This window comes from Haemorhous mexicanus, chromosome 8 (genome assembly GCF_027477595.1).
Source record: "Haemorhous mexicanus isolate bHaeMex1 chromosome 8, bHaeMex1.pri, whole genome shotgun sequence".
NCBI lineage: Eukaryota > Metazoa > Chordata > Aves > Passeriformes > Fringillidae > Haemorhous > Haemorhous mexicanus.
The window spans coordinates 18,107,783-18,168,730 of record NC_082348.1 but is presented as its reverse complement, the minus strand read 5'-3'; the positions used below and the strand labels follow the sequence as shown (position 1 = coordinate 18,168,730).

Here is a 60,948-nt window from a genome sequence, read left to right as displayed (position 1 = left end):
CAGTAGAGAGTTCAATGCAGAGAGCAGGAAAAAGCAGCATCATCCACCACTGGTACTAAAGCCATTCACAGCAAACCAGAGTCTTAGGTTTTGGACTAGTTTCAGTCTAAAATAATACTATGACACTTGCCTTGCAAAGAATCAGAAGCATTTTTCCCCATATAGTCTTGATTATACATGCTGTTTACTTTTACTTAAAAGGCCTGTGGTTTTGATTCACAGCTAGCAGTCAATAAACACAACCTAAACTGCTCTGGGATCTAATATTAGCCTTCGCCACCGTTAAGTGTCAGTAAGAAAGAATTATGCTTGTTCCTCCAATAATTCAGTTGCTGTCATTTAAACAGCACCAGTTGTGCAAAATCTTTTAGTTTAATGAAAGTATTGATGTTTGTAAAGTTGTATTACTGATGCTTGAAAAAATATGGAAAGATAAAATCTATTAAGTTGTAGAATGCAGGTTTAGAATTTTCAGCAGTACCTCACAGAATATGCATTTATACTTGCTGTTAAAAAAAAAAAAAGCTGTACTGTTAGAACACTTTTATCAGCAATTTGCTCTAACTGGGAGTGTCCAAGGACACAGGAAAAGCAGTATACGTGAGCAGAAAAAGAAATGTCTTTTTCTGGATCAGCAGGAAAAAGCTGAAAAATAATTTATAAAATATCAAAACAAATTCTGAGCATTTGCTTTTAACTGCCATTCAGCCTTGAAATATGCTGCTTCTATTTCTATTTAAGCCTGGAAAGAGTTTCTGACCAAATGTTGGGGTTTTTCCTATTGGTACAATCTAGCTTGCCTAAATTATTTAATTTTCTTTTATAGGTCATTCTTATGCAAGAAGCTAAAAGTAATTAAATTTGCAGGATGAAAACATGGCACAGGCACTGCTGGTACCACCTGGACCTGAAAGCTTCCGCTATTTTACTAGAGATTCCCTCGCAGCTATTGAAAAGCGTTCTGCAGAAGAAAAAGCTAAAAAGCCCAAGCAAGAACATACAGATGATGATGATGAAAATGGTCCAAAACCAAACAGTGACTTGGAGGCAGGAAAGACACTGCCATTTATTTATGGTGACATACCTCCAGGAATGGTATCTGAACCTTTGGAAGACCTGGACCCATATTATATCAATAAAAAAGTGAGTGAATTATGTTTTGCACAAAATAGAATATAACTTTATGCACTAGAAAAGTTTAATCACAAAATATGATGGTTAGAACTATCAATCTGCTAAATATCCAGAACCATCCTTTTATTTAACAGAACTGATTTGTGCTCTTCCATATTGTGGTGACTGCTTCAATTCTGAGTTACTTGCTATATATTTCATTGTAAGGAACATGTGTCTTCCTTAATCTTGCTTGAACTTGAGCACAGAATGAATTTTTTTAATTTCAATGTAATAGTAAGACTGGATATGACAAAAGAGATGTTCTACTCATGGTTTTGCAATGGAAATAGTTGTAGATAACAAGATAGCATCCACTCAAGTTAGTGAAATAGAGGACTGTGACCATTCTATATAACATATAACAGCTATATAACATATGCAAACATACATATGAAATATTTTTTTCTCTAGATGTGTAGCATATAGAGATTCTGTAAATGTTGGCTCATATGAAACTACCACAATGCAAACTATTGCTTGAGGTTCTTGGTTTTGCTGTGATAGATCTCTACTGCAGAGCTGTCAATTAGAAGTCTCTGGCAGACCATGGAAAAGCTTATTTTCAAGAAAGGAATTGAAAAAAGACATTTTTGGTGTTCTGAAGAGTTTTCATACAGAAAGATCAGAGCAAAGAGCTATGAAATGAAAGCAATGTATCTAAGTTACATGTGTGAATGCAACATATGCAAACTCCTAAAAGAGGTGCATTTTCCTTTCCAATTCACAAAGCCATACACAGTCTTCCTTTTCACATGATCCCCAAGTCAGGGACTCAGAGATAGAAAAGGTAGTTTAAAGAGATCCACTCAAGTAAAAAGATTGACATTTTACAAATCAGGATCTGTAGCAGAGTGTATGGGGTTTGGTCTTGTAGCAATGATGCATACAATTGGAAGCAGATGGGTCTTATTTAAGAGAAAGACAAGGAAAAAACAAGTATATTTCCATAGCTGGGATTAGTTGTAGACTAATCCTTGTTTTAAAATCCTCCAGGGTCTGAAATAGTTCAACCTGGGAACAAGTAAAAGTTCCTTAGGTCCTACACTGATTGGTGAACGTACAGGTGACAGTAAGAGCCAGTTTTCCTCCCGGCTCTTGTTTATTTCTGTGTGCTCCTTTAGCAGCATCAAGCTGTTCTCTCAGTTTCTGATAGACCTCAAAGTGTTGTGGGTGAGCAGAGTGAAGGAAGATGAACACCCCTAAACTAAAAAATGAAGGTGTTTTATGGAGAAGTACTTGGGACTATCTTTTCCCATCTCTCTGAAACAGAAAGAACTGGACACAGTTGCTCTATTGACAGCTTGAAGCATTCCAGGCTGTCATCAAGATAAGAAAGTTGATCTTGAGCCACTATAAAAAATCAAGGCATAAAATACTTTAAACTCCAAAGAAGCTTTGTTTGCTAGAAAAAAATCATGCAAATAATACTCTCACTTTTATGGCTAAATTTGTGGTTTCCTTTGGTTTGTAAAACAGATTTAAAAATTATGGCCTTAGTAATGGGAACAGAAAATAAAGCAGAATCTGTATGTAACTGCATAACCTAACAGTTGTCAAAGTTAAATAAACACTGCTGTAGATAATACAAGTATATATATTATTAAGGAAATGTAAAGAAATTAAAGTTCAAAGAAGTAGCATTGCCAAGGGTTATTTAAATTTATATGGTTTGGGTTATGATAACAGTTCCATAGAAATTCTTACAATATAATGTCAGTACTAAAACCTTTTCTCAACTAGCTGCAAAACTTCAGCACTAAAGTTGCATAAGTAAGTTCAGGGATAAAGTTGTCTGAACAAGTGAAGTTTCAGAAAGCCTGAGAAGTTCTGAAGTATAATTTCTAACCTCCATTGATCAGAAAAAGTAGTCAGATTTTTTGGAAAAGTGTAAAAGCTCACACAAATGATGGCTTTCTTAGTATCTGAGAAAAAATAGTAAACTGTAGGGTCTTTAGTCACAGGTGACATCTGCATTTATATTACCTAGCAATATAATTATGCTTAACAGAAAACAAATGGACATCTTAAATCATGGACTAGAATTAGTCATCCCTCCTCTGGTGTATAGTAGAAACTACCCTTAATCATTGACTTGTCAGTGCAGAGGAAATCATATGTGAATTTAGACTGTCTTCAGCCTCAGCTGCAGCAGTGACCTTGGGACAGGCAACATCTTTCTAGCATTTCCAGCTGGGTGAAGGACTGTAGGGCAGGGAGAAATGCCAAGGAGTGTGTGTCCCTTCTCTGCCACCCTCAGTGTTAGCTTGATGGTTTTCTGTGAGCAGGCACCAGCAACACTCCTTTACCTATTTTCTTTCCTGCCATGGAGTGGTTTGCTTTCCTTCCCTGAGATTACTGTCCAAGTAGGCAGTAAAGGCCACAGAGAGGGCAGAATTTTTCTGATCACAGCCAAGTTTTTACAGAGAATGGAAATCAACATGGAAAACAGTGATACTTTATAGCTGTGCTGAGAGCATAACAAAGACTCTATTATGTTAACACAAAGCAGAGCCATTACCATCGACAAAGAGCAAAAGGAATGAAGAATAGTTATGTCCTGAAGAAATTTCAAGCAGCACCAAAGATGCAAGTAAACCTCATTCACAGACAAATACACTTAGGCAACGACTGCCCACAGAAACAGAATAAACTGAACACAAACCATAGGTTTATTGGACCAAGTTTTAAAAGATAATCACTAGCTAAATTTTCTTCTCACACATAGGGAAAGTAAGAGCATATTGTTAACAAGAAAACCGGCAATTAAAAAAAAAAAAATTTTGTTGTAATAGGATGCCAAATCCTGGCATCTGTTTGTCTCATTGCTCAGAACTATGTTAGCTGGCAATATATTATTCATTTTAATTTTTTCATATATATATATTTTAGAAGATGCATATAATTGATATTGGTAGTATTTAAAGTAGAAGATGAAAGCAAAATTATTTTTAAATAGTGGTTGATTTGTAATGACAATTTCTCCTTGTCACTATATATATGTGTGTATATAATTCTGTCAAGTATTTGTTCCAAATACAAACTGGCATTTAGAATTGTCCTTTTGCTATTTTGGTTTTGTTTGTGTTTGCTCACAAGGTGGAACACATTTGATAAATTTGAATCACTTTAATCAAAGACTTCGTAAGAAATAAAATTGAAATATTTTAGTGGCAAAATCCTGCATTTTGCTTTTATTGATAAACTGCTATTGTTTTTTGTAATTCCCACCAGTTTTAATTACATCATAATTTAGTCCACATGCTGGAAAATTTTGCTGATTTATGAACTGGCTGTGGAAGACTTACTCCATTGCATTAATAGAAATCAGTTATTTTTGTACCACAGGTAGACATGAGAATGGAACTTGTACCCCTCAGATGGCGAATGGAAATTTTTAGTAGGAGGTGAAGATATATATGTGCCAACACTGTATTTTAATTTTGTATTTCTTTTATTTTGCAGACTTTCATAGTATTGAATAAGGGAAAAGCAATTTTCCGATTCAGCGCCACGTCTGCCTTGTATATTTTAACTCCTTTTAATCCCATCAGAAAAATTGCTATCAAGATTTTGGTACATTCATATCCTTTTTTCTTAATGTTGATTTAAGTTTTGCTATTTAAAAATACTTTATGACTGAAATAATACTTTTCATGTGATTGTACAAATTGTGTCCATGAGAGCGAACGATGCTAAAAAAATATATGTTGCTCACATTTTAAAAAGGAGCAATGTCAAATGTGAATTGCAGTATGATCTTCATCCCTGCTGAGAGAATTCTCTACTGAACCACCTAAATCTGTCAGAGTTTAAATATCAGGCTTTATATCTAAAAGGAGACCTGATCCCATACTAAGCCCTGCAGCTAAGGCCACATTAGTAACAAACCATTGCACTTGAACATATCTAAGGTCACACTTTTAGCAAGACCAGTAGTACTATTCATGAACTAGACTCACTTAGCAAGGACAAAAGAGCATGGGTAAAGAGCAGCTTTTTCAGCATTGTGTTTTCAGCATTGGGATAGGTGTCCTATAAAAGATTGGGGATAAAAGAGAGTATCTTCACATACACTTCAATCATGTTCAAAGAAAAACTCAGGCCTAAACAACCAACCTCTGACTAAAGATCTTTCAGAATGATCCACCTGTATTAAATGAGTACATTTGGGTAGTCATTTCATGATTTACAGAGTTAAAGATATATTTAAACTTCATTTAAAACCTGCTATAATTACAAAAGTATTGCTTCTTTTTTTTATGGAAGTGCCCCATAATTTGCCAGTTGACATACCATTTAAAATACATAAAATTATGTGCAAAGCTTTGGTTTTAGGCTTTAATTAGTGTGTCATATTATTTGTTCACTTTTGTCAACACTTAATATTATTAAGTTATTTCAGTATTACAAAGCTATCTTACTTTTTTGACTTATGTGCCTTAACTATAACCTACATTATTCAGCATGCTTATCATGTGCACTATTTTGACCAACTGTGTATTTATGACCATGAGTAACCCTCCAGACTGGACAAAGAATGTAGAGTAAGTTAAACATTTTTACTTCTTTTACGTCTTTGTTTTTGTGTGACTCCAAGCAAGAAGCATTTATTAAAAACTGAATGCCAGAATGGGCTTGTCCAGAGTCAGGAAGAATCAGATTCCATGAGATCATCAATATCTTTCCCATTTCCTCCCGAACAGCTTAAGTGGTGTAAGAGTAACATCATGTTTGTTAAAATTATGCCTGAGGAATATCTGAACTTATGCTGTGTAGTAAAACCAGGAGCTCTTGTCCTTGGATATTCTGAGCTGTAAATCAGACAGGGAGCTACAGATGTGCATGTAAAATTGTGCATGTAAAATTGTTGCTGTACCTTGCTTGAGTATCCATGATCTCATCACAGTGAGGCTTTTATCGTGCCTTACTGGTTTGACCTCACAAGTACCTGCCACTACAAGGACACACAACCCACAAACCACAAGAAACTCAAATTGCCAAGGAAAGGGCCATACCTGTGAGAGTAACAAAGGGCTGACCTAAATAAGGAGTATTTCTCTTTCTTGTTCATGGTTTTAAATGCATATTTATTCTTTAACAAAATGCAGACACATGTTTTCCTCTGAAATACTGTAGAATCATAGAATGGTTTGGGTTGGAAGGGATCTTAGAGATCATACACTTCCAAACCCCTGGCATGCAGGGACAACTTCCACTAGGTCATGTTCCTCAAAGCCCTTTATATTTTTATTTGAAATAATACAACTCATGGAAAACCTGCTTCTAATCACTTGTTGCTTCTTTCATTCCCTCCTTTTCTCAAAGAGCCATTACTGTTTTTTATTTATTTATTTCTCTGCACTGATGAACCTTACACTGAACCCTGTTTAGAAACCACCACCCTTAACCCATTCCCAGTCAACAGTGATGATGGCTTGTTAGAGTTGCAGAGAGTTTGAAAGGAGAGCTGTAGGGTCTGTAGGTAGAGTTCCTTTGTTCTAGAGGTCCACAGAGATCCATGTGGGTCTCAGGAATGCTGGTTATGCTGGTTATAACTGACTATTCTATGTTGTTAAGTGAATAGCTGCTCCCACACCAGGTAAGCTGGTAATCATGCTCCCCATCCTGCAGAAATAACAGTCTGGGCATGCTGTCTTATATTTGATGATTATTTGTGAAATAAACATGTCATACAGGCATTAGTATAGTTATTATCCAGAACTGATTTTTACAAAACTCTGATTTAGACATAAAAAATAATCTTCAGGTTTTATAACTCTTTGACATCTACCTGATTTATGAATGCAAGCAAAGAGGCAACCCTGTGAGTGCCAAAGAATGTACATATAAATATCAAAGTCTGAAATGTGTCCATAAATACTAGACTCAGAAATTATTTGTAGGTACAAGAACTGAGATTAAACAAAACTTTTAGAAAATGAGTAGCATATATATGAGGTTCAAATTTCAACAAAGACTGAACAGCAACTACAATATTTGGGCAAGTGAAGTTAATAATTTACTCCTTTCACTTCTAAATACTTTTTCTTCTCTTTTAAGTCATCTTTGCTAAAGAATGGCACTGTCTGTAAGTATGCAAAAACATTCCTGCTCTGATGATTTTCAGGTACACTTTCACTGGAATTTATACCTTCGAATCACTTATCAAAATTCTTGCAAGGGGCTTCTGCTTAGAAGGTTTTACTTTTCTGCGAGACCCATGGAACTGGCTTGACTTCAGTGTCATTTTAATGGCGTAAGTGGTTCAAGAACTTTTTAAGCTTTTAGGGCATGAAATTAGTGGTAAATATTATTGTAATAAATGTATTTATTTAAACATATTTAATTTTTGCAACCTTTGAAGCTTAGACACTGTATAATACATTTTAGTATTCATAAATCAAAGTAAAATACAGAAGAAACTGAAATGGAGTGTCAGCCACTAGTGTAATTACTGCTGAGGGACACTAATTTCATGGCCTACATTTTCTGCTCACCAGAAATGAAGCCATCCCTTTGACTTCATGTTACCGTCCCATTACCAGCTAATTAGTTTAACTAGATGTTCAAATACAAATCAGTGAGTTTCACTTCAATGACATTTAAGCAAAATTGATGAAAACAATTATTAAAGTGAAATGTAGTGAAGAGACAGGTAAATTTTGAAGTAAGATTGCTAGTATTGCCACAGAGGTTTTGAAGACCCACATAATTAGAATAAGCTCTGCCTCAATTCTGAATAACTGTGATTTAATCCTACAGGTATGTAACAGAATTTGTAAACCTAGGCAATGTTTCAGCTCTTCGAACTTTCAGAGTATTGAGAGCTTTGAAAACTATTTCTGTAATTCCAGGTAAGAAGTAGTTGGTGTCAGGTGCTAGGCCCCTCGTATCTCCAACTGTTATTTGTGTGCTGTCATTGTGTTTGTGTGTGAACTCCCCTATTACAGATATGTGACAGAGTTTGTGGACCTGGGCAATGTCTCAGCGTTGAGAACATTCAGAGTTCTCCGAGCTTTGAAAACAATATCAGTCATTCCAGGTGAGAGCGAGGTTAAACACCGAGGCTGACTTTCGTTCCATTGAATTCACTTCCTTTGAGCATAAGTCTTGCTGTCTGTTGCTCATGTTGCCAAAAAAAAAAAAAAAAAAAAAAAAAAAAAAAAGGCATGGATCATTAACCTAGTTTATGATTCTTTGCCTTTTCAGCATTAGCTTCTTTTATTTTGCAAAATCAGCCTTTGAGTTTAACAGTCTTGCATGAAACACAAAATATGAGGCCTATGGGTTATTTCGCTTTGTTTTCCTGCATTTTATTGTGACAAATTGCCTCTACATTACAAAAGCTTAGTGCTATGGCATTCTTGGTTTTGAAATTTTTCCTTTTTTTACTCCTTAAAATTGACATTAGTCTTAAAAATAAGCAAGTAACAACAAATGAAAATACCAAAAAGGAAATAAATGATGCACAGGAAAATTTATCAAATGCAAACTACTTTTTCATTCAAAATTACCAGCAATTCTCTCTCATACTGCTTTGTACTGTTGTGAAGTCATGTTTAGAATTAACTGGAAACTGAATTTTTTGCAGTATATTTAATGCAGATAAAATTTAATAAATGCAATCAAATCTGTACTAGGAAAGCATGATTGATAAAGTTTCCTGCTTGAGAATATTATATATTCAATTTACTGGAATATATGTACATTGCATATTCATTAAAAGGAATCTTTTTCTTTCATTCATCTTCACAAGCTCTGAGGCTGCTCATGAAGCTTTACTTTTTGAGAAATAAAAAAAATATCTAAGTGTCTGCATGGCCTCTTAATTATATAGGAAGGGCAAAGATACTCTTTGATGATTCTATGGACCTTTTCTCTTTGCAGGCCTGAAGACGATTGTAGGAGCCCTGATTCAGTCTGTGAAGAAGCTCTCAGATGTGATGATCCTGACTGTGTTTTGTCTGAGTGTATTTGCACTGATAGGGCTGCAGCTGTTCATGGGCAACCTGAGGAACAAATGCCTGCAGTGGCCTCCAGACAATTCTACTTTTGAGATAAACATTATTTCCTACTTTAACAGCACAATGAATGAAAATGGTACTTTTGTTAACATGACAGTGAGCACGTTTAACTGGAAGGATTACATTGAGGATGAAAGTAAGAATGTCTGATATAACTATTTTAATATATTTGTGGCTAAAATATGTAATTATTTGTGACCAAGTAAAGAACATTGAGGGGTTTATATTTCTGACTTATGTAGAACTGCTTACAGTCACTGATTTACAGAGATCAAATACATACAATAAAAAATACAACAACCAAAAAGATTCCTAAACAAGCTACAAAGGGATCAGTAGCTAGCCACTATGATTTAACACAATTTATTTTTATTTTACTTTGTATTGCTTTCAGGTTTATTTGATCTATTCATATATATTTCTAATGCTTTCTACACAGCTCATTTTTACATTTTGGAAGGACAAAGAGATGCCCTACTTTGTGGTAATAGCTCTGATGCAGGGTAAGACCCTTTCAAACATTCTATGTTGTGCTCTGTAGAAAAAGAAGTAACATGAGATCTAGTTGCAAGCCATATTTAGCAGGGTTACAGAACTTATGGAGTTTTGTGGCTACGTGAGAATTTCTTACTGGAGTAAAAATATTTTACACTCTGGCTAAACAAAGTAGAAATTAACAGCCTTTTTCCCACTTGATTGGAAAATGAAGTTGGTTTTATTGATAAGATCTGAAAATGTTTAATTCAATGTCCTAGGGTGACATTATAATGCTCGTGTCGAGGGCTGGTTCCTTATCCATTAGGATAAGGAACAAGACAATCTCCTTTGATGATTTACTGATTGAAGAAAGTAGGAGGAAACAAAAGTTAAAAGTGAAAAAGAGAACATGGAAAATATTAAGAAAGCACAGCAGTGACTTCATAGTTCAAGACTGAATCTGTTTTTTCAAGCCTAACTCTTTCACTTTGGCAAAATTTGCCATTTACATGTTCCAAATTATGAGCCTAGAATTGTTAGCTGAGCTTGGATTTCTGACTGGCAGCAGTGAAGAGGTTTACTAAAAATATATATATCAGCATTATGAGGAATATTCCTAATACTACAATTGGATTTAGCTAATAATACTTTTTTTAATCTGTCTGTATCCTTAACAACATTTTAGCAATTATTTCTGCCAGGAAATAATTCATTTGGAATAGAGATTCTATTTGCGAAATATAATTGAGGAGAATTTTAATATTTAGGTAATTTCAACCAGTGAGTGGATGAAAAGGATATCTTTCATTTACTATGTTAGTAGTTAAATTCTTGGGATTTTTTTTCTGAATTAATTTAATTGTAATTTATGGATTTTCTGTTGAAAAATAATGCATATTCTTCCAAAAGATAATACATATTTTCTAGAAGGGAATAAAAATTTTGACCAAGTCCTCATGTTTGATTTTCACATAGGCAATGCCCAGAAGGATATATATGTGTGAAAGCTGGCAGAAACCCCAATTATGGCTACACAAGTTTTGACACCTTCAGCTGGGCTTTCTTGTCCCTGTTTCGGCTAATGACTCAGGACTTCTGGGAAAACCTCTATCAGCTGGTAAGAAATTACTATGACATAAATAATAAACTGTTGGTGATGTCCAAAAGTACATAAATAGGCTTATTTTTGCATGAGCTGAAAAAGACAAATTGTGGGATAACATTTAAATATGCTTTCTACTCCCTAGACACTACGTGCTGCTGGGAAGACATACATGATATTTTTTGTTCTGGTGATTTTTCTGGGCTCTTTCTATCTGATAAATCTGATCCTGGCTGTGGTTGCCATGGCCTATGAAGAACAGAACCAAGCAACAATGGAAGAAGCAGAGCAGAAAGAAGCAGAATTTCAGCAGATGCTGGAACAACTGAAGAAGCAACAAGAAGAAGCTCAGGTAATAATGGAAATTGTACTTTCTGAGCAACCTTGTTCTTAAGGCAAGGAAAAAAATCTTTTTGATTAAGAACACAAACAAATTGCACAATGAATTTCAGAAAATAAAAGGTCTTGCATGTTTACCATGAAAGTTATAAAAGTGGAAATAGCCAATGAAAACCAGGAACTAACCAAATAGCAAAAAAAGCAAGCTAATGGTACAGAAAAGAATGTTACTTCATTCACCAAAAGACTGTAAAAGTAAAATGTTTTTCGTAAGAGGGCTCTAGAAACCTGATTTAAGTTGTCATAAATAATGGTCCATTTATGTTACAGATCTTATAAATAGCATGAAAAAAGTCTAGTGATGTTGCTTCTGGTTTACATCTGAGTTAAAATTGCCAAGCTTGATGTACTTAATAATTCTCCCCAAATATTCATCAAATAGAGAGAAGGATTGTAATCAGTGTTCTTCTAGGTTTCTATCCAGCAAGATAATTAAAAATATCTCTAATTAACACTGTAGTAAATTAGAAGTTTATGTATTCTTAGAGAAGACAAGCAATATTCAAAACCAGATGAGCAATATTCATAACAAAGATATTCCTTCAGAATTCTTTTTAAGTAATCTTTGTTGCCTTTGAAAAGAGAAGAAAATTATTTAAAGTTTTATGAGAAAAGGCATTTTAATAGATACTTTTGTGAAAGCTTTTCTTATCTGAAAGTACAGTATATGCAGGAGTTCAGGTCTGTGAGTCAGCCATCTGTTTAATTTCTGATCTGATTTTCCACTGCTTTTCAAATGGCATTTAGTAATTTTCAACAAGACAGTGTTTATAAAATGCTAGCAAATTTGAAACTCCTATGAAACTCTATTTTTGGTAGTACTTTACAGGTACTTTCACTGAGTTAGAATGACTCCATAAAGTGCTAACAAAAAGACAAACTCCCTGTCTTTTGCTTGAAAAGAAACCTTTATGTATGACTTGTGAAATCTCATTAGCATATCTTTATTTTAGTCAGTAAACTTTATCCCTTCCAAATTACTAAAGAAAGAGAAGAATCCTGCAAAAATCAATTTTAGAAAGGTTGAATGTCAGCAAAGTGTATATCACTGGATTTTTCCTAAGTCTGCTGTTTTAATGCCTTAAAGGCACTAAATCACATTATACTAAAAGATACCAGCAGGCTCATTGAGATGTTTGTATATCTAAAAGTGGGGGGAAATAAAGCTGATCCAGACTTGGAATTAATAGAATAATAAACAGAGACTATAAGTAAGGTTGAATAAAGACCCTGAAAGTATTTTTTTTTCTTAATGAGCAACCACTACATTTATTATAAATAAAGCATTACTACAGTCAGGATCTCTTTTGTTTGTGAAAAGAAAGTAGGCAGTACTAGGTGGATCACTGAAGTATTGAATTAGTTGCTAAGGGAGAAATTAGTTTGGGACCCATCTCTTCACCCCCTTGACACTGAACCTATTAATCCACAAACTGAAGTCATCACAGTAGTCTTTGGATTGCTCCATTTGTTTGACCTTTACTGCTAGTATTATGAAGTAGATGAGTGATGACTCAGCATCTGCTGCCTTTGTTTCTGTTAGAGTCTTTGAAGGATGATATTCTGGAACCAGTATGACAAAATTTTGAGTATTGCTTTTTTATTTTATAAACACTTTAGAATCCTTTAATACTCCATTTAGCAGAAAAAGTCTGTATCAAGTCAACTTGTATAGCATGGGTTGTATATTGTGGCAAAGAAAGACAATTCATACTATGAGCTTTCAAACTATGCTTTCCTGCTGTAAAGAGATATGTCATCATTCCTGAAATACTTGGCATTGAATATAATATGTTTTGCTGGATAATTACTAGTCATGTTTGTTATATAACCCTAGTCTCTTGCCATTTATCACACCACCCTTTTTTGTAAGCTATGAGCAGCCTATAATCTCCCTAAAGGTATTTCAACTACAGAATTTCATCACAATCTCCCACAGTTCTTTTGAGGAACAGCACTGGACATACTCTCAATTCTTCTTTTTTTCATGACTAAAAGAACCTTTCTCTAATGAACCGAAACAAGTAGGCTGACCACTGTAGTTAAAGATATTGGTCCTGAATTTTGGGATGACTCTGCTCCAGTAAGTCATCTCATCTTTCTTTCCACAAAGAAATCTAAACTTATTTTTTTTCTTTCAGGCTGTAGCACCAACAGGAAATAAATGTATCTTTGCATATCTGTAAGAAAGACCTAGAGTGCAGATACAGAGGGACATGTGGAGGGGAAACGTGAAGAGGGAGGAAGGACTTGAAGATGTGTCTAGAGGTTTTGCCTGGTACCAGCAAAGGCAGAAGGAAAGTAAAGAGAGTGTTCTTGCTGTGAAGACAGCGAGGAAAGGCTGGATTCAGCTGCTTTCAGGGTGCTAGCTGGATTTTATACATTTACTCACAGGATGAATGTTAGGCATTAGTTTTCTCTGTAAGAGCTCAGAAGGTATGAGCTGAATTAGATCATGATGTGAAGCTTTCTCAAGAGAAAATGGAATAACAGGTCCAAAATGAAAAAGCACTATGTTAACACTTTTCTGACTCCTTTTATTTCAGGCAAGTGTCTTGTGCAGCAATTCTTTAACAAATAGTGTAGCTATTGTTCTGCCAAAGTTGGTGCTTCAAATAACTCGTGCTGCAAAACAGTGAGGAGCTGTACAACTCAATAGTTTATCTTCAGTACAATTTGTTTGGGTGTATTTGCACCCTCAAGAGTCTATGAAGAGCATTATTATCAGAGTGATAATAAAAATAAAAACCAGTTGATAAAAGACTACAAAATTATTCTTTTTTGGCCTACTAAGAATACCTTGCTTTGTAACCTGACAGACAACAGCAGCAGTAGCAGCGGCATCAGTTGCATCAAGAGATTTCAGTGGTGTAGGGGGATTAGGAGAACTCCTGGAAAGCTCTTCAGAAGCATCAAAGTTGAGCTCGAAGAGTGCTAAAGAAAGAAGGAACAGAAGGAAGAAAAGAAGACAGAAAGAAATGTCTGAAGCAGAGGATAGAGGAGATATCGATAAGTTCCCCAAGTCTGAGTCAGAAGACAGTATCAGAAGGAAAAGTTTCCGCTTCTCCACAGAAGGAAGTCAACTGACATATGAAAAAAGACTCACTTCTCCTCACCAGGTACATCACTCTATTTTACTAAATCATGTGTGTCCACTCTGCTTTTATTTTCACTGATATTACAGCAAGTTTACATATTGGAAGTTATGTAAATGGTAAGGGAAGGGAAAATCAGTGGTAGTACCATTCACAGTATAAGTTTGAGATGGTTTGACCCATTCTATTAGCAAAGGGATAAAAACAATGTACCAAGAATACTTATAAACTTAATTAACACATTTCTGAAAATGTTTTTCTGAGAATGTGTCTAGTAGACTGGAGACACAAAGATTAGTATTCATATATATATGCATTAATGAACCATACATTTTCTGTTCTGGATCCATTTAAAAACTATACAAATATGTGGGGGGTTTAGCAGACTGCAACATCAAAATACTCTGCACAGGAAATCCCACATTACCATTAATTTCTATTATTGTCCTTAATTAGCTTCTTTAATGTGAAGATAATGAGAAAACTGGCACTAGTACTGCACAATAAGGACAAACTACACAGGGATCTTTTGGGCCTGTATGTGTAGCAATTTAGTCATACTTGTTCTTTTTCATCAGAAATCATCTTGGTGAATCACTTCCATCACAGGAAAACAAGTAGTTTATGAAGGACCTCTGGAAATCATTTAATACAAAGTTCTGAACTCTACTGCCATAAATCAAAGGGTCACTTCTGTCACCTAAGGATATGCCCTCTGTACTTGGCACTGGCGAGGCTGCACCTTGAATCCTGTGTCCAGTCCTGGGTCCCTCAGTATAAGACAGTCATGGAGGTGCTGAAGCAGGTCCAGAGAAGGGCTAGTGAAGGTCTAGAGAGTGAGTTATATATGAGGAGAAGCTGAGGAAGCTGAGGGTGTTTAACCTGGAAGAGTCTCAGGGGGTGCCTTATCACTCTACAACTTCCTGAAAGATCGTTGGCTGGCTGGCTGGAGGTCAGCCTCTTCTCCCAGGCAACCAGTGACAGGATAAGAGGAAATAGCCTCAAGATGGCCAGGGGAATTGAGGTTGGACATCAGAAGGAATTCCTTCATGGAAAGGATTGTAAAAATCTGAATGGGCTACCCAGGAAGGTGGTGGAGTCAGTGTCCTTTGAAGTGTTCAAGAAATGACTGGACATATCATTCAGTGCCATGGTTTAGTTGGCAAGGTGATGATCAGTCAAAAGGCTGGGCTTGATGATCTTGGAGGTCTTTTCCAGCCAAAATGATTCTGTGCTCTCTTTGCTTATTTCAAGGCTACACACAGTTATGGCAGTTTTAGAAAAAAATCACTCAAAATGTATCTCTTCAAAATGATAATGTGTGGTCTGAGCCAATAGATGACTTTTACTTGTGAATACCACCCAGGTTAGGAATAACTTCTTCATTAAAGATGCTCTTGGCAGGTTGGCAGGTTCTTGGGGTTTTGTGTTTTTTTTTTGGTTGTTTTTTTTTTTTTTTTTGTTGTTTTTTTTTTTTTTTTTTTTGCAGTTGTAACAAAGCTTTGGGGCAAAAGTTGACAGCATAACTAAAACAGGTGCCACAAGAGCGAAATAATTGCAAACAGTAGAATTGGTAAAGGAAGAGCTCATTTGTTTTTTTAGCCATGGAGAATCTCCCTGGTGAGATAGGGTCAGAGCATGAAACACCAAGGCAGAATGGTGAGGGGAGATAATCTGCTCAGTTGGGCCCTGTAAGAGGTTTTGTCCTTTGATACTATATTCCATATGCAGATGAATGATGCAGTTTGCCAGAAAAGTCAAACCTTCTTTTCAGTCCTTACTTTCTGATAGCCTGTAGACTCATATATTTCTGCCTCTCCATGTGTTAGAATTGCAGCCATTTTGGCTTATATCTTTTGTCTCAATGCAGCAGGGACTTGCAGAACAGACATTACTTCTCCCAAATCCCTGAGGGGGCTGATCCAATTAGCTGTACTCAAAATGTGGCAACACAAATGTGGAAAGATTGGCCTGCAAATAAAACATAGCAGCCATGGGAACATTCTCTAAAAGAACAAGGCTATCACTGGTAGTCAGATGAAACCCTGGTGAGCATGTCATTTTTTGAAGGACTGTACGTTGCCCAGATATATTTACAGGGAAATGTAAAAAGGGTGTAGTAATTAGTTTACTGCTTTATCAGAATTCAGTGTCATGTTCCATAGAAGCTAGGGTTTTTTCTTGATAAAATTATCTTTCAGTATAAGCAAACAGCACTTTTTCTCCAGCCAAGTTTACATAAATGGGTTAGCAAAATCATTTGGCTGGTATTTTTCAAGTAACTCAGCCTGAGACTGACAGCCAGCATAGAAAATTTCAGCCCAAACTATTAAAATTTGGTGTAGCTGTAAGAGCAGAAAAAAATACATCTCGTAGTGGTAAACACCTGCCAGACCTTATAACAGGCAGTTCTACCAGTGCAGCACACACATAATGTATGAATTTATGCATCTGACTATGCATATACAGAGATACATATGTGTTGATATATGTATATATGCAGAGTTTTCTTTTTGAATTATTAACATAGGTTTATATAATATAGGACAGTTTTCACTTTCACTTTAATTATCCTGGCATAATTACATATTGCTATTATATATGAGGACTTTCCACCTGCAGAAATAGTGAAAAAGTGACAATAGTCTCAAACCAGGATTTGATGTGAAGATTTGCAAAAATGCAGAACTGAAGAAGGCTGAATGCCAGTTTACTTTTCTCCACAATTAGTACTCATTTTATTTATTCATGAATCCTGTTAATAAAATATGTAGCAAGGGAGAAGAACACTTCATTAACTGGCTTCTACTGTAATTAAAAGATGAATTACCAACAACCACTGATTTATTTTTCTCACTTGTAACAGAGTATCTTTAGGTAACCGTGTCCCTGGTGAATACTTTCTTTGAGCTGCCTGATAGCAAAGTGATACCTTCTGGCAGGTGTGTGCAATCTGCTATGGCCCCCAGAGAGCTATGCCTAAGAGTTCTGCTGCTGTATCTCCAAAGCTTCCCCATAATGCCCCCTCTGTCTTCTAGATACTGTTCCCCCACTATTGAGCCTATTGGGAAGAGGTCAGTCAAGTTCCTTACATCAGTTTAGAAGGATTTCAATGGCAAACTTGAGATCACTTCTGCATCTACCAAATAAAACAGAATAAAGTGATGGGTGAGCATTATTAGTTGTTATCCCTAGGAATCCCCTGGATTCCTAGGGATAACAGCTAATTCCTTCTTCACAAAGAACTATTCAACCTTGATTATGTCTTCTGCACAACTTTTCCTCAGTCCTGCTACATTACCTTAAAAGAATTTTCCCCTCTGCTTCAGGTCCCCTGGTGAACACATTCCCCTAGTGGGCACACTTATAATATGGAAGAAAAAAGTGACCATCCTTCCTCCAGCACCTTAACTATTCTCTAAAAAGCCAGGAACTTACAGTTTTAGTTCTAATGCTGTTTTGTTTGGTTTGTTTTAAATCTTTTACAGTCTTTGTTAAGCATTCGTGGTTCTCTGTTCTCACCAAGACGCAACAGCAAAACCAGCATTTTCAGTTTCAGAGGTCATGCAAAGGATATAGGATCTGAAAATGACTTTGCTGATGATGAACACAGCACTCTTGAAGACAATGAGAGCAGAAGAGATTCTCTCTTTGTTCCAAATCGACATGGAGAAAGGCGCAACAGTAGCATTAGTCAGGCCAGTGTGTCATCTAGAATGATACCAGCCCTTCCAGTGAATGGGAAGATGCACAGCACTGTGGATTGCAATGGGGTGGTTTCCTTGGTTGGAGGACCTTCAAATCTGACTTCACCTACTGGTCAGCTTATACCAGAGGTAATTGTAAGTAAGCCAGTATTTATTACAGTTTGGTTCAGGCAAAAAGAATTTTGTCTTCTTCCTCATCTCTGCCTTCCTTATAATTTTTTAAAGAAATAATTTGCAATAGTCTTTAAATAAGAGATAGAAGAAAAATCCTCAACCTCCTATGTCTAAGCCTTCTTAAAGTATGATATTCTTCTTGCTTTCAGCAAGAGATCTACACATAGGAAAAAAGATTAATTGAATTGACAATTTGTATATAGTTTCACTTCAACAAAGTAGATATTCACTATATAAATAAGGCTATAGCTTTGAAATGTGTATGGGAAACTCCTATGAAATGTAACAAAAGGTGGCTACTATCTCATGATAGTTATTAGAAATACCCCTTTCTAAATTCTTCTCAATGACTTTTTTCTCATACCTTTCATGAGAAAAATATGTACAATTCCTATGTGCCTTTGAAATAACATAACATTTTAGTCTCAGATTCAGACTTGTGTAAACTAAGGTGTTCTTCCAAACATTCAAATAAGCAAGTATTTTTCATCTATATTAATTTTTAAAGTATTATTATTATTATTACTATTACTATTACTATTATCACTATCAAGGAGATACCAAGCAAAAATTTTTTCAGCCAGTCGCTTAAATGTGAACCCCCTTTGGTCCCACACTGTGTTGGTATTGGGTCCTGCAGTTGATTGTTTGTACAACAATACAAAATTCCCACTGAGTTCCTCCAGAAAGAAAAAAGAAATCCTGAAAAGAACAGAAATATCCAGTGAAAAGCATAGTACATTGCACAAAACTGACTTAATTATCACTACAATATTTATGCAGTAAATACTGTTAATTGGCTGTTGAAAAGGATGGTCTAATTCCTCAGTATTTCATTTACAGGGCACCACTACAGAAACAGAAATAAGGAAAAGGAGACTGAGTTCATACCAGATTTCCATGGAAATGCTGGAAGAGTCTGCTGCAAGACAAAGAGCAATGAGCATAGCCAGCATACTTACAAATACAATGGAAGGTATTTAGTGCATTTTATTTGACAGGCAGTTCAGTGAAGTTCTGCTAACTACCTGTACAGAGAAATTATTTACATAATTTTCTTTGTAAATGTAAAACTGGCATGTGGACATCTCTGAACATCAGATACAAAGGGCTTTTTGAGCATTCCTAAGGTCATTCACACAATCTGAATGCTTAACCATGTTTCATGACACCTTCCAAGATATTACACTACTCAGTGGACTAATAGAGATAAAATAATAGTATCTAGGGGATTGCCAGAGCCTCAAACAGAAAATATAGTATATATTGGTATAAGCTTCATAAAGGATTGGTATAAGCTTCATAAAGGATTAATATTGACTTTTAATATCTGAAATTAAGATTTCTGCTGTAAGCAAGTTAAGTAACCTAAACTAAATGTCTAGATTCTCCCTACTGTCCTGGGAAAGACAAACACATTTCCCCCTTTAGACATTTGTCTCAGATGATTTAGTCTTTAGTGAATGGACTTCATTGTCCACTGGTGGTAGAGGATCTAAAATAAATTAGATGCCTTATTTTAAGGTAGATAAACATGGGAAATCTCATGTTAGTAAGAGCAGTTTATTTGATTCATATAATTTTTTCTCATATTTTAAACATAGACTTTAAGAAGATACATTTGTAATATTCATTTTTTTCTATTTTTTTTTCAGAGCTTGAAGAATCCAGACAGAAATGCCCACCATGCTGGTACAGATTTGCAAATACTTTCTTGATCTGGGATTGCTGGAGTCCATGGTTAAAAGTAAAGCATGTCGTCAATTTAGTTGTGATGGATCCATTTGTTGATCTTGCTATAACTATTTGCATTGTTTTAAACACCTTGTTTATGGCCATGGAACATTACCCAATGACAGAACAGTTTAGCAGTGTCCTTTCTGTGGGGAACCTGGTAAGTAGTTTGTCATGCACTACTTGATGTAAAAATACTCTTTCCTAAAATAAGAAACTTATAAATGTATTGTATTTGTTTAAATCTATTCCAAAATGCCTTTTTATAATCAGTTCAGAAATGGTATTTATGATTTTCACAGGTAAAGTGATTTTTTTACTGGAGCTTTTATCTTTCATGAATATATGTCTTTAACTACTATAATGGAATAACTGAGTATGTGTGGAAGTGCAGTCTCCACTGGAATGCCAGATTTCTTGACATCTACCTTGGGTTTTTTCTTTCAAACATTAAGGTAGATTATGCTATTTTTACCATGGTACTGATATAACATCACAGGAAATACTTTTCTTCTGTACAAAATTGATAAAATATTCAAAGTCATAATTTCTCCTGGAATTTTTTTTCAATTACACTACAGTGAAAATACTTTTACAAAAAATATATGCTCCCAAACTTTTTGTTGTGCTGCACAAACCACTGATCACTACACACTGCAAGAAAGTGTTGAGTTAAATCCTGTACTGAAAAACACTAAGATGCATTGATAATTCCACATTTGGCACTTGGAGATACTTCAAACAACATTATCACCCAGAAGTTCATTTTCCTAAAAGGAAATAGCCGTCATACACCATGGTAACTATGTGTGAAACCTCTATATTCTTACAAAAGGCACGCGACAAGAAACTCCAACTTCCCCTGTCTTCCCCTGTCTGTCTGTCAAAACAGACTTTAGAGAGTCTGTGCTTAGACAGTCTGACATTAGAGACTATCATCTTTTTAGACTGTAAGCTAGGAAAATACTTGCTGTCAAGTCTTCTTACTGGAACCATCCTCATCAAACAGGACTTAAAACACCAGGTCACATCACATCATCTGCTGGGTGGATAGTCCAGCACATATCAGGAAGCTGAACTGCTGACTGGTCAATAGCTTTTTATATGTTTATTAAATCTCTGTCCCACTACAAATCCTGATTTAGTTACTTGTTTTCAGTGTTTAGAAAAACTTAGATGCCATTTGGAGATAGCAATCACTTGGTTTTTATAGTAACAGATAAGAGAACTCATTGGATTAAAAAAAATTCCTCTGGTATATAAATTTCTCGTAACAATTCATTACATCTTGTTTTAGGTATTCACTGGAATATTTACAGCAGAAATGGTACTAAAGATTATTGCCATGGACCCTTATTATTATTTCCAAGAAGGCTGGAATATTTTTGATGGTATTATCGTTAGCCTTAGTTTAATGGAGCTTGGTCTTGCAAATGTTGAAGGATTATCTGTTCTTCGGTCATTCAGATTGGTAAATACCTTGATAATTAAATATTTGCATGCAATTATCTCACTCAAAAAATAAAAGTGCTGGTGCCTGCAATAATGACCATATTTTGTAAATATATATTACATACTTCAATGACACATTATTTTTTATATGTGCTTGATTTGCAAACCATGTTTGGTAAGTAAAAATTTAAGGTGTTTGAAACCTTTTAGTATCAAATTATCCTATCAATCTTCTATCCAACTGATATCCTTTGCCAACCTAACAATAATTGCTACCTTTTAAGAATTTTGTGAAGCTTTACACTGATTTCATTAAGAATAACAATAGCTGAATATCTGTGAAAACATACATATTGTCACCAGCACAAATAATCATAACATTTTTAGTCTTTATATTGTGAACATTACTTTGTGGTACTTGTAAAGAACTTTAGCAGATCCGCTCTTCACATTTATTTTAAGGGGCACCAACAATAAACTTTTAGTCACTGCATTACATATAACAGAATCATAATAAGCTGACTTTAAGATAACATTTAAATGAAAACATTATTGAACTTCTGCTAGAAATGTATTTTTTTATAGCAACTAGTATTGCGCACAAACTAGTTTATAAATATGTTTACTAGAGGTACAAGATTAATGATTTAAAAGCCTTTATTACCAATAGTTAGCACATATTACTTCAAAACCGTATCTCTAATACACAGAGCAGGAAGAACTGACTTAATTAGCAATATTTGGAATGGCACCCAACTTCACATAACCTAAGAGTTTGGGTAATGAATATTACTTTTAAGGTAATGTTTATGATTGGAATGGACATTGCAATGTCTGTATCAACTTAATTTTTTGCTTAAAAAAATGGCCTCTATCTAAGCATGGAAGGCCTAATGTGCTGCTGAGGGAATGTGGAACTAAGCCACCAAAGGTGTAGAGACGGTGATGAGAAGTGTAGAAACTTCTAAAATGTCTTTAAGAATTAATCAAGAATCACCTGTAAGTGGACGTTTAAAAATAGTAAAATAAAATGTCATACAAACACAATTTTTTTTTTTTTTTTACTATGTGCATCACTGAAATGAAATGATAAACAGTGCATTTTTGACAAATATTCCATGTTCCCTGCTTTATATTAAAATAATAATGTGTACTACAAAATAACAAATTAATCTATAGAAATTGGTTTGTTCTGCTAAACAACTTGTACCTAGCTTCTATCTTGTAACTAACACTAAAGGTTCATCTGTGTTTTTGTTTCCAGCTTCGAGTTTTCAAATTGGCAAAATCTTGGCCAACCCTAAATATGCTGATTAAGATTATTGGCAACTCAGTGGGAGCTCTGGGGAATCTGACCCTGGTGCTGGCCATCATTGTGTTCATTTTTGCTGTGGTTGGGATGCAGCTCTTTGGGAAGAGCTACAAGGAATGCGTCTGCAAGATCTCCAGTGACTGTGTGCTCCCTCGCTGGCACATGCACGACTTTTTCCACTCTTTCCTGATTGTATTCCGAGTGCTGTGTGGAGAATGGATAGAAACCATGTGGGACTGCATGGAGGTTGCTGGCCAAACCATGTGCCTTATTGTTTTCATGCTAGTCATGGTGATTGGAAACCTAGTGGTACGTGTTGAACATTTTTTTAACATTTACTCTGATGGAGATGTGCAGGACTTACAGCTAGGCAATGAAAATGTTTATCATCCTTCTGTTTAGAATTAAAAAATTAATCTGAATGTGCTAAATTTTGGGTAAAAACACATGAAGATTCCCTTTTCCTCTTTTTCATATGTTTCTGTACACTGATGTACTCTTACTGTAGGTACAAGCATTTAGAAGGAAACCAAAATGTCAACTCCAACGTACTATCATGGGAGTGCTGCAGCTAATTTAGAGGTGCTGTTTAATTTTTAGTACTGAACTTTCTGGATTGTTTACGTATGAAAAAAAAAGATGAAACCCAGAGTGATTTGTCATCCAGCTCAGAAAGGCCTTAAAAAGCTTCTAACTCAAGATTGTACAAGGAACCTTTATAGAAAAGTTTAAATTCATGCTGACAACTTAAAATGCAAAATTTCAATTGAAAAATATTGAATTGATGAGAACTTCCTAGAAATAAGTGTTCTAAAAGGGATGCACCATTTACACTTCTACTTTAAGTTTCTTCTCCTGTCAAAATTTGCAGTCAAAATTTCCTGTCTAAATTCTTTTCCTTTAATGATATTTTTAACATTATTTAAATTTTTGTAAAATAGAATTCAAAATGTTTGTATCTTAGTCATTTACCTGACCTTGTAATCTTGACATTTTACCAGCAAAAACTGTGCAGAGCCCCAGAAAGTTATTTATGATCTGCAACCTGCTCTACTGATTTTTTTAGAATCATAGAATCATTTACATTGGAAAAGGCCTTTGAGATCATCACGTACAACTGTTAACCTAGCACTGCCAAATTTAACACTTCTGATATGATTGTATTTACTACATAGCTGTATTCTCTCATCTTTTAGGTATTGAACCTATTTCTGGCCTTGCTGCTGAGCTCATTTAGTTCAGACAACCTTGCTGCTACAGATGATGATAATGAAATGAACAACCTCCAGATTGCTGTGGCAAGGATTCAGAAAGGCATAGATTATGTTAAAAGAAAGATACAGGAGTTCATCCGAAAAGCCTTCGTTAGAAAGCAGAAGTCTTTAGAGGAAATCAAAGCGCTTGAAGAGCTAAACAACAAGAAAGACAGCTGCATTTCCAATCATACTGCTGTTGAAATAAGCAAAGATCTGAATTATCTCAAAGATGGGAATGGAACCACCAGTGGTGTGGGCACAGGCAGCAGTGTGGAAAAATATGTAATTGATGAAAATGATTACATGTCATTCATAAACAACCCAGGCCTCACTGTGACAGTGCCCATTGCACTTGGAGAATCAGATTTTGAAAATTTAAATACAGAAGAATTTAGCAGCGAATCTGATATGGAAGAAAGCAAACAGGTATGATTTTTCATATCTTAAAAGTATTAAATTGTATTCATACATTTACACGTTTTAATTACATATTTAGAATTTTTTAAACTATAATATCCCATGTAAATATATTTAATGATTTAGAATTTTATGTATTACCATTCAAGAAAAACATAATGGTATAGCAGAGGATCCTTAGAGTTTACATTTTTAGTATTTTTTTAATTAAAATTTGGAAGATATTTGATTTTAAATATTAATATTTCTTTCACAGTTTTATGAGGTTTTAGGATTAGTAATCACTTGATAAAGCATTCTTTCTGTAGTACCTACATGTGATAAGAATGTATGGTATAAGGGTAAAAGGCTAAGGAACAATTAAGGAGCTTTGCATACCAAAGCAAACATAAGTGGAGAAGAAATATTTCTTTCAACATTTAGGGTAGTTCTAAAAATTAGCCCTGAGACATCACAAACCAATAATGAATTCTAGATTATCTAAACATTTTGTGAGTAATATTTGCACAGACTTAGGGTTTAGAGACTATGGCTGGCTGAAATAAAGTAATCTAGGTACCGATGAATGTCATGTAAAGCAGCAGCTCAAGTTATCCTGGAGAGCAGGATGACCTTGTAACATAGATGCATGCAGAAACAGCTTACTTTAAGTTGTTATGCTGTTATTATTGTGCAGAGTGGCAGAAGTTGGTCTAAAAAACCAGTGTCATGTGTTTCAAAATCTAAGTTGCTCAAATACCAGAAGTCATTGTGAACAGGTGCTAATGGTATTCGAGGAAAACTTTGTATATTGGGGTAGTGATCAATGATAAGCTAATAAATGCATTCTCTAATGCATTTAAAATCTAATTATATTCAGTGCCATTAGAAATTTAGGAACGTTGAGGTTTAAGGGATCAGGAACTATGGATAAATTTGTTTTCAATTAGATTAGAAGCTGTGATGTTATGTAATAACTCATTAGTCCAAAAGGGATTATTTACCATGAAGAAAGCTCTCCTCTAAAGAAGCCCTACATTCATGACTTTATAATATCTGACATATTTGCAATAATGATGTATTCCTCAGCAATATCAAACTTCACCACATTAGATTAATGCATAGCCATGAGCCAGTTAATCATGGTATGAGGGTTTTTCTAAAGAATATCAAGAGTGTGTGTTTATTTGCACCTGCAAAAAATGTTGCGCTGTGTAATAATTGTAAGATGAAGAGCAAGATATTCTATCATCTGAGTTGCTCAGTTATGAGACAAATAGTTTCAATGCAGATGTATAAGACAGCAGTAGTGCTTATCCATGGTAAATTTAGAACATAAGAGAGACAGGAAGTGTAAATTAAAAGAACAACTAGTATTAAAAACCCCCAAAATTCAGAGGGATTCTGGGTCTGAGAGTTAAGTGTTTTTCATATAAGCTGATCTAACAAAATTTGGTTTTCATTTCCAATGAACCTTTTGCAAAGTTTTCTATGTCCTTTTATATATTCTGATGTTTTTTTAAATGACATTACACTATACATTTTCTTCTGTCCTTGTGGCTAACTTTGATAAATACAATAATGAGTGCCTTCCTATTAACTCCGTCAATTTACAAGCCTAAACTTTCCTGAACATGTTACTTTTTCAAAGGTTTGTAGTATGCATTAGGACGTTGGGGGGGCTGTGCAGATACTGAATTTGTGGTTACAGGACATGTTAGCCTCTGCACTGAAGGAACTTGGGAAGTTCACATCCACACCCGGCTAGTCCTAGCCACTTTCTCTGGCTCAGAGAAGTTAGGTCACTGCTTGTGCCATAGGTATTATTGGTTTATTTCTCCTGTAAGGTAAATTGAATGGCTCAGTTCCCAATGTACTGCCATATATTCTATCAGAACTGCTGAGGAAAAACCTGAATGCAATGCAAAGGCAGAAACTCCTCTGCTTTCCAGGTGAATATGTGATGTATGTACACCCCAAGAAAATGGAGTAAAAGCCCTTCTTGATATGCTGACAACTTCTGAATGCCAATTTCTGGGTGACTTTCACAAGTCAATTGCTCTGTTCAACCTCAGTTTTGCCTGGTTCAGGCATCATATCTTTATCTTCTAAGGCCATCCTGAAGTTTCTGGACAGTAATAAATCAAAAGGGATTTTGCCCTTTTTTTAATGGACTATAATGGTACTAATGGTATCTATATGTCTTCAGGAAGAGAAACTAATAAGCAATTTGACAGTGAAAATTTCAGGTGGCTGTGGGAAATCCAGCAGTAAATGATGGATGGTATTTACATTAAGAAATTGTGGAGAAATTTTCAATAGGTTTAAGATAGATTTAGGACTTCTATGATGCTTCAGTATTTTCATAGACTGTAGTAGTCAATACCATTGGGAAACTGAAGCAATAATACTTCCATCAAGTTCTGCTCACACAAAACTCTCTATTTTTTAACTGCCTTACATGTATTCATACAGTGCAAATGTGCATATTGTGAACAGTATCTAATCAGACAGTATCCTGAAAATTGTGAATTCTGTATTAATTTCACTTTCTGTTCTGGATTCCTTATTCCATTCCTCCTGGATGATTTCTATGGAAAGAGGAGTTATTTTATTGTGTGCATAAAAATCCACTGGATTTGGAATATATGAATGGAAGTTCTGGCGTGTGACAGGAATTTGTGGCTTCCCAATCTTCTCCTGCCAAGTCAACAGTACTGCCGAATCTTTTGCTGCCTTCTGATTGTCTTTTAAGGAAGATAAAGAGCACATTGGTGCAGTGTTTAAGTTACCTCTCTAGAACAGTACACCATCACTTGCTTTGTTTTGCCTCTCAAGGGGTCCCACTGGGAAAACATTCCTGCTAGAAGGCCTGGTCTGCAAAAGGAGGGGTAAGAGATGGGACAGAACTTTCCCTGCCTTAACTATGGCAGTACTTAGCACTTAAAATGCCCTGAAGAGATATCCCCTAAAATAACATTTTATTTAACCACAGAGCTGTGGAAAGCTAGATCTGCACAGGAACTCTAAAATGATTATTTTTTCCTCCAGTGTCTTACTGACTGTCACTGATGTTGAGAGTAGAATGATTATTTGAAGTCTGTTATGCTAGAAGTGGGGCATAGCCTGTGTTTTCCTGAGGAATATACCAGGAGCAAGTAATTACTATAGACATTGTAACTGTGGGTGAGTGAGGAACAAATTGTAATATTTCTTATTTTTAATCATATACACTATAGTAGAAAATAACTCTAGCCATCTATCTTTGTTTTGAAGGCTAGCTCTTTTCTTTTTTTTTTTTTTCCCCTTTTCATGCTTTCATGGAAACCCTTTCTAATTAATTTGCAAGTTAATCACTTCCAAAATCTGCTAGAACCTATTCTGGAACCTGGTTGCAAAATCCAGACCTAAACAAGATCTTTCTAACACATATCACTAGAAATTTGAGGACACCTCTTTTTGGATGAATGATAACATTTATTAGATTATAAAGTTACTCACTGCTTTAGAGTAATAATTGGCTGAAAGTACCTGCAAGAAGTGAACATTTCATTGATACATTGAAGGAGGATTTTTAATTATCAGAAAAGAGAAGTGCCATTGACCCAATGAGATAATAATCAGAAAAGAAACAGATTTCTGCTCTGAAGAAAAGATACTCAAGATCATTACCCTTGAAGATTAAAAAAATAGAAATAGCTGAAGGGGATAATTTTGTGGGTTTTAACATTAGCATGTGGATGCTGTTTTTATTGTGAAATGAGTAAATATGCTAATCTTGCCAAACATAAGACTCCTAACTAGTGTATATTGTACACCACTTAACAACTGAGCTGATCGACAGCTTTATAAATATAGTTTTCCACAACATGGAAAAATAATTTCAAATATATTTCTCAGTTATGGAAAACTTATTTTACAACTAAAGAAATACATATACTTACAGGCCTCAGACATTCACAATTCCTTTCCATCTATAGAGTATGTACAGTAAATACAAATTCAGATTGGAGAAATAAGGCTATTCAATAGATTTTTGATGATCACAACAGATGATTTTGTTAAAATTAAACATATCCTTCATCATCGAGTCTACTGAAATTTGAAAACAATTAATTAATTCAGTTTTCTCATTGGCTTCATCAGGACTTTTGTGTCTAGATGAAGTGAAAAAGAAAAAAGACAAGAACAGAGTTATTGCATTCCCAAAAGATATTTATCTTCATAGGGCTTCAATCAATTTCTTAGCCTAAACAGACTCAGCAGGACTTCATCAATTTGTTTGATTTTTTTTTTTTTAATCATGTTTAAAATGTCCAGCAATGCACAGGTTTTTTTCTAGAACTGACTAGTTCTGGGACAGTATCTTCAGAAGTGACAAATTATTTAAGGTATAAACTAGCTGTGGTTAATGAATTAAACCATATCTCCAGATACACTGGCACTCCACTGTCCAGGCACTGATACAATCCTCTTTTGAAACAATGAGATAAAGATCATAGATTCAGAAGTGTATAGCATACTAAATCTGAACTAGAAACATTACATAATCTGATAATTCATCACATTTGAGTTGAAGAAAAATTAAAGATGTTTATTTTCATCAAGATCTAGGAACTCTACCATTATTAGAAGGTGAAGGAGGAATGGGAAGGCATACATCTCCAAAGTATTTTACTTCCTGTATGTACATATTTTTCAAATAAAAAAGGTAATCATATAGTCAGTTAAAAAAAGACTAGGACAGGAAATAAACAAAACTCTTAAAATTTTTATTAATAAGCATTGAGGACTATATAAATACAGGAATAGTTTCCAGATCTGCTAACCATGTCTTTGTTAATTTTATTCATTCCACTTTTATTTATGAATCACAATTTTTGTGTGAAGATTAGTTGTTCTAGCTTCTATATTTCTAATTTCTCTAAAATAAACTAACAAGTTCTGTAGAAAAGTTTGTTGAACATTTAAGGTGGTATGTATTTCCCTTTTTCCAGCTAATAATAAAATATTAATAATTATGTTTTAATTGTGTTAAAGCCATGTTTGAATTAGAGATTCCAAAAAGAGAAAAACTAGTGATCCTGTGTCTTGAACTTCACTACCTACCATTCTTACTTCTCACAGGGGTAAAACCAAGCTGGAGCAATCAAGAATGCAGCTCTGGTGCTTTTTAACCAGGTAGAGCAACGTGTCACCACTTTCACACAGGTTACCTAAGCAAGTTATACATATATATGTATATATATATATAATCACTTTTTAATGGATTTTGACTGGCCTGCATGCTATTCAGCTATGTACCTTCCCTATCCATTGCAAGAGTAGAAACATGCACAGCTGCTCTCTGCTGAGTCATGGGACTCACATCACAGCATGGTCAGGTGGGATTGGCAAACCCAACGTACATTTTTTAACTCCGCTAATGGTTTTTCTGAATATTTAAATACAGTATTTAGCAATAACTGCATGCTCTTCAGGTTTTGAAGTATGGATCATAAAAGTACTGGAATGTTTTATGCTCAAGAAGCCAAAGAAAAAGGGAGCATGCATAGTTTTTAAAAAATAAAAACAACCCTTTTTGATTCAGCCCTTATAAATGTAAATATTCAATGAAATGTGTTAAGTGGTTTTGAAATAATTACTGCCATGAGTTTAACTCCTTAATGAATAACATTTGAATTATTGCAGAAGCTACTGATGTAAAAATTACAGTTTTACTTTTAAATCTACAATGCACTGTAATGCAGATCTTCAAGATGCTACGAACTACACGCTATATTCATTTGGACAGTGCATATCTTGAGTTTTATAAACTGGAAGCAAAGCAAAGAGTTTCATAATTGCTAAAATTATACCTAGCAAATAACTCTCCCTAAAGAACTATCAAAAGCTAAACATTTTACAGCTTCTCTTTTCTTAAACCCCTTTTATAAATAGTGGTGTTTGGAATGTGTTTTACAATAGCGTTCCATAAATGAGTTGGGGGACTTATTTGTGTAAATTAGAAAGTCTCTGGAGGAGTCAGCATCATTTTTATAAAATTGCACATATATCTATTTATCCTAGGGATGTTTTTCATTATAGGCAAACATGCCATTGATGAGTAATTGGCAGAGCCTTCAGGAATAGTGACAGAAATTACAACACAGGAGCCAAAGTTACATGAAACTAAGGAGTTTAAGTGATTCTAGTAAAACGAGGTATCAAAATTTAAAGGGGATTGAGATTTCAGTCCTGTAGTAGGATTGAAGGCTATTTCCTTCAGGCAGATTTTCACTGGCTTCAAAAGGATCACCAAGTGGTTAATTTATTTACTTGATTATAGTATGGCATGATCTACCTATTGTGGTCTAAATTGCCCAGAGATGCCAAAAGAATTAATATTGGTGGGTATTCTGAAAATTCTCAGATTTTAATGAAGAAATTTTAAACCAAGATATGCTTCAAACACCAAATAAAACTCTAAGGAGAGAGATTTTAAAATTCCATTCTTAACATTATATAAAAGTCAAAGGTCATAAGATCTGAGATTTAAAGTCAGTTTAGAATCACTTTGTAATCACCAATCTCCATTATTTTATATTTTTCCACTCAATTACAGTGCAGCTTTCAAGACTGAAAGGATAAAACCACGTGGCTGAATTACTAAAGGCAATTTGTAATGGCTGAATCCTTTTATTTTATTGTCACTTGAATCATGAAGCCGTCTGTAAAGCTTAAAACTTCAGTAGCCTGCTCTTGCTCTTATTGAAATTTAGAAGAGAATCAAATGAGAGCAAGACTGGGTCTTAAGTGAATGCATTTTCTTGTAAATGGGCACATTAACACGCTGTTGGTCAAAGCTTGTTTTAATGATCGAAGCTGTTGATAAGAGATGCACTGCTCTGAAAGAACATTATGGAGGCTGATTATACATACATTAACCAAGTATTTGGGTGGGTGATGAAGCATTTTTTTCTTTTATATCCTACACAATAATATTTATAATACTGTTTTCAGAAAAATATAATCCCACTGAGATAGTCTGATTGTTTATTTTATTTTTGTGTGTGGTTTCCACAGTATTGCTCAGGCTTCTGCTCTAGTCAAGCATGTTGTTTTGCTGATTCAGGCCTTGAGAATGCTGCATCATAAGCAATTGCTTTCAAATGTTTCCTTATAAAGGAAAATGTGATATCATTGAAGATGCAAATAAATATTTACAGGGCATGGTGTGTTCTAGAGGCTGATAATCACATTTATGAGCTGATAAGAAGGTTGTGCTAATCCATCATGTATCTTGAGCTTCCTATTAGTTTTATTAGCTTTATTTCTAGAAAGACTATCATTAATGTCACCTTATTTAAAATGTATTGGTTCTTTCCTAATTTAGGGTCTTGAAGCAAAGAAGAGGAGTTTTATTAAGTAATGAGGTTTTTCTCCTAATAATGCAGTTGTTTGAGATTGTATGAAAAATAATGAAGAGAATGCTTTATGTGAAAATTACTGAAAATAATTAAAGTAGTCTTTGTTTGTACTGGTTATAAATTGCACTTCTGTCACTTGGTTTTAGCAACGATGCTGACAGAACTATCTGCAGCAGAGTTTACATGGGAAGATGCAGTTAAAAATTTGACTGCCTTTTAATTTGCACTCATAGATTTATAATGGATGCTTACTATGAACCTTTATCTTGCTATTATTAAGTCAGTAATTTATTTAATGATGATGGATCATGCCATGAATTAATTTTACTTTTCCTAAGTTGAATGTGACAGAAAATTAATTTTACAATATTTCAGTTTTATTTAATGAAGAAACTGCCTATCATTTCAATGTAAGGTTTCTTACTTCTTGGTATTTCCGTGATATACAATAAGAGAGTTAATTCACAAGTATTATTTTTAACAGTGAGACAGCTTAATGTGTGAATAATAAGTTGGTGCGCTAATAATGCTTAATATAGTGTACATTACTGGGTATTTTAGTGGTAAATGTAACAGAGAAAGTGAATTTTAAAATGTTCTCACAATGAGATACACAGTATTTTAACTTAGACTCACAGATTTATGTGCCCAGCAATAAAATTATTCCATTTGGAGGCAACAAGGCTGGAACTGTTTTACCTATATAAATTTTGCAAATCATAGAGAAAGTGCAGTATGAGAAGTGAAACACAGTATTTTTGGTCACAATGCAGTAACCACCATGGGAACTGGGGTCTGAGAGACCCTATATTGACTACATATTGTGTGTGCAAAAGGCAGCTTCTTGAAAATTATCCCTGAAATTATCCATCATTCAACATGATTTTTGTTTAAAACTTCATTCACATCATGTTAAATATGTGAAAACACTTCCTTACAAAGCTGTATTAAGATATTTGTGCCACTTCATTTCTGGCAGAAAAAGCCCTTAGCTGCCAATACATTTTCCGAAGAAGAGTTAAATAACTAGTTTTAATTTTCAGCAGTGTCTCTGGAGAAGAAGAGAATACATGGAAGTGCCTCTTTCAATAAACAAGTTGCTGTTTATTATTTGTTGCAAAATCTAAAGAGTAGGGGATTTTTATATTCTAAAAATGTCACTATCTTGAAAACTAAATGTGAAAAGTAGTTGATATTAAGCAGTCTCTCAACAAAATTGTATAGAAAGGTCTTGATACTTTCTAAACATGACCTTCCTCCAAAGGTCAAAGGACCTGATCAGTTCTGCTTAGCTAAAAGCACGAATCTACTCAGTGCTGGAATGCCCTTTTGTTACATCAGTACCTGCACAATTTAAAGTATTTAAGTGAGAGGTGCATTCTACATCCCTTGTGAAATTCCTATGAACAACTGCTACATGTGATAGATCAGAAGACTTTCACTGCCATGATTTCTTTAATGTTGCTTTCTGATTACAAGCCCTATTTCACAGTCAAAGAAAAAGTATTTTGGATTAAAAAATTACAACAACACAACAGTACTGTCAACTGAAAACAATTTACAAACACTATGTCTGATTATTGCATTTGATATTTGCAAATTTAGCAGTATATTCCTTTCAGAGTATGCTTTCTTAAAAGGGCAAAATTATGGGCAGTCTTGTGTGACTGATGAGCTGTATGATCTGATCAGATTTTTAATGTAGCTGGTAAAAAAATTCTTAATTTGAGTTATTTTTTATCACTCTCTAGTTCTTGCAGTTTTCAGATCTAGAAGTGCTTTTACTGTAGTAAGGACTATAGTATTCCACTGTACAAAAAAGCAGTAGAATGATAGAAAAATTTGGGATGGAAAGTACATCAGAAGGTCTCTGAAAAAGCACAGGAGACTGGAATGCAAAGAAGATGTTTTTTAGCTCTGGTAATTTTTGCTTTCTGCAAAAATTAAATTGTGCAGAAATTTGCCACTAAATGTCATTAAATTTACAACTTTTTAATCCAGATAACATGTATTTTTGTGAAAGTATCATACATAGTGGACAAGAAGGTATATGTGCAGATTTGTGTTAGTTCATTTTGCTAGGAAAACTAAGACACATTTCCAATGTAATCCAGCATAATAGTAAAGAAAATTAAATAACTTGAGAGTGTGGTGCATGCAAACTCGCCAGTATTAATACTACTCAGAATACTTCACCAGTCATATACATGGATCAGGTTAGTAGCCAAATTATCTTTAATTATTCCCTATGAGAAGATAGACTGGGAAACAGAATTATAACATTACTGTGGTTTTACTTTTAATTACGCATATTTATAAATTTGTCATTCATTAAAAGTTAGACTGGCATGATTTGATTCAGTATCATTTTTTACAGAGTATGTATCTAATGAGAAAAAACTTGTTCTGTGGAACTTTACTTACAGAAACTAAATGCATCAAGCTCATCAGAAGGCAGCACTGTTGATATTGCTCCTCCTGGAGAGGGCGAGCAAGCAGAAATTGAAAGTGAAGAAGCTCTTGAACCAGAAGCCTGTTTTACCGAAGGTTGTAGAATAACTGTTGACTTAGAGATGTATTACTAAAATGACATTGTTACTAGGCACATTTAGGTTCTTGAGGGTTTCAAATATAGTGTACCTTCATGTCCTCAGAAATAAAATAAAAAAAATTTTTAGCCCAGAATGCTGGAAATCAGATGAAAAAAACAAGGTTTCCCTAGGCTTTGAGTAACTTCATATATCTGGCCACTGCATACAACTTGTAACTAAGAAACTTCCTTAACTTTTCTATTGATAAAATGCTTTTCAGCTATTTGAAAGGGCCCTTGAAATTTGGAAGAAATAAATTTTTGTGTGACTCCACCAACAAATAGAACAGTTACATGCTAACAGTCAAAAATATTGATTTTTTAAAATTGATTTCTTTCATAATTAAGCATACCATTTTCTAGTTTCTCTACAGATTAGTTTTCTTATTTCAGATATTCATCATCCTGTGTGATGTGATAGCCTATTCATCATTCCATTTACTTTTTAAAAATCGTATAAAATTAGTAAAAGCTGCTAATAATATATATTACAGTAAATATTGACTTTAAAGTAATTGGCTTTTGGATACTAACATCTCTTCATCTAATGCAGGTTGTGTACAGAAATTTCCATGTTGTCAAGTAAGCATAGAAGATGGTAAAGGAAAAACTTGGTGGAATCTTAGAAAAACCTGCTACAGCATAGTTGAGCACAACTGGTTTGAGACTTTCATTGTATTCATGATTCTCCTCAGCAGTGGAGCACTAGTAAGTAGAACAAAATTGCAGATGCTGAAGTATTAAAGATCTCTTAGGAGCAAAAATCAAATTTGCTTCAGAACGACTTGCTTTGCTTGTAGCTGTATAAAACTCCCTACATTTCATCATTCCAGAATGGAATGAAACTTGACACAAACTTTAAAAAGTTTGATACATTTCATATGCACTTTTTTAGTCATGCTTTTGTCTTGCTGCTATGAAATGGGGCCATTTCCTCTAAGACAGCTTGGCTCCTCAAAGCTTAAATTGCCTGCCAATTTTCAGCATGTTTGTCAAGAGATTTGAGTAAAAAGGGCTATTGTTAACTGTGACTATATAGCTAAATATATGTGTTTTACTATTTAATTCCTCCTAGTCTGATCTACTTTTTGAATTTTGCTTGTGAAAGACCATACTAAAAAATGGAATAATTGCTTCATTCTATTCCTGTTTTGAAGGCAGGAGATATGGAAGACTGAAGCAGCAAATCAAACATAACAGCCACTATCCAAAAAGATTTGCATTACACAACTTTCCAGCTTCACTCAAGCTGAACATTTGCTACAATATCAATGTGCATAGTTGTACATTCTAGCAAATACATTGCTTTTTAATTTGATTTTTTAGACATAAGTTTTATCTAATTGCTTTCTAGAAAGCAATATAAATATCTGTAACAGATATATAAGAAAAGGGGGATTTTGTGTCTATGTGAAAGTTTCTTAAATACCACAGAGGATTAAAAAAAATGCAGTGAGTTTCTTTCTTCATTCATTAGTAAAATAGAATATTTTAAACATTTTTTTTCAACTCCAGATAGGTCTCCTATTTTTCCAATTAGTACTATGGTTAAAGATGGAAAACATATAAAATAAGAGAATGAAGAAAAACACGGGGAAATATTAGCTCTTCTCTAATTATTTTTTATTCTTTATTCCTTAATTTTATCATGTATATTCTGTGAAACAGGTGTAATCCCTCAATATATTTTTACAGGCTTTTGAAGATATATACATTGAACAACGCAAAACTATCAAGACCATGCTGGAATATGCTGACAAAGTTTTTACATATATTTTCATTTTGGAAATGCTTTTAAAATGGGTAGCATATGGTTTTCAAATATATTTTACTAATGCCTGGTGCTGGCTGGACTTCCTGATTGTTGATGTAAGTACAAATTAATACTTTAAAATTCCCTATAGTACAGTTTCTGTATTGTAAAATTCATTAGTAGTAGATTAATATTATAAATGTGTGAAAAGAATTCCCATTTTATAGTCACACTGCATTCGTAATGGCCTGCAGTGATTTGGAGGGGTTATTTAAAGTCCACTCATATGTCAAAAGGAAAAGGATGGCTGCCTATCAGTTTGTCCATTCTTCATGGTTAATATTTTCATACAAATGATGTATCAAACTTGAGATTTTATGAGGAAAAAACCTAATTTTTAGGCATGCTATCATTAATGAACTCTGACCATACTACCTTTTTCCTTAGAAAATAAGACAATTCATGGTTCAAGTTTCTTTGAACACTTCAGCTTTTCAAATGAAACAATTCACTTGGTCCAGATTTTATCTAAGTTCTCAGAACTCTCTCACTGAAAACTATCCTGTAATCATTTCTAGCAAAACCAGAAAGACAGTGTCTATTTGATCTAAAAAATAATTGGTTTTAATGGACTGACAATCTGCAATAGCTAAATCAGCTATGACTTGGCAGGGTTTACGATATAGGAGAGTACAAGGCTACTTGGCTGCCTTCCCAGCTGTGATACACTTCTGTGCAAAGGCCTTGCTTATGTTGTCAGAAGGGATCAAAGCTGCTTTTGCTCCCAGAATATTTTGGTCTCTTGCCTCACTCATTATCTGACCCAGTTCATTGCCTATACATGTCCTCAGTATACTGAGAGATGGTATCTGAGGGCAGTTGTGCATTTACAGTAATTTCTGCCCATGTTACCATATTTCTTGAGATATTTGCATAAATTCTGGTCTCTTCAATACTTATTCCATATGTATAGAGAAATTTATCATATTTGTAACTCCCATAGGAAAAAAAAAACAACTAGCTAGAGTGGCCCAAAATTAAAAATGGATGACCTCTTTTTCTTACCAGCCTGAGTTAGTTTTGTTATACAGTTAATCTCTAGCTCTGTCCTGAAAATCTACACTAGAAGGAAGCAGTGTGAATGGTTTTCCTAAGAGGATGTTAATGAAGCAGAGAGATGCACTCTCACAGGATTGTGTAAACATTGAATTTTTTTTAGATAAACTACAACTCATGTTTTAATTATTCTTTTTGTATCTTAAGCTAACTAGATTATTCTAAGTCATACTCTGTGATTTCCTAGTTTAGCCTCAGAGATGCTCTTATCTGAGCAGGCTTTCAAACTTAAAAATACATCACTATAAGTAAAGCAGCTTATGTTGCTAACTTTTTACCATAGTTCATGATTTTATAAACAAAACCATGAATAAATAAGATTGGAACTTTCTACTGTTGAAGAATATTTTTCGATATTCTAGCAAGAGATAAAAAATGCCTTACTGTGTTTAAGGTTAACTCAGCAATTTCTTTAGCACCACCAGCACTTGAAAGAAATATGTGAGCTCATGTCCTCTACCTATAGAAAAGCAGCCTCTGCACTGCTTTAACTGGCAGTTTAAACAGGTGTGATTCAGCAGCATTCTGCCAGTGAGAACACCAATGTCTCCTTCTTCATTAGAAGTGACTAAAGTTAATCAGATTGTTTAATTCCATTCTCTAAAATTATTCAAGAGTAAACACAGATAGTCCTTTAGGGCTTTGACCTTTAATATCTCACACACCTGAGTCTCTCACTTTGACAAGTAGCCACAGTTGCTCTCACTGATTGTGACTAAATTAGATTTTGATAATTACAGTAAGAAATGGTAATTTTCAGCTCTGTCACTTTACAGCTGTGACAGATGACTCTTGGTACATCTGCCTACCTCCATTTAAGACTCTATCCTGCCATTCTACTGCACAGCCTGACCGAAGATCTTGAGCAGAGCTGTCACTGCTAAGCTTCTAAACAAATTTTTTTTTTTGTTTTTTGTTTTTTTTTTTGCAACAGTTAGTCTATATTAGAAGAAAAACACAAATGAGGACATACAATCCTTAAATTTTAGGAGACATATCTTTCCACCATTTTGAGTTCATTTTAGTTTCTTAAAATTACTGCACCTGCACACAAAAATCTACTTAACAGTATACAGATACATTTACTTTTTCACATACTGGCAACAAAACAGGGGGAACAGATGAGAGAAGACCAAGTTAGCAAGACTCAGATCACCAGATAAGTACAGAACAGCTGTATATACAATAGAATTCCAAGCAAAACTTTGCATCCCAAATGAACTGTCCAGAGGAAAACACATTGTTTCCAATAGATAAAGTATTTCTTTGAGAAAAAAACCTAATGTTTATGGTGTAAGAGTGCTATCACCATGGTAAGAAAGCTGCCAATAATCTGAAAAAGGCAGCACAAACAACATTGAAGAATTTTACTGTCAGGACCTAAGAACTGCCAGTACTCACAGTGCCACTGAAGGCTTTCAGGAGCTGCTGCTACCTAACAGTGTGGAAGGGGTCTTGTTTGTGAAAGATAGGTAAGGCACAGTGCAAATTTGGGGGAGACAGTTATAAAATGAAGGAGCCATTATGGTGTGTTCAATTTCATTGGACACCTCACTCTCCCAGTGAAAGAGATATTTTTAAAATATTTGTTTCATCATTTAGTTTTAATTACTAAAATGTGCTGTCTTTACACTAAGGTTTATTGTTATGCCTGGGTATCTTGTTTATTTGAGTAAATAAAAGAATATTCTACAAAAATACAGAAAATTCCATGTCTTCCATCTCTGGAACATATTATGTGTGACTAAGGATAAAAAAGATTTATCTCACTGTAGCATCACATTAAAAATAAGTTGTATTAAGGATAATTATTAATAATAATTATTAATTCATTAACAGTTATTATAATCAATAATATAATCATTGATTTAATGGTCAATAGCTAATATAATGGCTGAAAAATACTGTTATCTCTAGTAAGTAAACAGACTTCAGTTATAGACTAAGAAAATCAGGAAGATTTTCTTCTTAATATGCTTATAAAGCACAGCAAGTGATTTATCCATTTATCCATTAGAGCAATAAAATAATCCTTTCCTTTGTTAAAAAGAATTACATTCTGACATGAAATCTAGTTGAAATGTCCAGCAATATGAATTCACCAAAACACTATTTTCTGTTAGATAAGATACATAGGAACATAGCAATGAATAATTGATTTGTATTTGCTCTTGGACTGGCCTTCTTAGACATGATCTTGTAACTCTTGTGTTTGTGAGTCATCTAATTGTTCTTTATGGATATAAGTAACATAGGAAACCAACGTTTCATATAATGGGCAAAATCTTACCATCATTGTCAGTGAATTCCTATTTCTGTAGAGTCTTTGAAGAATTCTTTAAACTGAGGCACAGAAATTAACATTTGAGGGATTTTCTTAAGGACCAAAATATGCCTATTTTCATTTACATGTCATCTATGCTTTTGGCGGGAGAAATGAATAAAATATGAGTAAGGCATGATTTTTCCCCACTCCTGTCTCCAAAATTGCTTGAAGAAAATTAATTCCTTTCATATTAACACTGTCTAAAGCTCAGTTCCATTTGAGAAGCAAATTAATTGCTCCTTACTTAAGTGGATTGTCTCTTAACAAAATCCCAATAACATTCATCAGGAGCTTAACACTGTTGTAGATAATAAAGCTATTACTGCTATAAGGTGAGCAGCTGTTAATATCTATCCCATAATATTTTTCTATACGTAGAAGATTTCAAAAAAAACCAGAGACTTGCCAGGCAAGTGAGAAAGTACCACATCTTTCAATACATATTTATGAGGTATCCTGGTTATATGAACTGTTTCACTTAGAAGTAATATTTATAACAAATATTTGTAATTACCTACTACAATATTTAGTATATTATTAGTGTTTCTAGATATTAGTATATATAGATATTATTAGTATTTTGATGTTATTATTTATGTTAGTGCTTCTATATTGTTATTTACTAGTGTTTCTGTGTTATTTTTATATTGGTGTTTATATGTTATTATTAGTGTTTATAAATATTCACAGTATTTACAGACATTAATAAAATAATGTATTCAGAATTTTAAATTGTTTGAAAGGTTGAACCTTAATGAAGTTACAGAAAGTATGGCTATTTTGTCCTTAAAGATTCCTGAAAATTTTATCTTTCACCAACAGTATGCTTCCATATGACTGTTAAACCCTATCCAACCATAATAGATAAACATTTAATAGCATATATTCCTTTTTCAACCGTGCCTTTATGAGACCTTTTGCCTTTCCAGCAGGTATGAAAATGGTGGCATTCTACAACTTGTCACTGTTGATTCATTGCTTGAATTTCTATTCTTTTTAAATAAACAGTGTAGAACTATTTTTAAAATATTTTTTTTTCTGTATTTGATAGGTCTCATTGGTTAGTTTAATAGCCAATGCTCTGGGCTATTCTGAACTTGGTGCCATTAAATCGCTACGGACATTAAGAGCTTTAAGACCTTTAAGAGCCTTGTCACGATTTGAAGGAATGAGGGTGAGATAAATTGAATGAGTCTGAACAAATGTATGCATACAAAAATTGATGTATAAATGGTTACACTCATGCTTTCTTTGAAGAACTCCAAAATGGGAAGGCATGCAAAAATGTGTGGAAAAAGGCCTTTCAACATGTCCTTCCAAACAAGACCAATGTACACCTTACATTTGGAAATTAGACCTTGAGCTCATTGAATTTGCCTGGTCACTGCTGCATTGTTGTGTTTTGCCAGCCCCCTGACTGTTAAAATTTCCATTGATTTGTGGACCTAGAAAAATAAAAGGACATGACAAATTTCACAGTAGAGGATTGGAGGTTGATTCCTACAGTTTATCTGGAATTTTTTTTACTTAATTTCTGTAGCTAACTTCGCTTCTATTAGTTTGTCAGTGGTTCAGGATGGAACACAATTAGCCAGAAAACAAAACAAACCAACAATAGGTGAAAAAGCTGTCAAGATTGACACACCAGAAACTAAAGCTTCACAGTGTCTCCCTGTCTACCTGCATGGGGGAAAAAATCCCACAGAAAATGCTGTAGTATTAGGGAAAGGTTTTTTGAAAAGACACCCGAAATAAGGATAGGTTTGGAAGTATAAAAGGGGAGGCATGGGAAATAATTTTCTTAGCTAGAGACTTTTTCCTTCATATGAATGTAAATAGAGCTAAAACCCTCCTGTTTAGGAGATTGTCATTTTCATATTCTGCCAATCTGACTAAAACAAACCAGCTAACCAAAAAACCCATAAACCCTCCTGGGTTATTAACCCTATTCTAAACCATAGCAGACCATGCTACTTACTGAAAAAATTGATACATAAAAAACTGAAAAGAAAATTTTATTGAGAAATCTCCTTTTATTCTTTCACCTCAAAATACCCCAATGTTGCAATACATATTTATCAGTCAGATCTTCCTTTGCCAAATAAATAATGTGGTTCCTATCTGGGCAAGGCTGCCGATATTCTAGCAGTGGCCACACCTGCCAGTGTAGGGAAGTGTGTCCTGTGCACATCATCATCCCCACTATGTTTTATGTGATTGGCAATACAAACAACACATCAAGTGTCCATCTAATAAATAAGCAAAACTTCTATTGATGCTAGACTACTTTTGGTCAACTTAGTGAAATGAAAAATACTACCTTTTTCAAACCCACACACAAAAGACTACAGCAGTCTCTACTAATTTTCTAGAAAATTATTTTTTTAATATCTGAAACTTTCTTTTAGCTGAATTACAATAACTAAGATAAAATTTTTGTCCAAGGATTTTATCTGGTCTTTTATTACCCCTTGCCCATACACAGAAGCTCGAGGGAATTAAATGCAACCCATTAAAAAGAAACAGAAGTATACATGTCAGAGCAACTATTGTGACCCAGGCAATTTAAAACCAAGACTTAGAACTAATGCTGTTAATAATGATTAAATAAATTCTTAATTTTGTTGCATTCTGTGTGGATACTAAAATACACTGATGCCAATATATACATATCTTTTCTAAGAATAAAATAATTAATAATGATAGTTTTACATGCAGACATTTTTATTCAGTCTTCCACATCATCATTCTTTGAGCCTTTTATGGTTTATTTTTTATTTATATATTTTAATTTATATTGCTGGAATTTAACATTTATTTCTCTCTTTTTCTCTAGAGCACACAAACGCTAAGAATTCATCTTGCTACTATCAGGTTTTCTTTTGCTTTTTGATTTTTTTTCAGACTTTTGCATTGTCTTTGTTTCCATCTCATTTTATTTCTTGCTTTTTCCAATCTTATTAGCATTTATTAAACCTTCATTAAAATTTCTCCCACAAATTTTATTGTAATATTTTAACTCTCCATCCCATAATAATACTGCATTGATATTTTTTAAGTATTTTCAAGTATTTTCAATTTTCTTTCCATAAGCTAAGTGGCTATTTTGTCTCATTTGTACACTAGGTGGTTGTAAATGCCCTTGTAGGAGCAATCCCATCTATCATGAATGTATTGCTGGTATGTCTTATATTCTGGCTAATCTTCAGCATCATGGGAGTAAATCTTTTTGCTGGAAAATTCTATCACTGTGTCAACACCACAACTGGTGAGATGTTTGATATCAGTGATGTCAACAATTATACTCAGTGTGTGGAACTCATAAAAAGCAATCAAAGTGCCCGATGGAAGAATGTGAAAGTAAACTTCGATAATGTAGGAGCTGGATATCTTGCCCTGCTTCAAGTAGTAAGTAAATGTATATATTTTCTTTTTGCTCTTTTTAAAGGTATCTAGGAAAAATGGGCAAGTTAAGACTGTAAAGCAGGGGAGTAGTTTCTCCATAGCAATAATGTACAGCTCACACAACTCTATTACATCGTTTCTTGTAATTTTTCTTTATGATAGTAGAGTAATTTTCCTTTCCAAGACTAGGGAATACAGTCTCAGGATGATGATAACAATAATGTCAAAATAGTAAGTGTAGAAAATAAAAGAATCTCTTTAGTGGTGCACAGTATAGAACTATCATATTCCTTAATGCTTATTAAAGAGTCATTATAGTATACTAAAAAAGTATTATGTTACTTAGAAATTTAAATAAGTATTATCCTTGTGAAGTACTGGATGTTATTGCATAGCATATTTATCCCATTAATTACTACTACTTATACAAAATCTGTAAATTGCATTTCTCCTTCAATTGCTTATCTTATGCACTGTCTTCAGAACTGTCTTTATTCTAGGTACTGAGCGTATTTTATTTGTGTCAAAGAAATAAAGACCTTAGCTCTTTAAAAGTTCCTTGCTGAGAATGGAGCTTCTAAAGCTAGGATCTGATTCAACACAAGCAAGAAAGCATGTAATTACATTTAGGTGACTGAACTCTGTAGAATCACTTGTCTATAACTCAACATACAGCTTCACTGAATGAAAAGATTTTTACAGCTCTGATATTCAAACTTATCTAAGAATTATATGCTTGTCTCTTCTGTCTCAGACCAGGTCAGTATTTCTAGCTGACCTTAATTCCAAAATTAACTACTTAGATTAAACTGTTTTGCCTGTAAAGGCAATGTAACTCTTATGTGCTGAGTAGTAGTACTGAATGATGACTGATTCTTTGGCTTCAGATCTCATTGCTACCATTGCCTCTGAAGATGTGTAAGGAAAACTGCTTCTCTTGAAGCTGTGTATAAATGTCATCTGTGTCACACATCCAGACAGTCTAGGTCTTCAATAACTACTTCACTACTGTGAAGCTTTCATTCTTCTTCTCGCTCTCTCTTTTTTTTTAATTTTTCTTTTTGTTCTGATTTTTCATAATTTTCCTTTTCAAATATTCCTTCTAACCTTTACTTTCCCCACAGAGATTAAGGTATCTTTGAGCATGTTTTGTGTCACATCTTCATTTGATTGCCTCCATTAACATTATTCCTTCACTCTTCTGTATTTATTGCTCTTATCTAACTCTGAACCTTTCCTAGTATTACGATGCAAAGTGCACCAAATGGCTGGCATTGCCAACTGAGCCAGAAAGATGTGTGAAGCCTGGCTTGAAGCATACCTTCTTAGTAACTGGCATTGCACTGCAAGATTCAGGAGGATACCAACGCTTCCAGGGTGCAAGTTTTCTGCTGTGGAAACTGGCAGCTGTACCAAAGTTCCAAAGCCACTTCTGGCAAGCACAGATAGAAATATAGTCCTTGGAATGGTTCCTCTCCTGAACCTCCTCAGGAGTGATGGTCTTTGTTAATTTCACAGGCGTTTTAGCTCTTTTTCCTTCATTGTGAATAAGCTTGGAAACCCTGGCTAATGGTTGTACACTCACACTTTTATCTAGCATGTCACACCAGCTTTGGTGTTCCTGAGAAAATGGGCATCCTGCATGCATTAAAATAAACTTCTTAGAGTAATGATGGCAGATCTTTTTACTCTTTACTTGAAAAAAAGTCCCTAGAGGAGCTCTGCCAAATTTTTAAAGATATCAATTAAATCTCTTTCACAGTTCACTTTTTGGTCTTCTGTAAAACAAATCTCTCAGGAAGCAACGTGAATTTTTACTTTGAACAGTCTATTCCTTTTAGCTATTTGGGTTTAAAACATTTCTAAAAATAACAGGTCAGTTTAGACACAGAAAAAAAACCATTCAGATGGATGTTGGTTTCTGTCCACAAGTTCTATTACTGATTCCATCAATTCATGTTGTAAACTTAAGAAAATGGCTGTGGTCATGAGTGATTCTAGTAGATCCTACCCACATATCGTCAGCATTAATGTCTGTCTAAATCTATCATTCTTCATCTGCAAAGTAAACATCTACAGCTCCAAACATACTGTCAACTTGTAGAGATCTTCAGAGGTGGTTTTAAATATTATTTGAATAACTAAAAAGAAAAGTGACAAGTATGGTTCAAAAATTTAGAAGTGATTTTATTAAAAGTGGAGGTCCAGATAAATAAATCACTTAGTTATTGTATGTATTACAATTTTTTATGGGGAAGATAAACAATTTTGTTTTATTTCTAGGCTACTTTCAAAGGATGGATGGATATTATGTATGCTGCTGTTGATTCACGAGACGTAAGTGTAAATCTTTCAAAGGTCATCTGTTGATTATTTTCTGGTAAAGAGTATAAAGTTTAAACAGCTACACACACAACAAAGAATTATAATCAACATCAATACATATTTTTTTGAATCTCAGAATTTTTACTGGAAAGAATCCCACTTCCTTCTGTTTAGGCAAAAAAGCTAAATTAACTTAAGTGGCTTTTTTTTTGAAGGATAAAATTAGTGTAATAAAACAAAGAAGAGGGTTTTGACAAATTATTTTGGTAATCATAAGTATGAATTAATTTAAGATTCTATTATGAATTTGTTAAATATGGAATACATTAATCAGGTTTTATAATTTGGAACTGTGCATTCTGTTGTTTCCTTAGGTTGAGTACCTATGCTACCTAGATATTTTAGTGCAATTAGATTTTAAGGCTGGATCACCTGTTAAGCTTTCTGGGGATTAGAATTTTATTTTGACTACAAAACTAATACCCTGTTTAACTTACACAAACGGTCATGTTAATGATATCCAGAGTAAAATGCCCTGTTTCATTATCTTTAGCATTTCTACACTCAAGCTTGCTGTGCTACAGAGGTGCAGATGCTGGGATGTGGCATCCAGAAAAACTGAGACAATAACAAAACCTTCCTTCAAAACTTCCTCAATTTAATGGATTTCACAAAACATATATTCACTAAATATTTGTTAAAAGCAGCTGTTCCTAGCTGGATGTACGAACGCTCATGCAAGACCAAAAGAGTTCCAGGGAGATTTAGGCGATAGTAAAACTTATTGTTTCTGTTGCATGATAATATACTGAATACAATATAAAATATTTAGATTTCTGCTAATAAAATTTTAAGTATTAATTACTGTTCTACATCCCACATTTCTTCTGTCTTCTATATGAGGGACTTTTTATGTATGTACATACACAAACATATCTGTGGGCACATTTACTTAAAAATTTCATATGAGCACTAACTCTGTCAGTTTCCAGTTCTCCAAATATTGATTGGAATGCACAAGTTGGATCTTTTTAATAAATTAGTGCTGTTCATAGCTTTTCTGTCTGAGATGGCATATAACTAATTCTAAACTATACTTATTGTTTTTTATATCTAATATTCTCATGGGTAATAATTTTTTTATATTTTGTAGGTAAAAGATCAACCTAAGTATGAGGACAACTTGTATATGTATCTCTATTTTGTCATCTTTATCATATTTGGATCGTTTTTTACCTTGAACCTTTTCATTGGTGTTATTATAGACAACTTCAACCAACAAAAAAAGAAGATAAGTATTTAAAATCTTTCTATATTGGTATGAATTACTAGCTATAAAGAATTTAAAAGTTATTTCTCTAAGGCTAATAAAATCAAAAGTAATTTCAATACTTTAAATAAAGTGTCTCTTAAAAAATAATAAATAATTATCTGTACTAAAATCTGTGGATGTGATTCTGAACTTTGCATTTTTAGCATTTGGAGAAGTGAAAAGTTGGTTCACAATAATTTGAAAATTGTGTATACAGTTAAAATGAAGATGTGAAAAGTGAATGTGAATTATTAATTTGATTAGATGCAATATTATCTGGCATGAAATAATTTCTTTTTCAATTTACTCTAAAGTATTAAGATAAATTAAGGTATATTCATTATAATTATTCTTACAAACTCTTGATGCTTAATGAAGACACAATTCGGCATTGTGTTGATACAGTGAATAACGGATCTGCAAACTGATTAAACGATAAGCTAAGAGTAAGTCAAATAGACCTCGTATGAATAGGCTTGTAGATATAAGTAAAAATGTGTACATAAGGGCTTTTTTTCCTGACACTTCCATGGGAATGAGATTAATTCATTAGACACAAACACAGTCTATAATTTTTTATCAGTAGTAAAGCAAAGATATACAGGGAATGGTGGTTTCTTTCTGTATACTTTTGACATACTTGTATGTTTAAAATAGTTGTATTGATAGTGCATACAGTTCAGTTTTAAAGAACTTTAAAATATAAAAATACAAATAATCACATTTAAAATATTTTGAAGCCTCACAGTTTTTAGTTTTCAAATGCCAGGGTTATTCTAAATTTTTGTATGCTGCGAAAAAGCAGTTTCATATGATTTGGTTTTTTCCAATCACCAATTAAAAAACAGCAATACCAGACAGAATCTCTGGTAAAAGAAAACTGTGAACTACAGAAATTTTTCCTTGTGCAAATATTCTTTAGCTTCCTAAACATGTCTGGAGTTACTATGAATTTTGTGATGCTTCAGGCTGTGGTAGCCAATTTAGGTGACATTGACATTGTGCTTCCATCTGACTCAGTGCAGATCCATCAATGAGCACAATTCACCCATACTGGAAGTCAGTCAGTTGCACATCTGACTGGCAGCATTTGCATCTGCAAATAAAGGCTGATTTGAGTTTGTCAAGGCTCCTACCAGTAGTGTTTTAATTTGCTATGGCATGACATTAATTACTTTTCTTAATTTTGTGTCAAATGTGGGGTTTTTTTTTGCTGTTAAAACCCACGGATTAGATATTAATACACTCTCCTAACACAACTTCTGCCTCAAAGTTATGCCTCTTTTAGACTTGTCTAGCTGTAATCCTAAAAATCTATACAGAAGATAGGCCATGTAAGGCAGTAGTCACACTCCTATTAACTAAAAATATCCTAATCACCAAGGTTTTGAACAGCATCAGTATAGCAAGAATGCTTTCAGCCATTTCAGCAAAAGTGAGCATGAAGACATTGGAAAAACTCACCTGCCAAGCTGACAAGGCACCAGTAATGGGTTTTTCCTGCATGTTAGGAATGTATATGGGCACCCACCCTATAAACACCTGAAAAAACCTCTTCCTTTTTATATAAATTAAATATAATTTTATTATTATATTACTGGGAGACATACCATAAATAAATGTTTTATGTGTGGACATAATACTAATTAATTTTGATATTGTTTCTTTACTTTGGAGGTCAGGATATATTTATGACAGAGGAACAGAAGAAATATTACAATGCAATGAAAAAATTGGGATCCAAAAAGCCACAGAAACCTATACCGAGGCCAGTGGTATGATTGATTTGATTTTTACACCCCTAATATTGGAAATATAGTCTTGTCTACAAGATAAGGTTATAGATCTGGAAAAAAAATATTTTTTCCATTTATTTTCTTGTAAAGGTACAAATTGTCCCTTTTTGAATTCATCAGATTAGATCATTAATAATTTGTTTAAAAACATACACACTGAAGTATGAACAAAATTATTTAATAATGTTAAAATTAATAATGATAAATTTCAAAATTCCCTGCCTAAGTCCTGGAAAACCACAATTGTTTGGATCATTTATTGGTTCTTGTTACCAGGGATAAACTTCATTTTCTGTTTTTTCTCCTCACAGAGAATTTTTAGGAAATGGGGATGCACTGGCCCTTGCTGCTGAAGACAGAAAGGGGCTCTGGTAACCTATTGGGAAGGACAGATGCAGAAAATCTTACCGAATAAAAGAATGTCCTAGGGAGTAAAGCATAGACTAGGATAAATATGTCTCTAAGATAAGACACTACTCTTGTTAGTTACTGAACTCCTACACTGTTTAAAAAAATAAAATACTTGTTGCACCTTATGCACCAAGTGGTAAAAAATAGACTTTCTAAGGAGAGACATATGGCAAAAAACATTGAGCTAAGTACTAAAGAAAAACTAGGATATTACAGTCGTGGTGTGTTTGAGACATGTGTCTTCAGCAGCCCAATGATCTCACCAAGCACAATTAGTTTAAGGAAGAAAGAAGGTTATAATTCTAAAACCATCTGAGAATAAAGATAAGAAAATTAGCTTTTATTCGGCTGGTACTCTTGCTGGCTATCAATTTACACCACCCATTTACCCCAATAATATTAACTGCCATTGTTATTACTCTTATTATTGCAGCCTTTCCCTTCTTGCCTCTTCAGCCAACAGTGGTGAACTTCTTGATTCACTCTAGCAAGATGAGATATAAACCAGCATGTGTTGGGCTTATTGCCTCTATTGTGAATGAGTCTTGCTTTGCACTCCTAAATCTTGAAGGGAGTTGTTTTCTCATTTGGCACTTTAAAAGAAAATTATTCTCACTGTATAAACTGTATTCCATCTTTGTGTTTGCAGAACAAATTCCAAGGCATGATCTTTGATTTTGTAACCAAACAAGTATTTGACATCAGCATCATGATACTCATCTGCCTTAACATGGTCACAATGATGGTAGAAACAGATGATCAGAGTAAAGAAATGGAAACAATTTTATCCCGGATTAACCTGGTGTTCATTGTCCTTTTCACTGGAGAATTTGTCCTGAAATTGATTTCACTTCGCCATTACTACTTCACTATAGGCTGGAATATTTTTGATTTTGTGGTTGTGATTCTCTCCATAGTAGGTAAGAGCAACTCATTTTCAAGAAAGAACTACTAGAAGAAATAGGAAACATTTGTTTCAAGTATGTTTATACTGATTGTAGAATTCCTTTTTTCCTATGACTTACATGTTGATTCAGATCTTCATATTATCTAGCATCCAATATATGTAATGTTGCATATAAGATTTTTATCTCTCCCATTAGATTCACTGTCATTTTCCATATCAAAAGACATAATGGAACTATTTGGCACATAAGATTAATGTGTACAAATATAAAGAGGAATGTTTAGTGGTATATGCAAACTAACTACAGATTTACTTTCAATACTAAAACTGAAAATTATGTGAAATGGGTGAGATTTTTTTTACTTTTGCTAACTAAGATTCGTCAGTTAAAATCTAGTTACTGTCCAAGGTGCAAATGAGTGACACACTGAGAAAGACTGTGCTGATAAAACGTAGATCTGTTAAAGAAATCTCTGACTTGCAGAAATTAGGCCGCTATCATCCTTCATAAAGAAAGTGCTTATAGGCTCAGCTTCAAGAATTAGCTGTATCTAAGACATAAGCATCACTTTCCCAATCATTTTAAGAACTACTGAAAGCTTAGACAAGGACTACCTACTTGCTATAATCAGCCTTTATTTTACTTGTTTACCTTCTCTAGGATAGTATTTCATCATAACAAGAAATGCTTTCACCTTATTAACAGCTTTCAATAAAAGGTAGTAACTTGTGTAATTTTTTCCTATAGCATAGAATCCCTACACTGATTATATTAGAGATGGCAATAACTCAATCCTTCTATAGGTAATTAATTCATTTAAAAATTTATTTTAATTTTTCACTTCTTTTTCCTAGGTATGTTTTTGGCTGAGATGATTGAGAAGTACTTTGTATCTCCCACACTATTCAGAGTCATCCGACTTGCCAGAATCGGTCGAATCCTGCGCCTCATTAAAGGCGCTAAGGGAATCCGCACTCTGCTCTTTGCTTTGATGATGTCTCTTCCTGCTTTGTTCAACATTGGGCTGCTGCTCTTCCTGGTCATGTTCATCTATGCCATCTTTGGCATGTCCAACTTTGCCTATGTCAAGAGGGAAGTTGGGATTGACGACATGTTCAACTTTGAAACGTTTGGCAACAGCATGATCTGCCTGTTCCAGATCACCACGTCCGCCGGCTGGGACGGTTTGCTCGCCCCGATTCTCAACAGTGGGGAGCCAGACTGTGACCCCCATAAAGATCACCCGGGGAGCTCTGTGAAAGGTGACTGTGGCAACCCTTCTGTTGGGATTTTCTTCTTTGTCAGCTACATTATCATATCCTTTCTGGTAGTGGTGAACATGTACATTGCTGTGATTTTGGAGAACTTCAGTGTTGCTACTGAAGAAAGCGCCGAACCCTTGAGTGAGGATGACTTTGAGATGTTCTATGAAGTCTGGGAGAAGTTTGATCCTGATGCAACACAATTCATAGAATATAGCAAATTATCAGATTTTGCAGCTTCATTAGATCCACCTCTTCTCATAGCAAAACCCAACAAAGTCCAGCTTATTGCAATGGATCTGCCCATGGTGAGCGGTGACAGAATTCACTGCCTTGACATCTTGTTTGCTTTCACAAAGCGTGTTTTGGGAGAAAGTGGGGAGATGGACGCCCTCAGAATACAGATGGAAGATCGGTTTATGGCAGCCAATCCTTCTAAAGTCTCCTATGAACCAATCACAACCACACTGAAACGAAAGCAGGAGGAGGTGTCTGCTGTCATCATTCAGCGTGCTTACAGACGTCACCTCTTACGGGTAAAAGTTAAACAGGTGTCTAGTATATATAATAGAAATAAAAACAAAGAAGGAGATGGACACATTATAAAAGAGATAATTATTGATAAACTAAAAGGAAACTCCACCCCAGAAAAAACAGATGAGAGCTCTTCTACAACTTCCCCACCCTCTTATGACAGTGTAACAAAGCCAGACAAAGAAAAATATGAAAAAGATAAAGCAGAAAAGAACTACAAAGGTAAAGACATCAGGGAAAATAAAAAATAATGATCTAAGAAATTTGTTAATGGGACAACTTGTTTACAGTCTTTGAGAATGAATCATCAACTGGACTCCTGCAGGAGATTTATGCCAAACTGACAGTTTTTACACATATGTGTGTGTGTGCGTGTGCGCGCGCGTGTGTGCATATATATATACTTAAGGTCAGTGCCTATAACAAAACAGTGAACCTCCATCATCAGACTGTGACTCTGTTAATCAGGGTAAAAAACTTGACAAGAGGTTACTGTTTTCACTACAGCTGACACTGCTAAGAATAAGGGAAAAGGTGGCTCCATAGAGAAGATGGAGCATGAAATGAGTGCAAAAAGATACTTTATTTCCACAACATGTAGAACAGTATTTCTCTTCACTGTTTGTAATGCAACTGCCACATTTGTCATATTTTTACAAAAACTGTATTAGTGTATTTATCATTTTTTAATTCACAGGTTGTTTACTATTACATGTGACTATTTTTGTAATAGGTTTTATGTTGGGGAAAGAGGTATGAGGACCAGGAGTTCTACTCTCAGATTCTCTATAATGTACAGATAGGAGTGATTTGCATAGACATGCTGCACTTGTCAATCATGCATAAATAAAAATATGACGTTGCACAAAGCTGAAGATTTTAAGAACTTCCATGTTTCAGGGTTGCTCTTAAATTTGAAGTATTCTAACTACTTGTATGGCTGCATCCAGACTATGTGCATCCAAATTAATGTGCCTGGAGAGTCTCCTCTAATTTACAGGAATCTGCAATGACTTATTTTTATGTGAATGACTAAACATGAATAAGTTCTTGTTTATGTTAAAATATTTACAGTTCAAAAAATATTGTGCGGTTTCTGCACTGGAAAAATAGCTTCACCAAAATATATCTGGGAGTCCTTTTGTTTTGTTTTCATTTTGACAGCTCTTTTTTTTTCCTGGGCTATTCTTTGGTTACTGTCTTCTCTCATTATCTCCAACATCCAGTGAATCCATTAAATACCCTTTTCCATGTAAATATCAACAGTATACTGTTGTGCATATTTGAAAATAGAATTAAATGGCTTTGCTGCATTGAATTGCATCAGATATGTACCACAGTATGGTTAATTTGCAAGAGCTCAACAGGACAAGTTGTATTCTGTGTCATGGATAGGAGAGTATCACTGATGCATGTCAATGCTGTTGCTGCTGTACCTTGCTCCTTCACTGTCCACAGTCTCCACTATAGGAAGCCATGTGTCAGTGATGAAGTGAATCAAGTTGTCCAACCAGACCTCATTTTTTCAAATCATTAAGCAATAGTTTGCAGCTATTTATGAGCTTTTTTAGTTTTGCATTTTAAATTTGAAGTGGCTGCTATGTCGTGTAGAATCAGACTGTACAGGCCATATTGCAAACTGTTAAACCTGTTGACAATGTGGTTAAAATATATAAATAATGTAAAGAAATACCATTTGGCAACAGTTCTGTATATAAGAAAAGTGTCTTCAAGTTTAGATCACTGTTTCTTATATTTCTTTCCTCATTCACTTGGCTTATTTTCTAACGACAGTAATTTCAAACTGGCATCATCACACTATGGGGAAAAAAAGTGAGTATTTGTAGACTATCTTGTTTTAATAATATATTTGCATATATTCCAATGTGAAGTAAATTGTGTAAATCTGGAACCCAGCTTGTTTCCAAATAGTTACAGGACATAGCAAGGAAAGCATTAGGGGAATGTGCAAATTTCTAGCACTATTTGCATCAGAAGTTCCAAGATAGTCTCATAGTTGATTAAATCCTTGCTATCTTGCAGTGTCTGTTTACATAGTCTACTCTTATTCTTTTTTGAATCACAGTTCACTAGGATTGTACAAATAAAATATTTCCCAAGAAAAAAATGGCACATTTGTATAATCGAGGACATCAGGACATTTTGTGTTTCATACACAAGCTAACATTAAATGTAGAACCTTTCTTTTACAAATGCTTTTGACTTGTAATGTGTTGGTGAAATGCATGCAAGAAATTGTTATTATCACAAACAACGCAAACAATATTACATATGAGCCAAAAAAATAAAGATTTCTTTTTTTAAAATTATGTTTATTTTGTTTTGTTTCTGACCTTCTGTTGGTTAAAGCAAGACAAAAACTGACTTTGGTATGAATAAGAATTGGTTTCTTTTTACCTAGAGCTAAACACCTTATTCTTCATATTTTAACTTCTATGTAAAATAATTATAAAAAAAATCTGAGAACCTTGATCAAACTGCATTTCTTTTTACTTCTTTGTTATCAGCATATTGTCTGGGAATAAAACAGGACACCTACACAATTCTACCCCAAAATGTCTCTCAACCCTCAAAAGCCCTTCTCAACCATAAAGACACTGCTCACTACTGCTACCAAAGCTGCCCATGTTTTATGATCGTAAATATGCAAACAAACTTTCCAATGAAGTTTTTTTGTTTGGTCCCATTTAACATTTAGCCAAAGGACTCATTGCAAACAGATAAAAGTTGGTTTTAGTTGACTAGTGATTCTTTTTTTATTTCAGTAATTCTCAAAACTAATAAATGCCATCTCATCTGATCTCGCAAGTAAGGGACACCAGTCTTGCTGAGCTGTGACAAGTAGTGCTCATAACCAAAGTATCTGGATGTTAAATGATAACACAGTTTGACTTAATACGGATGTCATCAAGCTGTTCAAGGGCAGAAAGATTTAGGACATTGAAATACCACATTATCATATTATCTAATTTAAAATTTATTATTATACTTCAAAATTAACAGTAAGTAGAATTTTCCTGGAGTTTTCTCACTGGCATGCTTTCAGTGTTCCTTATTCTGTAGATATTATACCATATTGAACATATTTTGGCTAAATATTAAATTTCTCATATGAAATACCATGAAATAACTGATGGAACATTGTAACACTAAAGTCTCTCAAAATCTCTAATTCGCTGAGCATCAGCAGTCGCTGCAGCTGTCTCTGAGTTGGATGAGCATGCAATAAGGAAGCCATACTTCACTGGTTCACAGAAAATGCTGAGTTGAAAGGAACCCACAAGGATTACTGAGTCCAACTCCTGTCCAAAAGCATTGTCCAAATCTTCTTGAACTCAGACTTGATGCTGTGACCACTTCCCTGATCAACTATTCCAGTGCCCAACCACCCTCTGAGTGAAGAGCCTTTTTCCAATATCCAACTTAAACTTCCCCTGAAACAACTTCAGGCCATTCCTTCAGGTCCTGTCACCAGTCACAACAGGGAAGAGATCAGTGCTGCCCCTCCTCTTTCCCTCACAAGGAAGTTCTAACTGCAATGAGGTCTCCCCTCAGTCTCCTCTAGGCCTAACCAAGTGTCCTCAGTCATGCCTCATATGGCTCTCCTCAAGGCCCTTCTCCATCTTCATTGCACCCCTTTGGACACTTTCCAACAGCATCAGATCTTTCTTATATTGCAGTGACCAAAACTGCACATAATGTTCAAGTGAGGCTGCCCCAGTGCAGAGCAGAGAAGAGTGGGACAATCCCTCCCTTGCCCAGCTAGCGATGCTGTGCCTGATGCCCCCAGGACACACCTGACCCTCCCGGCTGCCAGGGCACTGATGATTCACCAGTGACCAGGATCCCCCGGTCCCTCTCTGTGGCACTGCTCCCCAGCACCTCATTCCCCAGTCTGTTTGTACATCCAGGGTTGTCCAATCTCAGGTGCAGAATCCAGCACTTTTGCTTGCTGAACTTAATACAGTTGGTGATTGTCCAGTCCTCTAATTTGTTTAGGTATCTCTGCAGAGTCTTCCTGCCTTCAAGGGAGTCAAGAGGTCCTCCCAGTTTTGTATCATCTTTGAACTTGCTTAATATCTCTGCCAGTCCTGTATCCAAGTCCTTCATGAAGATGTTGAAGAGAACAGGGCCTAAGATGGAGCCCTGTGAAACCCCACTAGTGACAGATCACCAACCTTATGTCATCTCATTCATTACAATGCTTCGCACCCAATGTGTGAGTCATGCGTGAGATCACATGGTGTGCTTATCCAGCTGTGTGCTTCTGGGCATGTCTTTCCTTACACCAGAAAAATGCCTTATTAAGAACACGCAGAATTGTTTAGCCTGCTCATACCCTTATGAGCATACCCACCCTGGAGATTGCCTCTGGCCCTCTTAGAACACAGGGTTGAAGCTCAAGACATGGCCTTCCCTAGCTGTCTGGTCATACTTACAAGCACCTGGCCAGCAAGCCTAAATGAGAGAATCCTCTAACTTGTGTTGATGTCAATATATACATCCTTGAAGTCAAAGTTATGTACATTATTTATTCCACTGCTCCTCTGACTAACTTATCTACCCTTATAAATTATTCAATTTACTTCCAGAGACTTTTGGAACTCTTCTGCTTCTATGGTTCCTAACTTCAATCTAACAATTTCATTTTACTGTTATCTTTTCATATTACCTGTTCAAACCAGCATCTAAAATCTGCAGAATTTTTGCTCTGTGAACAGGATGACAAGTGTTCTGATGAGGAATGAAAGTTCATAATTCATTTTCAGGAACCTGGAGTCTCCTACAATACTCTGTAAAACTGAAATTATTGCATCTATCTACTACCAAGCACTGTATGTGCAAAAACACTGGCAATGCTTTTGGCGTGGACTAGCAGAAATGGCTGAGGGTCCTGGTCCAACCTGGTCTGTAAATAGGCTCACTTTGAGGACATGTATGTCCTCCTAATTACCCTTCACTGCTTCTGTGAACAACTTCTCTCCTACCTATTCCTTATCACACAGAAATGAGTTGAATTTGTATAGTTTAAACTTCACATTACTCTACTCCTGTGCTTCCAATGCATTTGAATGGAAATGACACTTCAAAGAACTCTCCACATGCTACTAGGCAAGCCAGCAGTGATGGCTATTCCAGTTGAGCATAGTTTTATATTTCTACCATATTGTACTTGTAGTCCTTCCCTACTGTTAATCCTCCTTTGTTTCCAGTCAGCAAAGTAGGATTCCTTATTTTATTAGCTCCTAAAATCCTCACTGTATGACTATACTGATCCATGTCCAGGTGAATTTTCAACCTGTCTAACCACAGATAAAATGCGTTCCACTCTGTATTCAACTTCTTATCTGTCACGTATTGCCAAAAAGAGAGCATTAGTAATGCTGACAGTAGAGCTAAGTCACTCTCCTAGTATAAGTTCATTGCTTGGTACTTTTCCTTAATGAGTTTTCAGACGAAAAAATTTCCACATGAATGCCCAGAAAGGAGACATATTCCTGTTCAGTACATTACAAAGTAATTCGTAGGGCAGCACAGCTTAATGCTGTTCCCATGCAAGTGTTCCCAGAAGTCCCAGTGCCTCACATGAGCTAATGCAGCAGTACTACCATGTGCACAGTCATAAAAGAGTAACGAGCTTGCAGAATTAACTGGAGCTAATTCAGCACTGAAGTAATGTTAACAAAGGGGAAAGACCAGTGTGTGGTGGAAAAAAACCCCAACCATTTCCTCCAAGAAGCAGACTGGCTATAATAAAGACAAGCAGGACTGCCATTATGGGAAGTTAGGATCCTGAATAGTCAAATGTATTTACTGTGAAATTCATTAATGCATTAAAGGAAATGGTGAGTACTCAGGACTTCTTAGTCCATTATAAATTGCATACTGTAATTTATTGGAAAAAAAAAAAAATCCTTCGGAAGGTGAAATCATGATAGGAATTTAAAAAATCAGGAAAGTCCTTGCCCAGAGGGTTCATCAGTAGTATATGACTGACATGATACATTATTTTTATTGCTACACGGAATGTCACTATTGTATGAAGATTTTTTCATTTCAGAGCTTAATTCTCTTGAAGTGCCATTTGTTGTGATTTTTATGTTCATCTCTTTAGTTCTTCAATTAGATAGATAAAATAGAAAAAACATAAAGAAATCTGAGCACCAAAGATTACTGGACTAACAACAAAATCTTACACTTAAAATAAGTTTGTATTATTTTTTAATTTTTGCCATTTTGAAAATGTTTGGCTATCTAGAAAAAGATAAGCCTTGGAAAAGACAAATAACACCATGAGAATGACGCTCCAAACCACAGAAATACTTAATTATAAGCAGACAAAGCAAATAGCAAGCAGAGTTCATTAGCCATGTGTTCAAATTACTGAGCTTGTTACAATGGATGTTTTCTAAATGATCATGATTAATTCACATACAGTTTAATAATAAGACAAGGTAAGGTAAAGGAGAATGGTGAAGTGCTGTGATCTGTTTCCACTAAACACCACAGAGCAGGGATGTGCTTCATCTTTGTAATGTAACGCATACTCTGTACTGCTTCACAAATTAAATACCTCACCCTCATAGAAGAAAACATACTGCAACATGAGGCTTGGCTAAGCTAAGAGAATAAATTGTACTGCAGTAGCCTAAGTAAACTGAAGCCAATTACCATCTCTCAGGAGAAAAGACAAATCACATGCATCTCTGCAGCAAGTGCTATGTTTGATGCATATATGAAAAGACATATCATGAACAATTTATAGCAGTAAAGCAGGCATTCGTTCCCAAGCATTCCACACTTCAAGTACATTTCCTGTATAATAAAAGCCACTTAATGGTTTTTTTTTCTCATAACCTACATTAAGGGGTAGCAGGGAAAACACTATCACCCCTAAAAGTATTCATTGTTTTAAAGGAAACACACATAAAAATATAAAAAAGCACTTACCAGACCTTACATAGCATTACTGCTTTTTTCTATAACGGGAATTTCAGCATCACAGGGATCTTTAAGCTTTATTCTAAAACCCTAGTAGTCTGTACATGGATTACAAACACTTTTCCTCACCATTTTTCTGATATAGAAGTGTTTGGTTTGCTTTCAGAAGGCATAGCCCCAGGTACATGCTCACAGTGAAATACAAGCTAAGTACAGTCTTAAGGAGTGAAACTGGTCATCTAAATCAAAGTGGGTCATGCCATTTTTCCCCCTCAGTCTAATGCAGTGATATCACATCCAGCAAACCAAAAGGAGCATTTTAACAACATATCATATAACAGCAGCTATATTCAAAGATAACATGCACAGGTTTTTAAACTATGTCACACAAACACTGTAAGTTGTATTATGAACTTCTTTCCCAGAGATTTGGACCTGATTGACTGAATTGAATAGCCACGAAAATTTACACGTTTTCAATTTTTCCTCTTGTTGCTAGTATAGGGGGATGACAGTGATGGGTCTAATTTTATGACTGCAGGAAGCTCACTCCTGGTATACACTTTAGAGATCCCAGCTCTGATCTAAGGAAGGAAATTGATTGACCCAGAAAAAAAATAACAGATTTTATCTCAGTGGAGTATCAAAGGCCTTTTCTTACCTCTTCATGCAAATATGCAGAGAAAGATCTGAGAAGTGTGTGAAAGCACGCAATGCAAAAGTTGTATAAATTGTCTCTCTCTGGTAAGAAACATTAAAGGAAATACATAAACACAAAAATATACAGAAGGTCAAAGGGATAGTAGTTTTAATTGATACAGTCAGATCCTAATAATATGTAGAACATGTATCATAGGTATCATTTATTCTTTGGATGGGATTTTGCTTGTGCAAGTCAAGGGAACAGCACATTCTTTTCAAACTCTGAAAGTGACAAGACAAAAGTGGCAGAGCATATGCTACTTCCATGAATGTGTGCTGTGTAGAAAGGATGTTACTAACATCTCCCATCTGCACCAGGCACATCCTTAATTCATGTGTTGCAGAGTTTGTTCCGAAATTAGGACAGGCAATGATTTTTATTTTACTGCTATCTTCACAACCTAATTTACAGTGTATTTGCAGTTATATGTTTAAGCATTAAAATCTATAACTGCTCCATTTATCATATTTTTTTTCTTTTTTTACCAAAGAATAAATTACCTGGTGTATGCAAGTTGTGCAATAGGCAGAAGTAGTATTTAAATTACCTGCACCCACCCTCATGCCTTCTAGGTTCCTCACACACAGCAGAATTTCAAGAGTTCCACATGGGGACATGAAAGCAACATCCTGCTTGCTGCCCATATACATGGAAATATACACTGAGTGGAAATAACTGTAAGGGGTACTTGGCCTCCATTGGGCAGTCCTGTAGGGGAACTCTCAGTTCCTAGATTTAGCACAATTACCCTATTTTCATACTGTGAACTGAGTTCACTACACTCTGACATTGGCCCCTTGCACATCTTCATGTCCTGAAAAACAAGTCATTAAACTTAGTAGGTAACTAAAATACAAAGCCCCCATTGTTTAGTTAAGCCCAAAATACTTGTCCAGAGCATGCAATGTTTTTTTAGTTAGGTGATTTATGCTGTTAATGAAACAGGCGGAGCAATTTGTTGGCTGGGTAGTAAATTCTCAAAGTGATTTTGTGAGCCTATACTTCTTGTTCTAACAATTTTATTTATATTTCTCAGACCGTTCATATATACAAGAATATAAAAGCTCTTTGTTTTGCTTCAGATTAAAATATGTAACTGAAAATGCTATTTACTGCCTTGGCTGTTCCCGATCCACATTCTGCAGAATTTGTCTAGCTGAAGCTAGAAATTGTAAATATTTTACAGTAAAATGATATTCCTATATTTTCTAGGTCTTTGCTTTTTTCTGTTCCCAAATCGTTAGGAACAAACAGCAGAGTGAAGGAAATGCTTCATCTGAAGATGGAGTACAAAGGAGACCAATTGTTCTCTGCAGCTCACCACTGCTCCCACACTGCTCCACAGCACTGAAAACATACACAGAGCTGCTTCCCTTGGGAAACTAAGATCCAAATAGTAACTCTCATTTAACATGAGGACTTACACACTTTAAGGAAGTACTAGCTGGAGTCCTTTCTTCCATTAAGCCAGATCACTCTAATTAATTCCCCATGAAAAAGGTAAGATTTCCTTCCATCTTTACTCTCCCAGAGCTCTATACTCTCCTTTATGTCAGCCTACACTAATTTGAAACAGGGACATCTTGCTGTTGTCTGTGTACAGCATTCCTGAATGGAACTCTAGGCTGAAAACTCCAACACTAAATAATTTTAATTTTATCACAAATAACAAACACTTTTCCACAACCTATCTTCTCCAGGTATAATGTGTAGTCATACAGAGTGACAACTGTATGGTCCTTAATATAAAATTCCACTTATGTCAAGCACAAAAATTCCCAGCTTTCATTTACCTTGCTCTGCACCCTTCAAGTCTGACACTCCTTTACCT

At 34.7% G+C, this 60,948-nt stretch overlaps 1 protein-coding gene across 13 annotated transcripts; it reads left to right on the top strand.

Annotated features, from left to right (window-relative positions):
* Positions 1 to 876: 876 nt before the first annotated feature.
* Positions 877 to 53,742, top strand: LOC132330534 (sodium channel protein type 2 subunit alpha-like). Of its 13 annotated transcripts, XM_059852983.1 has the most exons (29): positions 877 to 1,143; positions 4,639 to 4,757; positions 5,631 to 5,720; positions 7,304 to 7,432; positions 8,127 to 8,218; positions 9,064 to 9,336; positions 9,640 to 9,703; positions 10,653 to 10,794; positions 10,925 to 11,131; positions 13,725 to 13,728; positions 14,053 to 14,232; positions 14,363 to 14,385; positions 16,880 to 16,908; positions 17,800 to 18,127; positions 18,998 to 19,130; positions 19,810 to 20,048; positions 21,186 to 21,359; positions 22,605 to 22,961; positions 23,849 to 24,334; positions 34,140 to 34,260; positions 34,857 to 35,011; positions 35,999 to 36,172; positions 40,550 to 40,672; positions 42,625 to 42,906; positions 45,187 to 45,240; positions 46,382 to 46,519; positions 48,211 to 48,315; positions 49,397 to 49,667; positions 50,510 to 53,742. In XM_059852983.1, the coding sequence occupies exons 1-29, from the start codon at positions 877 to 879 to the stop codon at positions 51,700 to 51,702; spliced, it is 5,952 nt and encodes a 1,983-aa protein (XP_059708966.1). In that variant the 3' UTR covers positions 51,703 to 53,742. The 13 variants fall into 13 exon arrangements, with proteins under 13 accessions (XP_059708966.1, XP_059708958.1, XP_059708964.1 ...); XM_059852975.1 differs by lacking the exons at positions 13,725 to 13,728; positions 14,363 to 14,385; positions 16,880 to 16,908 and adding an exon at positions 12,243 to 12,248 and having other exon boundaries at positions 13,998 to 14,297; positions 17,762 to 18,127; XM_059852981.1 differs by lacking the exons at positions 13,725 to 13,728; positions 14,363 to 14,385; positions 16,880 to 16,908 and having other exon boundaries at positions 13,998 to 14,297; positions 17,762 to 17,977.
* Positions 53,743 to 60,948: the final 7,206 nt, after the last annotated feature.

Bases quoted from the DNA above. Each gene is read 5' to 3' on its own strand.
- LOC132330534 (XM_059852975.1), top strand. From the start codon at position 877: ATGGCACAGGCACTGCTGGTACCACCTGGACCTGAAAGCTTCCGCTAT. The intron at 4,758-5,630 runs ATATCCTTTTTT...ACTATAACCTAC, and splicing joins ATCAAGATTTTGGTACATTC to ATTATTCAGCATGCTTATCA. The intron at 9,337-9,639 runs GTAAGAATGTCT...CTTTCTACACAG, and splicing joins GGATTACATTGAGGATGAAA to CTCATTTTTACATTTTGGAA.